The sequence below is a fragment of the Engystomops pustulosus genome, chromosome 6 (genome assembly GCF_040894005.1).
Source record: "Engystomops pustulosus chromosome 6, aEngPut4.maternal, whole genome shotgun sequence".
NCBI classification, from domain to species: Eukaryota; Metazoa; Chordata; class Amphibia; order Anura; family Leptodactylidae; genus Engystomops; species Engystomops pustulosus.
This window is the reverse complement of record NC_092416.1, coordinates 68,218,825-68,290,913: the sequence shown is the minus strand read 5'-3', so window position 1 is coordinate 68,290,913 and position 72,089 is coordinate 68,218,825. Positions and strand designations below refer to the sequence as shown.

The 72,089-nt window shown below is 44.6% G+C and overlaps 1 protein-coding gene across 1 annotated transcript; it reads left to right on the top strand.

Moving 5' to 3' along the window:
• Positions 1-38,017: 38,017 nt before the first annotated feature.
• Positions 38,018-46,636, top strand: LOC140065772 (nicotinamide N-methyltransferase-like). The gene is made up of 3 exons (XM_072113345.1): positions 38,018-38,280; positions 41,722-41,929; positions 45,227-46,636. The coding sequence occupies exons 1-3, from the start codon at positions 38,130-38,132 to the stop codon at positions 45,648-45,650; spliced, it is 783 nt and encodes a 260-aa protein (XP_071969446.1). The 5' UTR covers positions 38,018-38,129; the 3' UTR covers positions 45,651-46,636.
• Positions 46,637-72,089: the final 25,453 nt, after the last annotated feature.

The window sequence follows — 72,089 nt, the reverse complement described above, 5'->3', positions numbered from 1 at the left end:
ATCATCACCCACAGACTGCGACTGGTGGAAAACCTGGGCATCGGAAAATTGCTCAGCAGCAACCGGACAAGTGGTTTGTGACTGTGGGAAGGGTCCAGAAAACAGTTCCTCAGAGTATGCCGGTTCAAATGCCAAATTTTCCTGGGAAGGGGCAGACTGGGGGGGAGGAGGCTGAGGTGCAGGAGCTGGAGGAGTGCCGATTTCGGTGACATGGGTGGACTGCGTGGAAGACTGACTGGTGGACAAATTGCTCAAAGCATTGTCGGCAATCCACGACATCACCTGTTCGCACTGTTCTGGCCTCAACAGTGCTCTACCACGAGTCCCAGTAACTTCAGAAATGAACCTAGGGAGTGTAGCTCTGCGGCGTTCCCCTGCTCCCTCATCAGCAGGTGGTGTCTCACCCCGCCCAGGACCACGGCCTCTGATTCCTGCAGTAGTTGGACGCCCACGTCCCCGCCCTCGTCCTCTACCTTCAGCCCTCGGGTTAAACATTTTGAAAATGAAAGTTATAACTTTAATTTTTTTTTTACTTTTTTTTGTGTTTTTTTGTGTTTTTTAGTTTTTTTTTGTGTTTTTTAGTTTTTAAAACCAAACAATGCTATCCTATTGCTATGGCTATTTTCTAGCCAAGTATGAAAGCACACTGCTATGCCAGATGAGATGACGCTGAGTTATGAAAAAATAAACGTAAAATAAAAAGGAAATGGCAGACTGTGCCTAATTGAAATCCAACCCCTAATAAATTTTCCCACTTCGGTCTTTGCGATGGATATGTGCGTCACTAAGCGCTAAACACAGCGGTCGCAAGTCTCACTCCAAATTCCTGACAATTGGCTAGTATATGCACTGCAGCAAGGACAGCCACCAGCAGATCAACCAGAAATAAAATATATATAACGCTATTGTAGGCGTAAGTAAGCCGTTTGGATTCTCCTTTGGCTATTTTCTAGCCAAGTATGAAAGCACACTGATGAGATGACGCTGAGTTATGAAAAAATAAACGTAAAATAAAAAGAAACTGCCAGACTGTGCCTAATTGAAATCCAACCCCTAATAAATTTTCCCACTTCGGTCTTTGCGATGGATATGTGCGTCACTAAGCGCAAAACACAGCGGTCGCAAGTCTCACTACAAATTGCTCACAATTTGCTAGTAGATGCACTGCAGCAAGGACAGCCACCAGCAGATCAACCAGAAATCAAATATATATAACGCTACTGTAGGCGTAAGTAAGCCGTTTGGATTCTCCTATGGCTATTTTCTAGCCAAGTATGAAAGCACACTGCTATGCCAGATGAGATGACGCTGAGTTATTAAAAAAATAAACGTAAAATAAAAAAGGAAATGGCAGACTGTGCCTAATTGAAATCCAACCCCTAATAAATTTTCCCACTTCGGTCTTTGCGATGGATATGTGCGTCACTAAGCGCAAAACACAGCGGTCGCAAGTCTCACTACAAATTGCTCACAATTTGCTAGTAGATGCACTGCAGCAAGGACAGCCACCAGCAGATCAACCAGAAATCAAATATATATAACGCTACTGTAGGCGTAAGTAAGCCGTTTGGATTCTCCTATGGCTATTTTCTAGCCAAGTATGAAAGCACACTGCTATGCCAGATGAGATGACGCTGAGTTATTAAAAAAATAAACGTAAAATAAAAAAGGAAATGGCAGACTGTGCCTAATTGAAATCCAACCCCTAATAAATTTTCCCACTTCGGTCTTTGCGATGGATATGTGCGTCACTAAGCGCAAAACACAGCGGTCGCAACTCTCACTACAAATTGCTCACAATTTGCTAGTAGATGCACTGCAGCAAGGACAGCCACCAGCAGATCAACCAGAAATCAAATATATATAACGCTACTGTAGGCGTAAGTAAGCCGTTTGGATTCTCCTATGGCTATTTTCTAGCCAAGTATGAAAGCACACTGATGAGATGACGCTGAGTTATGAAAAAATAAACGTAAAATAAAAAGTAAATGGCAGACTGTGCTTAATTGAAATCAAACCCCTAATAAATTTTCCCACTTTGGTGTTTGAGGTGGATATGTGTGTCACTAAGAGCTAAACACAACGGTAGCAAGTCCCCCTGCAAATTCCTCACAATATGGTACTAGCTGCACTACTAGTGCCAGCAAGCCCAGCCACAAGCAAACAAAAAAAAAAAAGTATAACGTTATTGTAGCCCTAAGAAGGGCTGTTGGGTTCTTGTTGAATCACTCCTGCCTAACACTATTCTAATAGAACACCCTAACGCTTTCCCTGACCAGCAGCAACTCTCTCCCTAGCGGCATCCAGACACAGAATGATCCGAGCAGCGCGGGCAGCGGCTAGTCTATCCCAGGGTCACCTGATCTGGCCAGCCAACCACTGCTATCGACGTGTAAGGGTACCACGTCATGCTGGGTGGAGTGCAGAGTCTCCTGGCTTGTGATTGGCTCTGTTTCTGGCCGCCAAAAAGCAAAACGGCGGGAGCTGCCATTTTCTCGAGCGGGCGAAGTATTCGTCCAGGCAACGAGCAGTTTCGAGTACGCTAATGCTCGAACGAGCATCAAGCTCGGACGAGTATGTTCGCTCATCTCTAGCTGCAACCACGAAAGATCCAAAAGAACTAAAAAAGAGCACCGGGTTAAAGGAAGGAAAGTCTCTCCTTGTGCAAGATCCCCACTTGTAGGCATAAGGGTTCAGTGCGGTACCGGATCGAGTCTTGGAGAATCTGCCCTCTGACTGAGGAGATTACCAGTGGCTTCTCGAGACCGACCACAGGAAGACGGTACTGAGAGACAAGGGCAGCATCCACAAAGTTTCTTGATGAACCGGAATCCAGGAAGGCAGAGGCTTGAAACTGATTACCCATTCCGTAGCTGAGTAAGACGTGGCAAAGCTTTGTTCTCTTGTCCCAAGAACCCTAGGTGCATGTGTTTCCTGGACCCTGAGAATGGAGTGGACAGGACTGAAGGAAGTGTTCCGGACTGGCACAATAGAGAAAGAGGTTCTCCTGGCATAGCCTGGAACGTTCCTGGGAAGAAAGCTGAGCTCTGTCCATCTGCTTTTGTTCCTCTGCAGTGGTCACGGCAGGTGGCGAAGCAGTCTTTGGAATGCAGGAGCCAGGCGAGGCAAACATCAGACCCGGACATGCACTTGCCCGAGACGTTGCTCCTCAGAGCACTCCATAAACCGGATATCAATCCAAGTGACCAGAGAGATGATCTGCAGGTCCCGTGCAGACAGAGCTTCTTAAACTTGTCCCAAAAGTCCCTTTTTAAAGGTCAGGGCTGCATCGTTCCATGCTAGCTTAGAGGTCAAAGTACGGAACTGAACGGCATAGTCACCAACAGATGAATACCCTTGACGCATGTTCATCAGTGCAGTCTCAGTTAAAGACGCCCGTGCAGGTTCCTCAAAGACTGACCAGATCTCAGCTAAGAAGGAGGTGATGTCAGCTGTAAGCGGGTGTTTTATGTCCCAGAGGAGAGTAGTTCATGTTAGGGCTTTCCCAGGGAGGAGGCTGATTATGAATGCCACCTTAAACCATTCCATGATGAACTGTGTTGGCATCAGCTCAATGTGCAGGGATGAACAGGGTGATAAAGCCCCTGCACAACTTGGGATCACCTTCATACTTGGTCATCATTGAGAGTCTCAGCCTAGGTTCAGCGGAGGGTAGGCCAACTGGAGTAGCAGGAGGAGCTGCAGGAGCTTGATGCTGTAGCCTGAGCAGCCATCAATTGCTGCAACATGGCAGTGATTTGTCCAAACTGTTCTCCTTGCGTGATCTGCCGGGACTGCTGGACCATGACGGTGGTAAGATCAGCCAATTCAGGTAGCAGAACCTTAGCGGGGTCCATGGCCGGATCTTACTGCCAGGATCCAGGGGTAGTGGACCCACCCATGTAAGCTGATACCTGGGACCAGAGTCTAAGTGGACTTGCTGTGCGTGGTACCACCAGGTCGTTCCACTGGCGCAACCGGGTTGCCGGAAACAGCTGGCTTTACAGACTCATTGCGGCTGAGGTAGTACAAAGATATCCAAATTACTTTGTAAGTAATTGTTGCATATGCAGCGTGTAAAGCATGAACTGTGACCCTCACTGACCTTCTAGCAGTAGGTGCTTCTAGTGACTGTTTACAGTATATTGATACATTTTTAAAATGATCTTTATAGTGTGAACATCACTAGGGGATTGAAATTTGACAATCGTCTTTAATGGGCAAACTCCTTAGTGACCACCCATACAGGTTTTTACGTCAGTCACTAAGAGGGCCTTAGACTAGGCGGAGGGGTTTCTCTGTCGGTTTAGCCTAAGTTCTGCATGGGTCCCCCATGCAGGGGAGATCAGGTGCCCTGCTGTAACAGTCCAGATTTAAATGAGTTCCGATCTGACTGTTAACCCTTACATACCTCTACGTACCTGGTGAGGGAGGAGGCTCCCTCCCTTGTTCACCTGGTAATACTCGATTAGATTGCGGGGTGCTGTCTTTTTTCTGGACAGCCGTGGACCTAATACAGGACTCCGGGACTGCCTTGTGCATTATCTGCTTGATTAAGCCCCTGGCTGGACCGAGCAGACTTTTTCATCCCGGTCTGCTCTCTATCTATGGGCAGTGATTCCCACTGTCTGGGGTAACAGGCACCTTCATCATGCAGACCGCGCCTCTCGGCAGCTGTCAGAGGAGATTCAGGCAATAAAGAAAACATAGGACCTCCTCTGCGGCCACCCCCTCGCTCCGGTCCCCTCTGGCACCCAGCCCAAGAGCCTAAAGCAGCACGTACAAGCACCTGCACTTTGGGGCCCACTCTGCCCACATCAAGGGGTGGCAACATGGCACCTGCACAGAAACACAGAGGTGTACAGCCAGAGGTAAGCACCAGTGACATAACTAGAGTCCTCTGGGCCCCTGGGCAAAATTCCCCAGGGCAATTGGCTCATGCCCAGGACCATGGAATTCATGTGCATGAGCCCACAAAAAGTAATGAGGCTATGTCCTAGCCACCGAAATGATGGCTAACTCACAGTACCAAAGTGTTTGTGTGTGTGTGGCCTTAGGTTGTGATCTCATTAAAGTAAAGAGCCTAATTTTAGGGTTACTGCCCCCTTCCTTGTTAAATCCATCTGATCTCATGTTTAATTCCGCCTGTTCTTAGTAAGTGCCCCCTTTTTCTGCCCCAATTCTTACTATCTACGCTAAATGTCCTTTTTATTTGCCCCTAGTTCATAAAAACTGATATGACAAAATTTGCTGCATAGAAACTAGAACATAACTAAGATATTACATGGGTACAGTACTAGAAGCAATTTTACTACTAAGATACAAAACCACAACCAACATTACTAAATACATACAGCACCATACCTAAGATTACTACATAGATACATTAACAGAACCAAAATTAATATATGTAAACCACACAAAAACCAAGACTACAAAAATAAAAGAAAAGAAAAAGGACAAATATGGCCGTAAATTTATCACTGGTGGATGACAAATCTTGTGCAGTATAAGATGTTTCCATGTAGCTTCCCCTATAGAAGAATATGTGTAATACCAGCACTTAATGTAAATCTGGTGACAGATGACACTGTTGATTAGAGAATGTTTGCTTTTCTGCTCCCTGGTCGACATATCAGCTTCTTTCAGCTGTTAGGCCCCTTCCACATTTGCGAGTGTGATGCGTTGAACTTGCATCACACTCACAGCGAGTGCTGCCTGGATCTTCCGGGCCCGAACACTGCAAACCGGAACTGATGTCAGTTCAGTTCCAGTTTGCACAGTTCGGGCTGTGCGATCCAAGCAGCACTCGCTGCGAGTGTGATGGGGGTTCAATGCATCACACTCAGGAGTGTAGAAGGGGCCTTACTCATCTATGCAGATTTAGCAAAACAAAAATTTTTAGCAACTTCAAAATACAACCTTAAAACTGTTCTGCTCACAATAGCCAATACAGTAACATGGGCCTTACAGTAGGCAACATAATTAGCTATTTAGTCACAGAGGCCAAATAGTAGCCTAGTGACAATGGCCCCGACAGCAGCCAGGCCATAGCCATTATTAATCACCCCCTCCACAGTTAAGATCAGTAATACCCCCCGACAGTTGACATCAATAAAAAAACCACAGTAGCCATCAGTAATATCTCTCCATGGTAGCCATCAGTAATGCCCCCCACTGTAGACATTAGTAATATCCCCCCACAGTAGACATTAATAATATCACCCCACAGTAGAAATTAGTAATACCCCCCACAGTAGACATCAGTAATACCCCCCCCCACAGTAGCCATAAGTAATACACTGCCCCATAGTAGACATCAGTAATGCCCCTCCATAGTAGACATTAGTAATATCCCCCACAGTAGACAACAGTAACTCCCTCCCCCCACACAGTAGCCTTCAGTAGTAACTCTCCCCCACACTGCCCCATAGTAGACATCAGTAATGCCCCTCCATAGTAGCCATGAGTAATACCCCCCCCCCCACAGAAGCCTTAGTAATACCCCCTCCCCCCACAGTGTCCATCAGTGATACACCCCTCCCCCCCCCACAGTAGCCATCAGTAATATCCCCACAGTAGCTTTCAGTAATACCCCCTCCCCCCAAAGTGGTCATCAGTAATACCCCCTCACAGTAGCCTTAATAAATCCCCCACCCCCCTCACAGTGTCCATCAGTAATACACCCTACCCCCCACAGTAGCCTTCAGTAAAACCCCCCACAGTGGCTATTACTAATACCTACCACAATAGCTAAGTTGGGCACCCATAGGACCTATTAATAATACTTCACCCTCCTACTGTAGGCATTTCCCCCCAGTCGCTATTAGTAATATTCCCACCCTCCCACAGCTGCAACCTTTAGTAATATTTCCCTTCTCCCTCAGAAGACTTTAATACGATTGCCAACAATAGCTATCACTTATATCCCCCCAATGGCCATCAGTAGTTTTGCATTATAATAATAACAAGGCCCCAAATGCTGTCTTTTCTTGGGGAAGTTGTGCAGGCGTCATCTGCCGTGATTAAGCGTGTGCGTGATGGAGGCTTTATCCTGGTCGGATCCCATTTTCTGATAAGGGACAGAGTGTGGGCGGAATGGGGGCCTGGCTAGTCACAATTTCTGATTATGAATTGTGATAGCCACGGGTCCCCTCTACCAGCGCACAAACCAAATGCAGAACAGTCTGTGCGCTGGAACATGGGGAACATGTCATAATTCATAATCAGAACATTTGCCCCATGTGCTGCGTCGAGTTATCAGCTCAGTGCATGGGTCAGATGTGGGCCTCTGTCGAACAATGGGCCCGGTCACGGTCGCACCCCCTGTGAAAGAGATTGTTACGCCCCTGGTAAGCACCTCACACAGACAGGGCTCGCAAGATAAAAATGGTGAAAATAACCCCAGCTTTACCCTCACGAGGCTGTTCAGCTAGGCTCCCCCCTACCACAGACTCAAAAACTTCTTCTCACAGATGGGTTTACTGACCCAGGTGGGCGGCCCACCAAACAAACTTTATATCGTTCAGGAGCTTTCAGAGTGCTACAATGGCAATATAAGGCTCTCCGTATTACACTATGGAGGAGTGTTGCCTCACATTGCTTACGCTTCCCAGGTCTGGGAGCTTGTATAACATTCTCTATATGCAGGTTTTCCCTACACAGTGATTTTGCATGGTCCCCCTATACACTGAAGTAAAGTGGTTTCCCACCAATAGATGGCCTGGTGGAGACCATGCATGTTGTAAAATTTTTGCCTTCATCTTTACATCTTGGTTATACTCCTTGTAGGTGTTTTTACTGGCGAACACCTACACTCCCCCAGTAGGTTCAGCTGTGATAAGACATCACAGTTGGTATTTGCATGATGGCATAATCGGTTATTAGTGTAGCCTAGCCCCAGCTTTGGACTTTTTCCCTTTCCTCCTCCCCTCTGCTCCTCTCTAAGGGTTAGTTCTTCTCGTCACTTACTTTCCTCCCCTTTCTTTCTTTGAGCCTCCTTCCTGCCCGCCAACACATCCACCCCTCCTTCCCCTGCTTCCCCGGAAAGAAGAAAATGACTAGCCATTCAATAACACTCTCCGCTTATCACCTGCTGAGATACCCCCGTAGAGCACAAGATCCCCTCTGTTTTCAGACACTTCTCGCGGGCGGGACCCTTAAAACATCAAAGCCAAAATAGACCTACACTGTGACATAACTCCATCCCTGTGTTTCTTGGACTTGGTGACACCCCACGCAATTTCAGCAATATACACTCACTGGCCACTTTATTAGGTACACCATGCTAGTAACGGGTTGGACCCCCTTTTGCCTTCAGAACTGCCTCAATTCTTCATGGCATAGATTCAACAAGGTGCTGGAAGCATTCCTAAGAGATTTTAGTTCATATTGACATGATGGCATCACACAGTTGCCGCAGATTTGTCGGCTGCACATCCATTATGCGAATCTCCCGTTCCACCACATCCCAAAGATGCTCTATTGGATTGTGATCTGGTGACTGTGGAGGCCATTTGAGTAAAGTGAACTCATTGTCATGTTCAAGAAACCAGTCTGAGATGATTCCAGCTTTATGACATGGCGCATTATCCTGCTGAAAGTAGCCAACAGATGTTGGGTACATTGTGGTCATAGAGGGATGGACATGGTCAGCAACAATACTCAGGTAGGCTGTGGCATTGCAACGATGCTCAATTGGTACCAAGGGGCCCAAAGAGTGCCAAGAAAATATTCCCCACACCATGACACCACCACCACCAGCCTGAACCGTTGATACAAGGCAGGATGGATCCATGCTTTCATGTTGTTGACGCCAAATTCTGACCCTACCATCCGAATTTCGCAGCAGAAATCGAGACTCATCAGACCAGGCAACATTTTTCCAATCTTCTACTGTCCAATTTCTATGAGCTTGTGCAAATTGTAGCCTCAGTTTCCTGTTCTTAGCTGAAAGGAGTGGCACCCGGTGTGGTCTTCTGCTGCTGTAGCCCATCTGCCTCAAAGTTCGACGTACTGTGCGTTCAGAGATGCTCTTCTGCCTACCTTGGTTGTAACGGGTGGCGATTTGAGTCACTGTTGCCTTTCTATCAGCTCGAACCAGTCTGCCCATTCTCCTCTGACCTCTGCATCAACAAGGCATTTCCGCCCACAGAACTGCCACTCAACGGATGTTTTTTCTTTTTCGGACCATTCTCTGTAAACCCTAGAGATGGTTGTGCGTGAAAATCCCAGTAGATCAGCAGTTTCTGAAATACTCAGACCAGCCCTTCTGGCACCAACAACCATGCCACGTTCAAAGGCACTCAAATCACCTTTTTTCCCCATACTGATGCTCAGTTTGAACTGCAGGAGATTGTCTTGACCATGTCTACATGCCTAAATGCACTGAGTTGCCGCCATGTGATTGGCTGATTAGAAATTAAGTGTTAACGAGCAGTTGGACAGGTGTACCTAATAAAGTGGCCGGTGAGTGTATATAGCCTTTTGTTAGACAAATGGAGCTTCAAAGGTCCCCCTTTTGTAGCAGCCTGGGAAAGGGAATGGGATAAAACGTACACCCCGGATGAATGGCTTAAAGCCTTTGAATTATGCCATAAACTATCCATTTCACGCAAAGCACAGGAGACTAATTTTAGAGTGCTCTCCAGATGATACTGGGTATCTGCCAGACTCCATGCAGTACACTCAACTAGCCCAGATAGATGATAGCACTGTTTAAAGGGGTTGTCCTAGAGTTCTGGAAAAAAAACTAAAGGAGAGGGCTGCTTAAAAAATAAAGTCCTACTTACCTGGTGCCCTCCGCTGACTCAGCTTCCGGCCGGACCCGACAACCTTCCGGCCAGCATTCGTAATGCTGTGAATAGGGAAGTAGGACTTTATTTTTTTAAGCAGCCCTGTCCCGGCCACCTTTAGTTTTTTTTCCAGAACTCTCGGACAACCCCTTTAAGTGCCTTAGGCACCAAGACTCACATCTGGTGGGGATGCCCGATTTTACAACTGTTCTTGTCCCAAGTATGTAAACTGATATTTGACCTGACATGATTGCAAGCTAACAAACAAGCTAACATAGTCTAACAAACAATCCTGCTGTTCTCTTATTTTTCCTACTACCCATCGTAGTGTCCAAAGCCAAGTAGTCACTAATGGGGTACATGCAAATAGCAGCCGTACCCTCATCCCCAGGTTGTGGAATCCACAAGGACGCCCCAAATATCTGACTGGCTCGGAGAAAGATCACTTTCGCATCGGTTAGGCCGTGGTCACACGATCCGCTAGGCGTACGTTCATAACGCGACCCTAGGGCACAGGGGGGCGGTCCTCGGCCTGAACGCACACGCGTTTCCAGAGAAACGCATGCGATTGATAAGCCAATCGCTTGCATTTCCCTGGAAACGCATGTGCGTTTGGCCCGGGGACCACCCCCTGTGCGCTAGCGTCGCGCTATGAATGAACGCCTAGCGAATTGTGTGACCGCGGCCTTAGAGGAACTTACAGAGGACTCGCCAGGCATGGCCAGGGGATTTCGGGACAATGGCTGACGTTTAAATTATCTCCTGCATTTGTAGCTCCACCTCTTTATTAGACTATTAGATGGCTTATAGCAGCTGCACCTCTTACTTGAGCGCACTCTACTCAGGCTGCTGCAGAAGTCAGTGGGGAAGATGTATCTTTATTTCTACTTGTCTAGCTTTAACATTTGCGCTTTGTAAATGCGTTTTGTTAATGCGTGTTGTAAACATGACGTGTGACCGCACCGAAAGAGCTGAAGTATGGTAAATATTAATTAGTAACTAATTTGGGTAGCAAGACTGAACATTTTGAGTTTTGAAAATAGCTAATTTTTTTTTAAAAATGTACAAACGCTTTTTTTTCATAAATAAATTCAAAAGAAACCAACCAAACATGAATCAATATGTCCTAAAAACCAATTGGGTAAGTTAAAGTGTGCTAAAGATATCACTGAATAAAGTGACAAATGGCAGTTTTGAAAAAAAAAGACTTGATCATAACGGCAGAAATTAGCTTGGTCACCAAGGGGTTAAGGTACGTTCACATTAAAGATTTTGACACAGATTTTTGGTTTCTGAAATTCATGAGGAAAAACTCTCCCACTAGAGTCAATAGTTTTTGTTTTTTCACGTGGACAAAAATAGTGACATCTTCTATATTCTCTATGGAATTCTGTCAGTTTCCACTCTAAAAGTGGGTCTGTGAATATAAAATCCAAGTCGTAAAGTCTAAGGGTGATGTCGCACCTGGTGTTTTTAGGCCGTTTTTAGTTAGTGCGTTGCGGATCGTAAAAAACACATGCTTTAAAAAACGCATGTGACTTTTGAAAACGCATGCGCTTTTGTCCGTTTTTCCGAGTCTGTGCAATTAAAAACTGACAAAAAATGCATGCATTTTTAAAAAACATCATGTGTGACATCACCCTAACAGCCTATTTTGACACCAACTGTCTGACAGGGAATCTGTGTAAAATTCAGTTGGACAAACCTGTATGTTTTCTTTTTGCTTGAACAAAAAAATACAAAAATCTATGAACTGCAACAATTTCAATTACAAGATCTGTTGTTTGGCCACCAGGTAAACTGAAAATATAAGCAGCCTTACAGAGGTACAAACATCAACCACATGTCACAGAATCTCTGTACTTTTCTCTACAGCATAATAATGACACCTGCCTCCTGCAGGGTGCAATTAATAAAAACATTAATCCACCTGTGACAGTCAGCACCTGTCGCTTCTAACTCCTCTCCAGGGAGGCCTATGGGTTGTTTATTCTTAAACCGTCAGTGGTTTAAACCATCTACAAGATTACATTTACAGTAATAACAACCCCTGGACATTTGTTCTTCCTGCTGATTTGCATTAAGTTGTTACACCATTTTCTTATTGCATATGCTGTGACAAAGCATAATAATAAGTGGCCCGATGAAGTTCGGTCCTGGCCAAAGTCAACTGGACCCGAACTTAAAAATTATATTCTGAACCCAGACATGAACAACCATCACAGGTTTGGGGACCCAAATACACAATGGACATGGACTTTACAGTTCGGGTTTGCTCAACACTTATGTCACATATGTAACTGACAGGAGTAGGCTGGTTGCTTCTGTTCACAATTGTTAGGTCTGATCTCAAGTCGACCAGTGCAGTGATTATATTGGATGGAAGCCAAATTATTAAATAGTTCTTGGACCCGAGGGTGGTGGCATATGTGGCGTTTTTGGCCCGTTTTTAAGCAGTCCGCCAAAAAACACATGCGTTAAAAAACACATCCGTTTTTGACAGGTTTGACCCATTATCTTAATTGAAACTGTTCAAAAACACATGCGTTTTCAAAAACGTCCTGTTTAAAAATGGCCCAAAAACGCATTCATAACGTCACGTGTGCCATCACCCTCACAAGCGACAAGCAATTAACACAGACTCAGGGTGCGTTCAGACGTTGCAGTTAAAACTGCATCGCAATCAGCTTTGAGGTGGTTTAAGGTGAAGTTTTGTCAATTGAACAGGTGAAAGACATGAACTGAATTTGATTTTGAAGGCGAAACCTGCTCCTCAAATGTCATTCACCCCTTCAGTTCATGTCTTTCACCTGTTACATTGACAAAACTGCACCTAAAACCACCTCAAAGCTGATTGCGATGCAGTTTTAACTGCAACGTGTGAACGCACCCTCAAAGTTGGTCTGAGCAAAAAACACACTTTATTTGAACAGATCGTTGTCTTTTATACACATCAGAATTATACCACACATAATCTTATGTACCCAGCTAATCTTTATTGAGAAGATGTTAGTTTACTTTTCAGTGTGTTGTTACACATTGCATCAGGAAAGTTTTATCATTCTTAACTCCTCCGACTTTAAACGCCAGCAGGTGCAGGTTCTGGAGTCTGCAGCAATGTCTTTAGACGTTATCTTTAGACCCGGTCTCTGAGGCCACGGTCACACATTCTGCTGGGCGTCCATTCATAACGTGACACTAGCGCACAGGGGCCGGTTCGCTGCCCGAATGCACATGCGTTTACAGGGAAACGCATGCGATTGATAAGCCATAAGCTATGCATGTGCATAGGCTGACACTGCTAATACCCTGCATCAGTATGATTGCTTGTTCATGTTCCATGGTGGAAGTAGTAAAAAAGTAAAAAAATAAATAAATAAATAAATAAAAATGCCTATAAGCCCCATAACATGAAGAGACATATAACGATAAAAAAAGTCTAACACAAACCCCACATATATAGTATCACCGTGTCCGTAACAACCGGTCGAATAAAATAAATAATTATTGAACCCGCACGATGAACGCCATTAAAAAAAACTGTTAAAAACCCACCAAAAATTCTGATTTTTACCTATTAAATCCCACAAAAAATGCCATAAAAAGTGATCAAAAAAACATATGTACACCAGAATGATACTATTTCAAGCATGATACTATAACAAGCCATCAACCAGCTATGCAGGAAAAAAGTAAATATGTTATGCGACTTGGAAGACAGCAATGCAAAAATGATAGATTTTTATTTGGCAAATTTAGTAAGATGTAAGAAAAAATATTCATGTCTGGTGTCACCATAATCGTATCGACCCGTACAATAAAGATAACATGATTACTAGGCTATATGGTGAACTCGAAAAAAAAAAAAAGTAAAATATACAGTACAGAATTGATGCTTTTCTACTCGTGCCCTCAAAAAAATATTCATAAATTTTCAACAACAGGGGATACCAACCCCAAAATGGTAACACTGGAAAAAGCATCTCATGCAGCAAAAAAAAATGCCATCACATGACCCCAATAACAAAAAAGCGAGAATTTTATAGCCTACAAAAGGGGCCAATGAGTAAATTAAAATCCTGGCAGCTGGGGCGCTCCTTCCCTTCTGCGCCTCGCTGTACGCCCATAAATCAAGTAACGGCCACATGTGGGGGTCTCTGTACTCTGGAGAAATTACAGAACGCATTTTTATCTTTGACAAATGTGTAAATTTTAGGGCTAAATGAAGGTATAACCGATACAATTTTACCATTCTAAATTTCACCTCTTCTCAAGGGGTTAACAGTCTTCCTAAAAGCTGTTTCTGATAGTTTGAGGGGGCATATTTGAAAATGGGTTGGTTATATAGGGGGTTTTGATGTTAAATATGTAAAATTTCATTCAAAACTATATTTATCCCCAAAATGGTCAATTCTGAAAATACAGAAAACTGATATTCGATTTGTAAGGGTGATGCCACACATAGCGTTTTTGGTCTGTTTTTAGTCAGACTCAATTATCTTAATAGATAAACAGGTTGTAAGCAGCCATGCATGGTAAAAGGCCAAAAACGGACTGAAAACAGATGTTTAAAAACTGACCAAAAACACCATGTGTGGCATCACCCTAAGCTGCGTGACATAAAAATAAATTATCCAGACATATCAAAAATTCTGAAAATATAAATAGAGATGAGCGAACACACTCGTTCGAGCATAAGCGTACTCGTAACTGCTCGTTGCTCGGACAAATACTTTGCCAGCTCGAGAAAATGGCATCTCCCGCCGTTTTGATTTTTGGCGGCCAGAAACAGACCCAATCACAAGCCAGGAGACTCTGCACTCCACCCAGCATGACGTGGTACCCTTACACATCGATAGCAGTGGTTGGCTGGCCAGATCGGGTGACCCTGGAATAGACTAGCCCCTGCCCGCGCTGCTCGGATCATTCTCTGTCTGGATGCCGTTAGGGAGAGAGTTGCTGCTGCTGCAGGGATAGCGTTAGGGTGTTATATTAGCTTACTGTGCGGAATTTGCAGGGAGACTTGCGAACATTATGTTTAGCTCTTAGTGACACACATATCCATCTCAAACACCTAAGTGGGACAATTTATCAGGGGTTTGATTGAATTAGGCACAGTCTGACGATTTTTATTTTTTTTTCAAAACTTAAAGTGACTTAAAATCCAGTTGTTGTGTGCTGTCAGTGTAGGTTAGAAACTAGGCATACAAGAAACCAACCAACTTTCTTAGGCCTACAATAGCGTTATATATATATATATATATATATATATATATATATATATATATATATATATATTTTGTTGATTTGCTTGTGGCTGGCCTTGCTGGCACTAGTAGTGAAGCTAGTACCATATTGTGACGAATTTGCAGGAAGACTTGCGAACGTTATATTTAGCTCTTAGTGACACACATATCCATCTCAAACACCTAAGTGGGACAATTTATTAGGGGTTTGATTGAATTAGGCACAGTCTGACGATTTTTATTTTTTTTTCAAAACTTAAAGTGACTTAAAATCCAGTTGTTGTGTGCTGTCAGTGTAGGTTAGAAACTAGGCATACAAGAAACCAACCAACTTTCTTAGGCCTACAATAGCGTTATATATATATATATATATATATATATATATATATATTTTGTTGATTTGCTTGTGGCTGGCCTTGCTGGCACTAGTAGTGAAGCTAGTACCATATTGTGACGAATTTGCAGGAAGACTTGCGAACGTTATATTTAGCTCTTAGTGACACACATATCCATCTCAAACACCTAAGTGGGACAATTTATTAGGGGTTTGATTGAATTAGGCACAGTCTGACGATTTTTTTTTTTTTTCAAAACTTAAAGTGACTTAAAATCCAGTTGTTGTGTGCTGTCAGTGTAGGTTAGAAACTAGGCGTACAAGATTCCCTTGTTACACCCTCAGGTCTGTTTCTCAGCCCATATCGGAGGAGGTGGAGGAGGATGAGGAGGAGAATGTTGACGAGACAGAAGAGGGGAGCATTGTTCAGTGTGTATGGGCAGAAGAAGAGGAGTTGGAGGAGTTGGAGGAGGAGGAAATGGACAGTCAGGCCAGTGAGGGGAGTGAATTCTTGCGCGTTGGGACTCTGGCGCATATGGCAGATTTCATGCTAGGCTGCCTATCCCGTGACCCTTGCGTTCAAAGAATTTATTCCAGCACCGATTACTGGGTATTCAGTCTCCTGGACCCACAGTTAAAGCAAAATCTTTCCACTCTCATCCCTGGAGAGGAAAGGAGTGTGAGAATGCATGAATACCAGCAGGCCCTGGTGCACAAGCTGAAACAGTATTTCCCTTCTGACAGCGCTATCGGCAGTGGGCGTACTTCTGCGGGACAAGTAGTGAGGGAGAGTAGGCGAGCAGGCAGCTTGTCCAGCACTGGCAGGGGTACGCTTTACAAGGCCTTTGCCAGTTTTATGTCACCCCAGCAAGACACTGTCACCCGTCCCCAGTCTCAGCAGAGTAGGGCTGATCTTTACAGAAAGATGGTGAGGAAGTAGGTAGCTGACCATACCATCGTCCTAAATGATCACACAGCTCCCTACAACTACTGGGTTTCAAAGCTGGACATGTGGCATGAACTGGCGCTGTACGCCTTGGAGGTTCTTGCCTGCCCTGCCGCTAGCGTGTTGTCTGAGCGGGTTTTCAGTGCAGCTGGTGGCATCATCCCCGATAAGCGTACACGCCTGTCGACTGGCAGCGCTGACAGGCTGACGCTTATCAAGATGAATAAAGCCTGGATTTCTCAGGATTTCCATTCTCCATCAGGTGAAAGAAGCTCAACCTGAATAATGAATGCACTCCTCCTCCTCATTTTCCTCCTTCTCCTCCTCTTTGTACACTAAATCAGAGGAAACTGGCTATTTTTTGCCAGGGCCAACTGGCTCTAGCTATAGTACTCTATGTATTTAATTTTTCTGGAGGGCCACCTACCCGGTCCTCTGTTTTAAACAATTTTTGGGAGTGCCACATACAGGCACTCAATCTATTTAATTTTTCTGGAGGACCACCTACCTGCTCCTCTGGTTTTAAACATTTTTTGGACTGCCACATACAGGCACTATCCAAATTTAATTGTCTCCATAGCAGCCTCCACACGTCGTCTTTTCAGCTGCCTCCACACGTTGTCTCCATTGCTACCTCCACACATCATCTCCATAGCTGCCTCCCAAAGTCGTCCATATAGCTGCCTCCATACATCGTCCCCTTAGCAAACGAGCTGTGTCGGGCAGAATTTTGGGTTGTTTTCATGGCTTCCACATCAAACTTGTTAACTTTGTCGCCACCCTGCTGTGTTATCCACAAAATATACTGGCAAACTTTTATCATTTACCGATATTATTTCAGCGCTTCTTGCGCTTCTGTTTACATTCCCCTCACCCGCCATAACCCAAACTTATAAGAAAACTACTACACTTGATCTTATAAAAAAGGTTCTTAGAAGTGCTGTTTGGGGAGGAGCCGATAGACAGGGGCTTGGACAGGCGAAAGCTTGCCTGGCAGCGGACCGCCAGCTCCATCCCACGATCCAACTAACATAGTTTTATCTGCAGCACCTTTAATCTACTACTACCTTACTGCCTCCATACATTGTCCCCTTAGCAAAAGAGCTGTGTCAGGCAGAATTTTCGGGTGTTTCACCAGATACATAATGGAACTCGGCGCATCTGTCGCCGCCATGCCGGAGACCTGAAGTTGCAATCATAGCGGGCACAATATGGATGCCCCATACTGTCGCTCTTAATCATGGAACCATTTCCGAAAAAACAATTAAAAATAGAACCGCTATGCTATTCCATTATTCCTAGGTGAAATATTCAAACAACCCCGCCTTCTTTGAAAATTATAATTTTTTTCAAAGTAAACGCTTCTGGCCCCCAAGCCCATTCTGGGTGGGGAGGAGTCGAGAGACAGGGGCTTGGACAGGCGAAAGCTCACCTGGCAGCGGACCGCCAGTTCCATCCCAAGATTAGGCAGCCTCAGAGGCATCCATGCATGCTGCCCCTGCTGTTTCCTGTCCATTTTGCCTCCACGATCCTCCACAGCATCAACCAATGTCTCCATGCGCAACTTTAAACTGTCTATACCCCAGACACTAGAGCGCAAGAGGAAATACAGTACATTATCCCCTTATCAAACGAGCTGTGTCAGGCTCATTTTTCAGGTGTTTCACCAGATACGTTATGGAACTTGGTCACTATGTCGCCACCATGCTGTGTTATCGACTAAATATACCGTCAACCTTTTGTTCACATAGGAAATCATTTTACCTCCTTTGTTGAAGCCTGAGTCCATTTAGGGTATGTCGCCATGACACTCTCTAGCCTGCCGCTGCCTCTGCATGCCGTCTCCTATAGTGTCAGGGTCAATTATTGCATGTTTTAGATGCTATCTAGCCTCATTCGGTCACTCTGTCATGGCCATGCTGTTGCCCATAATTTTGGCATAATGGTGCGATTAAGCAGCCTCAGAGGCATACATGCATGCTGCCCCTGCTGTTTCCTGTCCATTTCCGTGGTGTTTCCATCCTTTTCTGAGGTTCCCAGGTGTTTGGCCAAGCTTCCCTGTGCAGAGCCTTGGTCCCCTTGAAAAATGTTTGAGTCTCCCATTGACTTCAATGGGGCTCGTTATTCGAGACGAGCACTCGAGCATCGGGAAAAGTTTGTCTCAAATAACGGGCACCCGAGCATTTTAGTGCTCGCTCATCTCTAAATTTAAAGAAGACATATGGTAAATGTTATTCAGCAACTTATTTAGGTGATAAATCTAACTGCCTGAAAACGCAATGATTTAGAATTTCGAAAATGGCAATTTTTTAAAAAAATTCATAATTTCTTCTTTTATATTAATTAAATGCAAAACTCATCAGCTAAAATTTACCACTAAAATGAAGTACAACATGTGGGGAAAAAACTATCTCAGAATCGCTTTGATAAGTAACAGTGTTCAAAAGTTATAACCATATAAAGAGACTCAAGTCAGAATCCAAAAAATGGGACTGAGCCTTAAGCTATAAATGATGAGTTAATTGCAACGTGTGACCGCACCCCTTCCGGCGCGTTTACACGTTCCGGTAGCATCGCGACCCTAGTGCACACAGGGCAGGGCTCGGCCCGATCGCATATGTGTTTCCCACCCAGCCCCGAAAAGTGAAGAAATACAGGCCAGGGTTCAGATACCAGATAGTTTAGAATATATAATAGCACAAGAAAATTAAGCCACAACGGATATTTTATCAGCTGAGAGTGTAGTCTGTGCTGAATATTTATAGGAAGGGCAAGTCTTGCCCCAGATGGAGGGAGAAGGCAATCCAAGACTAGCAAGACCAATGCAGAGTACAGAGAGATGGGTGTGCCAGCTAACAGGTCAACCAGCCACTGGAGCCCAGTTCAGACTGATGGAAAAAATAATTGAAACAAAAATTAATTGTCTGTCTCCTAAATCACAGATGTGAAATTATTTTTCTTTGAATCCAAAAACCTGTGAACTGTAACATTTTTAGTTGTAAAGTTTGTTGTTTGTATCCCAGGTAAACTGGAAATTACAATATGCAGCTTTAGACAGGTCACAGCATCTCTGTACTTTTCTAAACAGCATAATAATGACACCTGCCGCCTGCAGGGTCCAAATAATGAAAAGATTAATTGACCCATGACAGTCAGCAGCTGTCGCTCCAAACTCCTCTCCAGGGAGGCCTACGGGTTGTTTGTACTTAAACAGTAAGTGGTTTAAGTCATCCACAAGACTTACATTTACAGTAATAATAACTCCCGGACGTGGGTTTGAATCTAACCCGGACGTAACCTTGGCTGATGTCAGCATCAGGGGACCCGAGTGCAAAGTTGAGTACCACGCCAAACTTTGTGGTTTGGGTATGCTCAACAATAGTCACCACATGTAAGCTGGTCGCTTCTGTTCACACTCATTGTTTATACATAATGGAATACTTTTTATCCATATGTTATACATATTTTCTGTTGTATTCCTACTTGTTCTGTCTGGCAATGCTTGCCACCCTGTCGCTACCCTGCACTTGCCCAACAGAGTTCACCAACCTTTTTGTGGTGCATCTTTAAGATAGGGCGTGCGACACAATTTGCATGGTAGATACGGCGCTCCAACCCCTAATTTGTTTTGCATGAAGGCTAGCGCAGTTCTAGCACACTTCTTAAATACCCATGCAAAGTCCGACAGAAGTGCGACGCAAAGCCCTTCTTCTGTGTGCCCCAATGTGTTTTGTCACCAATTTCCCCACATTTGAAAATTTCCAGCCTCCCAGTACAAGACATTGAATATTAAATATTGTCTCTAGGAAGGATGAATTGTTGTGCAGTAAACAAGCCCTCATACAGCTCTGTACACTGAAAAATAAAAAGATATGGATTCCTGAGGGTGGGGAGAAAAAAATCGAAACACAAGAGCAGTGGTGTAAAGGGGTTAACACCTTGAAGCTGAGACAATTTTCATCTTATAGACCAAGCATTTCTTTAACTTTTTCATTGTCTTATTCCTAAGCCCTAATATGCACAAAGAAAAAAATAGTTTTTACATATAAAATGGCAGGAGTCACTGTATGTCCCACAGCCACCCTATGGTAATGAACACTGAATCCAGGTGGTCAGAAGGGCTCAATAGCACATTTCTGGTCATCGCTGTCAGGGTGTGGGGGCGGTTGTATCCAACATGGCCACATTTATGAGAAATTATCTTCACACATTTTTTAATAACTGCCAGTTGGAAAAATGTTTATACGGTAGATGAATTAAATAAAATGTGATTGACCAGCTGGGAATAACCGACCCAAAGAATATAGGGGATGTGTCATCTGGACTACACAAAGAAAGTTGTAAAAGCAGAAAATCAGAAAATATACAATAACGCTGAATTTTTTTTTCCAGCTTCAAAGCGAACAGCAGAGCATTTTAAATGGTGCCACTAGAATATTTTGTTATCCTGCCAATACCGTATATTCTACAGGGGGCTGACAGGCTATATACTACAGGGGCTGGCAGGTAACTGCTAAAATATGGTAACTGCTTTGTACACTGTAAAATCCAGAAGGCTTGTGGAAGGAGGGAAGTGAAAAATTTGACAAAACATTCATGGGGTTAAAATGCCCTGGCAGTACAAAATGGATACTCTCTTACTCAGAATGGTTTAACTTATTACTCTTGTGCCAGGTACATGTCCAACAAACAGCACAATAACAACCAGACTTGGCTCAAGATGTCAGACTAGGTATGTGGTGGCAAATGCACCCTGCAATATCCCTGCAGGCCACAGCCCTGCCTAAAGCAGATATACCGCCCTAATAAAGGCTCACTAACAGGCACCAGGTAACAGACCCCAAGAAACACTGCAAGTCGATAGGGAAAACTTACTTCATCTGTCAGCTTCTGAATTTGTGGATGAAGCTAGAGACAGAGCAGTGTACACACAAGGGCATAGAGGGAAAAACAACAGATACAGAGTGGAGTTGGACAGAAGCGGGTCAAAACCAAAATGGTGGCAAGGTGCAGAATCAAATTACTAAAGAGAGTACTAGCAGAAAATGTAAGAAGCAATAAAGGGACTAGTAGAAACAACAAGGTGTAATGGAACTGTGCAGGTATATAAAGGAGTTCCTGGATGCTGCCCTCCGCAGCCGACTGGATTGGCCAACCATCACACCAGTAACCCATGATGGACATCGGCGAGGATGCAGAGGAGTTGGCAATATCAATCAATACCAAAACAGTAGAAACCTAGCCACAGTTCACACAGTTCCGCCTTCTGCGGACAGCATACAAAGCTATCATCCAGGAATCAGGGGTACCGCACTCCCAATAGAGTTTGGACGGTGCTTGCGTCGGGTACTCAGCCCCAATATGCAATGGAGAAGAACGTAGCACACATCCTGTGTTTAATTTTTATGTTTTCTTCTTTTAATTCATAATATCAATATTTGCAGCTCCACCAAAAAGTATGCAAAAAATCATATAGAGAAACAACAGATCATAAATTCTCCTTAGCGACGTTTCGGTCTAAATCGACCTTTGTCAAGCCCGATCTGAAACTGATACAAAAGTAGAGCAAAATTAACATCCTAGTATATTAATGCATCCTAAATAATTATATCAACGTGCCAATTATCTACAAGAGATATGTGTCTAGTATGATGATAACATATTGGTATGTCCATAAAAGATCAATGGAATAAAGAAGGTGGTCTTAGTCGACCAAGAGGAGTAGTAGTATCCTACTAAACATAACCAAGGGGCAAGGATGGAGGAGAAAATAGCAATTGGACAGGAGATGAGGTGGAGAGAATTCCAGGTGATGTGTTCTGTATAGCGCTTACCTTTTGTAATGTATATGTGCCGGCTCAGGTGGAGTAGAGGGCTTGTGCCTGTTGTTGGTGTGCTAATAAGCACACACTGATGACGGCCGAGCCAGTGAGCGGTCGCGCGATCGCGAGACCGGAAGTCCGGCCTGCAAGACCGGAAGTCCTGCCCGCGGTGCGCGAGTTGCTTCACTGCGCATGCGCACCACGAGCGCGCCCCACGGCCCAAAGCATCAGGGCGTCGTGGTAACGCGTCGTGAGGCGCGCACGCGCAATGTAAGAGCCGTGGTTCCCACCACCCTAATGGGAGTGTTTGCGAGGACCCGGCCCCTACCTGGCCCGGCCGTAATAAAGCTGGATGTGCATAAGTATATGTGTATAGAGATATGACTGTATGAATGAAAATAGGATGTGAATCTTGGGGCTAAATGGAATGATTGATACGATTGTATGCATGATGCATGAGTCCTAATATATGTAAGGTCTGTATAGTATATACAGAGAAAGTGTATATAGTAATGGAATAACAATAGGGGAATATAAGATAGAAATAAATAGAAAGATGGAATTGATAATGCACATAGACATAACTGTAATGTATGAGAGATGAATTGAAAATAGTGTACATAGCCATAACTATAATGTATGTATACAGTTACCATATACCACGAGTCTATTTGTAGAGGTCAATCCCCTTGACCATATCCACGCTATAATCTATTTTTTCTGAAAGACAAAAAGTAAAATGTGTTAGGAATTAAATCAACTTAACAGTCAAATGCATATAACATATGTAGAAACAGCATAATTCAAGAGAATGATCTATCATAGGCACGATTCAGTCCTTTTGGTTCAATTGTTTGGAGGGTATGTATCCAGTAAGCTTCTCTCTGGCATAATAGAGCTATACGATTCCCTCCTCTTCTTGGCATATCAATTTGTTCGATCACCTGAAATCGCAATTGTGATGGCTGGTGGTGATGGGAGTTAAAGTGAGCTGGAACAGGAAGTAAATTCTGCTTTGTACGGATGGTGGACTTGTGTTTACTTATTCGGTCTTTTATTGGGGTGATTGTTTCGCCAACATATCCTAGTCCACATGGGCATTTCAGCAAATACACCACAAACTGAGAGTTACATGTGTAGTAACCCTTTATCGGGTAGCGTTGTCCAGTTCTGGGGTGATTAAAATATTCACCCTTGATCACTGAGGAGCACTGATTGCAATCCAAACACGGAAAAGTTCCTTTTTTGGGGGTTGCTAAAAAGGTCTGCTTCGACACTTTCCACTCCCAATGTCCGCTCTAACTAAAGAGTCTTTTAGATTCTTTGTGCGTTTATAGCACATCAGAGGAGGTTCCTGGAATTCTTGGATGTTAGGGTATGCTTTTTGTAGAAGAGACCAATGTTTATTCACGGTTCTGGTGAGGAGTGGTGATAGTGAATGGTATTGGTGTATCAGTGGAATACATTTTGAGTTTTTTTTAGATTGTGGATGTACCTGTGACAGGCTCCTAGTTTGTGTTTCTTGTAAAAGTTTATGGGGGTATACTCTCTGGGAGAATTTTCCTGCCATGTCATTCAATCTTTCAATTTTTTTAGTTTGTTCACTCACTATTCTGTTGAGCCTATTGAATTGTGATGTAGGTAGGGATCTTTTTGTACTCGGAGCATGTGAACTTTGATAGTGAAGGAGTGTGTTTCGGTCAGTAGGTTTAGTGAATAAGTCGACTTGAATATGACCCTCCTCATTTTGTATAATCATGGTGTCCAGAAAGTTCATTTGTACGTTATCATGATGTATTGTAAACTGCAACTCTGGAGTGATTAAGTTGAAATACAAATGGAATTGTAAGAGGGTGTCCAGCGGGTCCACCCATACGCAAAATATGTCATCTATATAACAACGCCAGTAAATAGAATGTTGCTTAAAAGTAGAGTTGTTGTACAGATTTTTTTCTTCAAAGTATATAGGCATTTGCGTAATGGGGGGGCCACGTTGGACCCCATTGCTGTTCCTTGTAGTTGAAGGTAATATTGGTCTCCAAATAGAAAGAAATTATTGTATAGTACAATATGTAATAGTTCTATTAGGAATCTCTTGTCTTGTTCTGTCTGAGTAGGTGCTCAACTGCCTCCAAACCCTTATCATGTTTTATCGACGTATATAAGCTACATACATCCCATGTTACGAGAATGGCATTTCTGGGTAGGGGAGAGAGAGCTTTAATGGAATCCAGAAATTGTGATGCATCTAATAGGATGGCTGGAGTAGTTTTAATGACCCCTGTTCATGTCTTGCCTGTGTCTATTTTTTATTGTCACTAGTGTATTCTGTACCGTTTCCCTTATGTAATGTAATGTGGTCAGGTAACCATTATTTTGTTATTTTGCAATGTCCTATAACTATGTTTGTATGCAAATAAGGAACTATCAACATTTAAGAACGTGCCTATCTTATGTATGTAACTGTAACTTTAAGCTTATCTCTAACTATATGTGACAATTGCCTGGACACTATGTACTCCCAGGAGTACTTTAGTATCTTATAGTATATGCATCATAGTATCCCAAATTCCTTCAAACACTCTCACTCCTATATCATATATAATTGTGATCCCCTGCTGTACCCCTGACGGCTCATTAACACAACCGTCGGGGGAACGTATGTACAGCCGTAAGTTTGCTACTACTTTCTATGGAGCGGGGCGGGGGTGAGCAGCTCTTTCCCCTTCCTTGTCTTCTGTGCACTGATGTCCTACGGCACAGCGGGCACACGTCAGTGTGAATGTAGCCTAGGCTACATATCTGTACCGTACCGTTTTTTTACGGTTTACATACGGCCACATTGTTTTCTAGGATAAATACGTCCAATCATTTATATTGCCGTTTTTAAGCCCGTACCGTACCGTACCGTATTTTGGCCGTAAAAAAATATAGAGCATGTTCTATTTTAACCCTTATATCTGTCCCGTATGCTCCATAGAAGTCAATGGGAGCGTAAAAATACGGGCTAAATACGGGCTGTTTCCAGGGTGACCAGGATCAAGGGGGGTTGACCTTCCTGTCAGCATTTGCTCTGTGTAGTAGTGGCTGCAGTGTCTGATGAAAATGTCTTTCCTCTCCATGGAGCGTCTTATAGCTCTTGTTCAGGAGAATCCCATTTTGTGGGATAAAAGAGACGAAACATTTTCCGATTGGCTCGAAAGGCCAAAAAGTGGGAGGAGGTGACGGCTCTGTTGCTTCCAGATGATTGGAGTGAGGCGAAGCCTGCAAAGCAGCATAAAGAACTTGGTGAGTGAGATTCAATCCCCTGTCACCAACCTGCCAGTGACCTCTATAGCTTTGTGCATGATAGATGTCACCCCTGCAGCTTTGTGCATGATAGATGTCACTCCTGCAGCTTTGTGCATGATAGATGTCACCGCTGCAGCTTTGTGCATGATAGATGTCACCCCTGCAGCTTTGTGCATGATAGATGTCACCGCTGCAGCTTTGTGCATGATAGATGTCACCGCTGCAGCTTTGTGCATGATAAATGTCACCCCTGCAGCTTTGTGCATGATAGATGTCACCCCTGCAGCTTTGTGCATGATAGATGTCACCCCTGCAGCTTTGTGCATGATAGATGTCACCGCTGCAGCATTGTGTGTGACAGATGTGACCTTCGTTTTTTTTTGGTTTCAACAGTGGGAATCATCACCATGCGCTGGACATCAGCCCGTGATCAGTACAAAAGGGAGAAAAGTCTGCTTGCCAAAAGTGGTAGTGGGACATTAAAGAAGAAACCCTACTTCTACACCAAGTACATGCGTTTCTTGGACGCAGTAATGGATGTGGGAGAGTAAGTATATAAGGTTTTCAAAATGTTAAACATGTTCTATATGTCCAGAGGTGTGTTCTTTCCATCATGCAGAATTATGTCCCTCAACTGAAAAGAATCATTATGCATGATTGACAAAAAAATCCCTTGTATATACATTTTTAATATAATTTTTTTTATCCCACAGTACGGCTGATAACCTGGAGGAATCATCAGCCCCAGAGATGGCAACCTCTCAGGACGAACCGCCCACTGATGTGGAGGACGCGGGTGGAGAGGCTGGTCCCTCCACTCAGGAGCCTCCTGAAGTCCCTGCTCCTTCCACACCACCACCAGCACGTCAATCTGCCACACCAACCCATAGTCGGTGGCGCAGGCCACCGCAGACACAGGAGAGGACAACTGTGGAAAATGTGGCTTTATTCGAAATATTAAATCAGCTAAGAACCCGAAGGGATGACTCCCTAGAGGACGCCTACCTGGCGCCAGAATTAAAAATGGTGTCAGAACATGACATGGCTAACTGCAAAGCGGCACTGTTTTCCGTGGTACAGATTTTCCAAAAAACTGACTATCCTCATAAAAATGAGGTTGGGCTTTAACTGGACCGGCACCGGGAACGTGTTGGAGGCCAACTCCCGCCCAGCCCTCCACGGCCCACTCGTATGTACCCCACCACTGAAGTCCCATCACATACTCAGGCATCAATGGGGGGAATGTCCAGGGAATTTTTTGATTTATAATTTTTTTTTGTTTTTTTTATGTATATAGTTTAACAATTTATTTTCATAAAAGTTATGAAAAAAAAGTAAAGTCTACTGTGTTTATTTGGGAAATAGTTTTTATATAATGCAGTGTGCCACAACCACAAAGGTCTGTGCAGACCGTGTCATTGAGCAATCAAGCTACAAGGATACATGGCCTGCATACACTCATGTGTACAGTGAAATAATCCCTCTCTCCACCCCCACATCCAACAAAACACGATACACAATTTTTTAAAAATATATTTATTTAAACATGATCACTTAACGATGAGGTCTTGGTTAACTCCTTTGACTTATTTTTAACTTGTGGCACAAAATTCACAAATCAAAAATGGGTCAATGAAGTTTTAAGCTCACAACCCACGTCAAGGGGCCCCATCTCTTGCGAGTCCCTACACTAACTACCAAAACCAAAAAGTTGAAAAATAATAAAAAACTGATCTAATAGTTCAGAGCCTCAACGTCCACTAATAGCATCCATCTGCCAGGGAACTGCATCCTCTGAAGAAACAAAGTAGGAGGCAAACTGCTCACGAATAGAGATGAGCGAACATACTCGTCCGAGCTTGATGCTCGATCGAGCATTAGCGTACTCGTAACTGCTCGTTGCTCGGACGAGTATTTCGCCCGCTCGAGAAAATGGCAGCTCCCGCCGTTTTGCTTTTTGGCGGCCAGAAACAGAGCCAATCACAAGCCAGGAGACTCTGCACTCCACCCAGCATGACGTGGTACCCTTACACGTAGATAGCAGTGGTTGGCTGGCCAGATCAGGTGACCCTGGGATAGACTAGCCGCTGCCCGCGCTGCTCGGATCATTCTCTGTCTGGATGCCGCTAGGGAGAGAGCTGCTGCTGGTCAGGGAAAGCGTTAGGGTGTTCTATTAGCTTACTGTTAGGCAGGAGTGATTCTACAACAACCCAACAGCCCTTCTTAGGGCTACAATAATGTTATACTTTTTTTTTTTATTTGCTTGTGGCTGGGCTTGCTGGCACTAGTAGTGCAGCTAGTACCATATTGTGAGGAATTAGCAGGGGGACTTGCTACCGTTGTGTTTAGCTTTTAGTGACACACATATCCACCTCAAACACCAAAGTGGGACAATTTATTAGGGGTTTGATTTCAATTAGGCACAGTTTGCCAGTTTCTTTTTATTTTACGTTTATTTTTTTAATAACTCAGTGTCATCTCATCTTGCATAGTAGTGTGCTTTCATACTTGGCTAGAAAATAGCCATAGGAGAATCCAAACGTCTTACTTACGCCTACAGTAGCGTTATATATATTTGATTTCTGGTTGATCTGCTGGTGGCTGTAGTTGCTGCAGTGCATCTACTAGGAAATTGTGAGCAATTTGTAGTGAGACTTGCGACCACTGTGTTTTGCGCTTAGTGACGCACATATCCATCGCAAAGACCGAAGTGGGAAAATTTATTAGGGCCCGGGGTTGTATTTCAATTAGGCACAGTCTGCCATTTCCTTTTTTATTTTACGTTTATTTTTTTCATAACTCAGCGTCATCTCATCTGGCATAGCAGTGTGCTTTCATACTTGGCTAGAAAATAGCCATAGGAGAATCCAAACGTCTTACTTACGCCTACAGTAGCGTTATATATATTTGATTTCTGGTTGATCTGCTGGTGGCTGTAGTTGCTGCAGTGCATCTACTAGGAAATTGTGAGCAATTTGTAGTGAGACTTGCGACCACTGTGTTTTGCGCTTAGTGACGCACATATCCATCGCAAAGACCGAAGTGGGAAAATTTATTAGGGCCCAGGGTTGTATTTCAATTAGGCACAGTCTGCCATTTCCTTTTTTATTTTACGTTTATTTTTTTCATAACTCAGCGTCATCTCATCTGGCATAGTAGTGTGCTTTCATACTTGGCTAGAAAATAGCCATAGGAGAATCCAAACGTCTTACTTACGCCTACAGTAGCGTTATATATATTTGATTTCTGGTTGATCTGCTGGTGGCTGTAGTTGCTGCAGTGCATCTACTAGGAAATTGTGAGCAATTTGTAGTGAGACTTGCGACCACTGTGTTTTGCGCTTAGTGACGCACATATCCATCGCAAAGACCGAAGTGGGAAAATTTATTAGGGCCCGGGGTTGTATTTCAATTAGGCACAGTCTGCCATTTCCTTTTTTATTTTACGTTTATTTTTTTCATAACTCAGCGTCATCTCATCTGGCATAGCAGTGTGCTTTCATACTTGGCTAGAAAATAGCCATAGGAGAATCCAAACGTCTTACTTACGCCTACAGTAGCGTTATATATATTTGATTTCTGGTTGATCTGCTGGTGGCTGTAGTTGCTGCAGTGCATCTACTAGGAAATTGTGAGCAATTTGTAGTGAGACTTGCGACCACTGTGTTTTGCGCTTAGTGACGCACATATCCATCGCAAAGACCGAAGTGGGAAAATTTATTAGGGCCCAGGGTTGTATTTCAATTAGGCACAGTCTGCCATTTCCTTTTTTATTTTACGTTTATTTTTTTCATAACTCAGCGTCATCTCATCTGGCATAGTAGTGTGCTTTCATACTTGGCTAGAAAATAGCCATAGGAGAATCCAAACGTCTTACTTACGCCTACAGTAGCGTTATATATATTTGATTTCTGGTTGATCTGCTGGTGGCTGTAGTTGCTGCAGTGCATCTACTAGGAAATTGTGAGCAATTTGTAGTGAGACTTGCGACCACTGTGTTTTGGCTTAGTGACGCACATATCCATCGCAAAGACCGAAGTGGGAAAATTTATTAGGGCCCGGGGTTGTATTTCAATTAGGCACAGTCTGCCATTTCCTTTTTTATTTTACGTTTATTTTTTTCATAACTCAGCGTCATCTCATCTGGCATAGCAGTGTGCTTTCATACCGGCTAGAAAATAGCCATAGCAATAGGATAGCATCGTTTGGTTTTAAAAACTAAAAAACACACAAAAAAAAAAAAACACAAAAAAAAGGTAAAAAAAAAATTAAAGTTATAACTCTCATTTTCAAAAAGTTTAACCCGAGGGATAGGGGTAGAGGACGAGGGCGGGGACGTGGGCGTCCAACTACTGCAGGGGTCAGAGGCCGTGGTCCTGGGCGGGGTGAGACACCACCTGCTGATGAGGGAGCAGGGGAACGCCGCAGAGCTACACTCCCTAGGTTCATGTCTGAAGTTACTGGGACTCGTGGTAGAGCACTGTTGAGGCCAGAACAGTGCGAACAGGTGATGTCGTGGATTGCCGACAATGCTTCGAGCAATTTGTCCACCAGTCAGTCTTCCACGCAGTCCACCCATGTCACCGAAATCGGCACTCCTCCAGCTCCTGCACCTCAGCCTCCTCCCCCCTAGTCTGCCCCCTCCCAGCAAAATTTGCCATTTGAACCGGCATACTCTGAGGAACTGTTTTCTGGACCCTTCCCACAGTCACAAACCACTTGTCCGGTTGCTGATGAGCAATTTTCCGATGCCCAGGTTTTCCACCAGTCGCAGTCTGTGGGTGATGATGACCTTGTTGACGTACTGGAAGAAGTGTGTAAAGAGGTGTCCGACGATGAGGAGACACGGTTGTCAGACAGTGGGGAAGTTGTTGTCAGGGCAGGAAGTCCGAGGGGGGAGCAGACTGAGGGATCGGAGGATGATGAGGTGACAGACCCAAGCTGGGTTGAGAGGCCGGGTGAACACAGTGCTTCTGAGACGGAGGAGAGTCCTCGACCAGAACAGGTTGGAAGAGGCAGTGGTGGGGCCAGACGGAGAGGCAGGGCCAGAGCTGGTGCATCAGCGCCAAATGTGTCAACTAGTGAAGCTCCCGTGGCGAGGGCTAGATTTTCAGAAGTCTGGAGGTTCTTTAAGGAAACACCGGATGACCGACGGACTGTGGTGTGCCACATTTGCCAAACCAGGATCAGCAGGGGTTCCACCACTACTAGCTTAACTACCACCAGTATGCGCAGGCATATGAATGCTAAACACCCCACTCAGTGGCAACAAGCGCGTTCACCTCCGGCCGTGCACACCACTGCTCCTTCCCCTGTGTCAGCTGATAGTCAGCCCCCTGCCCAGGACCCTGCCACAAAAACCCCATCGTCGCCTCCACGATCCTCCACAGCATCCACCAGCGTTCAGCTCTCCATACCCCAGACGCTGGAGCGGAAACGCAAATATAGTGCAACCCACCCGCACGCCCAAGCCCTTAATGTGCACATCTCCAGATTGCTAAGCCTGGAGATGCTGCCCTATAGGCTAGTAGAGACCGAGGCCTTTCGCAGCCTCATGGCGGCGGCCGCCCCTCGGTATTCGGTCCCCAGCCGCCACTACTTTTCCCGATGTGCCGTCCCAGCCCTGCACCAGCACGTGTCAGACAACATAATCCGTGCCCTGACCAACGCCGTTTCTGACAAGGTCCACCTGACCACGGACACGTGGACGAGTGCTGCCGGGCAGGGCCACTATATATCGCTGACGGCACATTGGGTTAACTTGGTGGAGGCTGGGACCGAGTCTGACCTGCGCCTGGTCATATACTGCCGACGCCGAGGATTGCGGGGCCTACCTCGGTCCAGGTGTTTCAGGCCTACTATGCCTCCTCCTCCTCCCACCCCTCCTCCACCTCCTCCTTCGAACGACCATCCGTGGGCATGGCGCCATCAGTCGGTAGCTCTAGGCACAGCAGCAGTGCCGTCGCTAAGCGACAGCAGGCGGTGCTGAAACTGCTGAGCCTAGGCGATAAAAGGCACACCGCCCAAGAACTATTACAGGGCATCACGGCGCAGACTGATCTGTGGCTGGCACCGCTGAACCTGAAGCCAGGCATGGTTGTGTGTGACAACGGCCGTAACCTGGTGGCGGCTCTGCAACTCGACAGACTGACACATGTGCCATGCCTGGCCCATGTGTTAAATCTCATAGTTCAGCGTTTCCTCAAGACATACCCCAATCTGTCTGATTTGCTCACGAAGGTGCGCCGCATCTGTGCGCATTTCAGGAAGTCCAGCACAGATGCTGCCACTCTCAGGGCAGCGCAGCGCCGCCTCCAACTGCCCGCTCACCGACTGTTGTGCGACGTGCCCACGAGGTGGAATTCAACACTGACCATGTTATCCAGAGTTTACCAGCAGCGCCGAGCGATTGTAGACTGCCAGATGTCAACTTCCACCAGAACTGGTAGTCAGGTCAGTCAGCTTCCTCAAGTCTACAATGAGGAGTGGACGTGGATGTCTGATATCTGTCAGGTGCTGAGTAACTTTGAGGAGTCAACACAGATGGTCAGTGGCGATGCCGCCATCATCAGCCTCACCATCCCGCTGCTTGGCCTGTTGAAAAACTCTCTGGTCAGCATGAAGTCGGAAGCTTTGCGCTCCTCACAAGAGACGGGGGAAGAAGATTCCCTTGTTGATAGCCAAAGCACCCTTAGGTCTGTTTCTCAGCGCATATCGGAGGAGGTGGAGGAGGATGAGGAGGAAGAGGAGGAGAATGTTGGCGAGACACAAGAGGGGACCATTGTTGAGTCCTTCACTGTTGAGCGTGTATGGGCAGAAGAAGAGGAGTTGGAGGAGTTGGAGGAGGAGGAAATGGACAGTCAGGCCAGTGAGGGGAGTGAATTCTTACGCGTTGGTACTCTGGCGCATATGGCAGATTTCATGCTAGGCTGCCTATCCCGTGACCCTCGCGTTCAAAGAATTTATTCCAGCACCGATTACTGGGTGTTCACTCTCCTGGACCCACGGTACATGCAAAATCTTTCCACTCTCATCCCTGGAGAGGAAAGGAGTGTGAGAATGCATGAATACCAGCAGGCCCTGGTGCACAAGCTGAAACAGTATTTCCCTTCTGACAGCGCTAGCGGCAGAGTGCGTAGTTCTGCGGGACAAGTAGCGAGGGAGAGTAGGCGAGCAGGCAGCTTGTCCAGCACTGGCAAGGGTACGCTTTACAAGGCTTTTGCCAGCTTTATGTCACCCCAGCAAGACACTGTCACCTGTCCCCAGTCTCGGCAGAGTAGGGCTGATCTTTACAGAAAGATGGTGAGGGAGTACGTAGCTGACCATACCATCGTCCTAAATGATCACACAGCTCCCTACAACTACTGGGTTTCAAAGCTGGACATGTGGCACGAACTGGCGCTGTACGCCTTGGAGGTTCTTGCCTGCCCTGCCGCTAGCGTCTTGTCCGAGCGGGTTTTCAGTGCAGCTGGTGGCATCATCACCGATAAGCGTACACGCCTGTCGACTGACAGCGCTGACAGGCTGACGCTTATCAAGATGAATAAAGCCTGGATTTCTCATAATTTCCAATCTCCACCAGGTGAAGGAAGCTCAACCTGAATAATTTATGCACTCCTCCTCCTCATTTTCCTCCTTCTCCTCCTCTTTGTACAGTAAAGCAGAGGAAACTGGCTATTTTTTTACAGGGCCCACTGGCTCTAACTATAGTACTTTATGCATTTAATTTTTATGGAGGGCCACCGACCCGGTCCTCTGTTTTAAACAATTTTTGGGAGTGCCACATACAGGCACTCAATCTATTCAATTTTTCTGGAGGGCCACCTACCTGCTCCTCTGGTTTGAAAACTTTTTTGGACTGCCACATACAGGCACTCAATCTATTCCATTTTTATGGAGGGCCACCTACCTGCTCCTCTGGTTTGAAAACTTTTTTGGACTGCCACATACAGGCACTCAATCTATTGAATTTTTATGGAGGGCCACCTACCTGCTCCTCTGGTTTGAAAACTTTTTTGGACTGCCACATACAGGCACTCAATCTATTCCATTTTTCTGGAGGGCCACCTACCAGCTCCTCTGGTTTGAAAACTTTTTTGGACTGCCACATACAGGCACTCAATCTATTCCATTTTTATGGAGGGCCACCTACCTGCTCCTCTGGTTTGAAAACTTTTTTGGACTGCCACATACAGGCACTCAATCTATTCCATTTTTATGGAGGGCCACCTACCTGCTCCTCTGGTTTGAAAACTTTTTTGGACTGCCACATACAGGCACTCAATCTATTCCATTTTTCTGGAGGGCCACCTACCTGCTCCTCTGGTTTGAAAACTTTTTTGGACTGCCACATACAGGCACTCAATCTATTCCATTTTTATGGAGGGCCACCTACCTGCTCCTCTGGTTTGAAAACTTTTTTGGACTGCCACATACAGGCACTCAATCTATTGAATTTTTATGGAGGGCCACCTACCTGCTCCTCTGGTTTGAAAACTTTTTTGGACTGCCACATACAGGCACTCAATCTATTCCATTTTTCTGGAGGGCCACCTACCTGCTCCTCTGGTTTGAAAACTTTTTTGGACTGCCACATACAGGCACTATCCAAATTGAATTGTCTCCATAGCAGCCTCCACACGTTGTCTCCATTGCTACCTCCAAAAGTCGTCCATATAGCTGCCTCCATACATCGTCACTTTATCAAACGAGGTGTGTCAGGCCGAAATTTGGGTTGTTTTCATGGATTCCATATCAAAGCTGTTAACTTTGTCGCCACCCTGCTGTGTTATCCACAAAATACACTGGTAAACTTTTACCATTTACGGATATTATTTCAGCGCTTCTTGCGCATCTGTTTACATTCCCCTCACCCGCCATATCCTAAACTTATAAGAACGCTACTACACTTGATCTTATACAAAAGGTTCTTAGAAGTGCTGTTTGGGGAGTAGCCTAGAGACAGGGGCTTGGATTGGCGAAAGCTCGCCTGGCAGCGGAGCGCCAGCTCCATGCCAAGAACCAACTAACATAGTTTTTAACTGCAGCACCTTTAATCTACTACTAGTTCACTGCCTCCATACATGGCCGCCTTATCAAACGTGCTGTGTCAGGCAGAATTTTGGGTTGTTTTCATGGCTTCCACAACAAACTTGTTAACTTTGTCGCCACCCTGCTGTGTAATCCTCAAAATATACTGGCAAACTTTTACCATTTACGGATATTATTTCAGCGCTTCTTGCGCATCTGTTTACATTCCCCTCACCTGCCATATTCCAAACTTATAAGAACGCTACTACACTTAACTTGGTGCAGGCTGGGACCGAGTCTGACCCTGGGGCTGGTCATATACTGCCGACGCAGAGGATTGCGGGGCCTACCTCGGTCCAGGTGTTTCAGGCCTACTATGCCTCCTCCTCCTCCCACCCCTCCTCCACCTCCTCCTCCTCCTCCGAATTACCATCCGTGGGCATGGCGCCATCAGTCGGTAGCTCTAGGCACAGCAGCAGTGCCGTCGCTAAGCGACAGCAGGCGGTGCTCAAACTGCTGAGCCTAGGTGATAAAAGGCACACCGCCCAAGAGCTATTACAGGGCATTCCGCATCAAACTTGTTAACTTTGTCGCCACCGTGCTGTGTAAGCCACAAAATATACTGGAAAACTTTTTTCATTTACGGATATTATTTCAGCGCTTCTTGCGCAGATGTTTACATTCCCCTCACCCGCCATATCCCAAACTTATAAGAACGCTACTACACTTGATCTTATACAAAAGGTTCTTAGAAGTGCTGTTTGGGGAGTAGCCTAGAGACAGGGGCTTGGATTGGCAAAAGCTCGCCTGGCAGCGGAGCGCCAGCTCCATGCCAAGATCCAACTAACATAGTTTTAACTGCAGCACCTTTAATCTACTACTAGTTCACTGCCTCCATACATGGTCCCCTTATCAAACGAGCTGTGTCAGGCAGAATTTTGGATTGTTTTCCTGGCTTCCATGTTAACTTTGTCGCCACCCTGCTGTGTAATCCACAAAATATACTGGCAAACTTTTATCATGTACCGATATTATTTGAGCGCTTCTTGCTCATCTCCTTTGGTTCCTCTCTGCCACCCATTGGTTTGAAGCCTGAGTCCATTTAGGGTATGTTGCCATGCCACTCTCTAGCCTGCTGCTGCTGCCGCTGCCTCTGCATGCCGTCCCCTATAGTGTCAGGGTCAATTATTGGATGTTTTAGATGCTATCTAGCCTCATTCGGTCACTCTGTCATGGCCATGCTGTTGCCCATAATTTTGGCATAATGGTGCGATTAAGCAGCCTCAGAGGCATCCATGCATGCTGTCCCTGCTGTTTCCTGTCCATTTCCGTGGTGTTTCCATCCTTTTCTGAGGTTCCCAGGTGTTTGGCCAAGCTTCCCTGTGCAGAGCCTTGGTCCCCTTGAAAAATGCTCGAGTCTCCCATTGACTTCAATGGGGCTCGTTACTCGAAACGAGCACTCGGGAAAAGTTCGTCTCGAATAACGAGTACCCGAGCATTTTAGTGCTCGCTCATCTCTACTCACGAACAAACAATCCAGCCGCTCCGGGTCGTCCTTGGAGAGTGTTGTCCAGGGGGATAGACGCTGTTGGATGTTGTCCCTCCAGTTCACCATCTGAAGCACCATCGTGGATCCGAACGAAATTGTGAAGAATAACGCAGGCTTGCACTACCTTCTTAATATTGTCCGGGTCCATCTGAATTGAGCTACGTAGAACCCGCCACTTGTTGCTTAGAATCCCAAAAGCACACTCCACGTACCGTCTCGCACAAGTGAGCCGGTAATTGAAAATGCGCCTTCGTTCATCCAAACCACGCCGAGGGAATGGTCGCAACACATGACGGGAAAGTCCAAAGCCTTCATCAGCGACGATCACAAATGGTGCAGGAGGCCCAGTTGATCCAGGTAGACATCTTGGCTCTGGAAGGGCGAGCTGGTTGGAGCGAAGCCGTTCACCCATTCTGGAAGCCCTGAAGATCGCTGCATCCACAGAACTTACATAGGCCCCAATGTCCACAATTATAAACTTGTAGTCACTGTCAGCCAAAGCCAACAAGACCACAGAAAAATATTGTTTATAATTGAAGAATTGGGACCCTGAGTGAGCCGGCTTCTTTACACGGATGTGTTTCCCATCCAGCGCCCCAATGCAATTTGGAAACTGTGCAGATTCCTGGAAACCACCCGAAATCCGGATCCAGTCTTCAGCAGTAAGCTCAGGCATCACCGCAGCTTTCAATCGCTCCCATATCACTTCGCAGGTCGCTCGCACGATCATTGAAATGGTGGAAACACCCAGCAGAAACTCATAATGCAGTGAAGCAAACGAGTTCCCAGTGGCAAGAAACCTAAAAAAAAAAAAATACATTTAATATTTAAACACACAGTCCATCTTGAAATAATGAAACGTATGTACTAGGAAAAACTTACCGCAGTGTCAGGATGAGCCGTTCCTCTGGTGTGACGGACCGCCTCATGTTGGTATCCTGTAACCGAAGCCCCGATCGCAGGTCCTCCAAAAGACGGTGAAACGAGGTGACAGTCATCCGAACGTAGCTGTGAAACTTGTCCGGATGCTGCCGCAGGTCAGTGTACAAGTTCCTGAAGTGACCCCTCCTAGGCCGCTCAGCGACAATGGGATGAATCCAAAACCGCCGGGTTCTCTTCCGCTCCTCCGCCTGCATTGCCAAACGCCTTCGGAGAATCGTCACAAGGGCCCAGTCCAGGAGCAGATCATCAGTGGGATTGTATGACATCGCTGGAGCTAAAAACGCCAGAAACCAAAGCCAAAAGAAGCAATGGAGTCTAACCTCGCTCTCAGAAATGGCAAAATGGAGTCTGGGCCGGTCAGGTGACCAAATTTGGGGTTGGACAAGCTTTTGTCATCATTTTGTCATCATTTTTCAGAATTTGCCAGCCCACCGTATTTTATACGGACACGGTACGGATACGGGTGACATACGTGCACATACGGATGAAAAACGGTCCGTATATACGGCCACTTACGGCCCGTAAATTCGGGACTGGAGAAATCATACGGTCCTGTGAATGTAGCCTAACACTGATATCTCCGTCTCTAACAGCCCCTGACCAGCAAAGTTTGGCTGTTTGGTTTGGCTGTTCATTATTTGTGCCACAAACAGAGGAAGGGATACACGGGTTTAGAATAGTGAATAGAAAGAGGATTTCTAAAATTTTTATATTTGTGCACTTAACAATTAAACAAAGTTGATTGCTCTGAATTCAATAATGTAAGTAAATTCATTACGTATTCCTATGAAAACATGTGATGGTATTAGTTAATAGTTATGCATAATTTGCTGAAGCCTTAGACCTGAGAAAGGAGTAGTGTGAGAAATATTTTATGGAAATCAATTTACTATAAAATACAGAAGTCTGAAGTGCAGTGCTTTGGCTTTTCTTTCAATATTGTTATCTATACTCAGACATCCAGGATCAGAACCACAAAGAATTAATGTATGTAGCTATATGGGTGTAGCTATATAATGTAAACTAGGTGTAATGTATTAGTTCTCATGACTGACACCTGAAGATCATGATGTGACAGGTGATTCTTACAAATACACATTGCATTCATATTCAAGTAACTATAAATATATTGAGCAGTAGGGTAGAAGATATCAACTTTTTTGAAAAGATCAGAAAATGGATTGCGGTACAAATAAGCTCTATCATGTCCATTGCTTTGATTCCAGAAAACATCTAGATCAGTACTTTTCAGACAGTGCACAAAAGATCTTTGGAGAGGATTCCTTGAAATTTCCCATTGAGAACCTTACAGAAACTTTCTCATTGGGTATGTATTTTTCTATATTTATTTAGTTTTAAATGTTTATTCTTTTACTGCATAATAATTTACATCATTACAACACAAAATGTATATCAAGTTAAATTATGTATGCTTAAAGGGGTATTCCCATCTGGGCATTCACATTTAATTAAATTCATTTGCCATATGTCCCGGCTGTGGGACATTTCTTCAATTTCTTCAATTGGATGTTATTAAAAGACATGTTCCTGTGTGAAGATAATTTCTCATAAATGTAGCCATGTTGTTCCTTAGAAACGAGATAGATTCCTCGGATCCGATCACCTCACATTTTGGCAGCGGTGGCCAGAAATGCGCTATTGAGTCCTGCCTGACCACCTGGATTCAGTGATCATTGCCACAAGACGGCTGTGGGACCTGCAGTAACTGCCAGACACTTTATATACAAAAACGTTTTGTTTCTTTCTACAATCCCTCCAGCAGAAGTGGTCGTTACCAAGGACACAGTCTTGTTTCTAAGGAAAAATATGACCATATTTATGACAAATTATCTTCACACAGGAACATTTTTTCTAACATCTAACTGAAGAAATGTTTATATATGGCAGATCAATGAAAATGAATGTGAATGCCCAGATGAGAGTACCCCTTTAAGTCAATACTCATCCGCTACTTTATGGCTGGAAGGGATTGGTGGGGAGAGGTAATAAGAGAAAAGGAAAATTATAAATTAATTAATTATAAATGAGTTTATACAACTAAATACTTCCCAAGTCATCTTTTATCAACTAGACAGGGACAACCTGATAGTTTTCAATACAGACATAAAAAAATATAAGCCTTGGTTTATTCATTAATATATACAGTAACTGTCATTTCAGATCCTTTTAATATTGTGTGTGTGGAGAGGGTTAATTTTTCTAAAATAGTTGTGAAATTCTGCAAAGGTTGCAAATTGCCCTTTAGCAATGACTTTACTTAGCTGTAAAGTCAGAACCTTCTCTCTCACCTTTTTTTTCAAAATTTCTAAAAATTTCTAAAAGTTCTTTCAAAGTTTTAAATTTTCTGCTTTTCAGGTAGATAGTCATAGCATCCAAACAACTTCATAACTAACATTTCCTAAGTGTCTTTTTTTTATCAGCATGACTTTTTATGCATTCTCTTTTTTCTAGGTTGTTAGGAGGTTCAGAATTTTGAGTGCAATTTTTCTAATTTTTATGAAAATCGCTAAAACCTGTAGAGGCACCTGCTCAGGTTTAAGTGACTTTGAGAGGCCTAAATAACAGTAAAACCCCATAAATAATGCCATTCCAAATTTACTCCCCTCAATGTATGAAAAGTCAAATTTAAGAAGTTAGTTAACCCTTTTGATGTTTCACAGGGGTAAAAAAAATGTCAATCATTTTGACCAAAAATTAAACACAATGTATTAAATGACAAAAGACTCCACAAAATTTTATACCCAAACTTCCAAGTATACCCCATATATGTTGGTAAACTGGCAAAAATGTTTATTAATTTATTTTTTATTTTAGAAAAAAATCTATAAATCAATATGCTTATGAATACAGTACATCATAGATTACAAACAAAGAAGAAAAAAAAGCTGCAACAAAGATTAAATATGATGTACCTTTACATTTATTGCCCATTGCCCCAAATCCACCCATTTCTGCCTTGCTGACCACTATGGCATTTTTTTTTAAATGTAGGCATATGGGGGATTATTTTTTGCAGGATTTGATCCACTTTTCAGGTATATCATCTAGGGATATTCAGTAGCTAGTAATGAGATTTTATTAACTCTTTCTTAATGGTGGTTAAAAAAAATCATTAATTCTGGTTTAGGGTTTTTAGCTTTTTTCCCCATCTGTTCAACCTACAGTAAAAATAACATGTTATCTTTATTCTATGTGTCCACGATCACAGCAATACCCCATTTATACAGTTTTTTTTATGGTTGTCTTGTTTTGCAGTATATAGAACTCATTGGGACACATTTACTAAGCTCTGTTTTCTGTCGGACTTTGCACATTTTTTCTTGTGCAAACTATATGCAACATAAATTTCTGCACTCAAGGGGGCATTCTGGTGCTCAGTTGGATCGTGCGCCAGATTTAACATGCAAAGTCCAACAGAAGTGTATTACACCCGCTATCTTAATGGTGCACGAAAAAAGTGATGCACTAATGGAACAGCGCAGATGGTGCCAGATTCATGAAGAACAGGTGCCAGAATCTGGAGCACTTAGTAAATTCTTAGTAAATTTGTACATTTGGCCCATTTTGTAAGAAATTCACTTGTTTTTGCATCATCATATATTATTGGGCATAACATTTTTATTTTTTCATTTACAGAGCTTTTTAGGGCTTGTTTCTTATGGGACAAGCTGTACTTTGTATTGGTATCATGTTGTGGCAAATTATTACTTTTTCATCACTTTTATTCTGAGGTCAGATGTAAAAATATGATTATTTTTGTATTTTTTTACGGTGTTCACCGTAAGGGCTCAGTGAGAATTTTATTTTATTGTACGGGGTATGACTGACATGGTGATACAAAATATGCCGGTTTTTTTTTGTGATTTTTACTTTTTTATGTTGTATTCCATTTGTATAGGGGAATTCTATTTTTTTTTGTAATAATTTCTTTATTTTTTTTATTTTTAAACTTTTTTTTGACTGTTTTAGTTTGGCCTAGGGTGGTACACAAACAAGTGATCATTTGAATTGCAGCATATTACATGGTCATCAGCATTGTCAGCTTGTCCTTTTAAGACAATCCTAACAGGCTTCTATGAAGGCAGTCCTGGGGTCTGTCATGGGACCTCAGAGCTGCCATAGCAATGATCATCCCTGTAATGTCCGGTAGACGTTGCAGTCACCATGACCGCAACATCCATCGGGTTAAGCAGCTAGGATTACGATAGTCGCGATCCCAGCTGTTACTGCTGGAACCCGGTTTCAGATGCTGCCCGGATCCTGCGGTGATTGCAAAGGCTCAGCTTCTGAGACCGGTTGAAAACCATGACTTAACCAAACCTCATGCTGTGGCAAGTACCTGCACACTATGACATACAGCTATAGCAGGATGCAGGAAAGAGGTTAATGCCTTGTTTTCCCATAGTAGATACAAGTCATTAGGGCTCATTTACTAAGGGTTGTGGTGCACCCTTTAGTCAGACTGTGCACCTTTTTTGGGGCTAAACAGGTATTTAATAAGTGTCTGCGCTGAGATTGTGTCACACCTGACACTTTTTGTGGCGCAACTGTGCTGCCTTCCATGCGACACAAATGAGGAGGCGTGCCGTCGGACAGTCCGACTGATTCAAAATGAGCGCAGTATTTAACTTTTAATTTTATGTTATTACATAGTACAGTTGGTAAAAGACATTATCGTCATGTACACCAAGTATTGGACAAGTTAAGGGACTTTTAACATTTCACTCTTTATACTATTTCTCTACAGGTCACATTAAAGGAGATATCTTGATAGACCTCAGCAAGGGTTCCCCAGTTCATCATCTGTACTCAGCATGTGACTTTTTTAAACACCTAATAGTGCTGAAGATGAAAGACAGATGCATCCTGGAGCTGAAGAGATGGGTGGATACACGCACAGGAGCATTCGACTGGTGTCATGCTGCACAACTTCATGCAGACATAGAAGGAAAAAGGTGAAGGATTTGTTCAAAAATAGTGAGATTGATACAACTTTAGAAAAAGAAATAAATTAAATATCTACAAGAGTCTCAGGCAGGTTATCTTTTACCTCTTTTTATATTAAAGCATAATCATCATTTCAGATACTTTTTTATATCTATAGTTGGGGAATGTGGTGAACATTTTTGTAATATAATTTATTAACAAATTCTTCTTAGTTTGCCATTGGCAACTAGAACAGTTTTTCCCTCAGATACTTCTTATAAATCTTCCCGTGTGTGTCTATGAAGGCTGCATGAACTTACATATAATAACCCTTAGTTTATTTAAACATCTCTGGCAGTGGGGATTAGAGACTGCTGGTGGAATGTCACTTCAGAAAACCCCTGTCTTTGGTTCTGTAGAAATTCGTCTTAAAGGGGTGTTCTCACGATCACAAGTTAGGCCCTATTCACAGAAAAGAGCCTAACTTGCTGATTTGGGGGATCTCAGTGATGAGACCCCTACAGATCACAAAAACAAGGGGCCCGATGGGGTTCACATACCTCCGTTGGACCCCTTATCTCTCCATCAGAGTAATGGAGCAGACGGCCGCACACGACCGTTATGCTCCAATAATCTCTATGGAGCTGACGGAAATCGACACTTCTGATAAATCTCCCCCAAGAATCTCATCTTTCATATTGCATCAGGTTTATAATTCAGGGAGCTACAGAACTGGAAATAATTGTTAAAGAAAATGCAAGCTACAGATAAAAATTCAATTGCACTTTTTCCTAATTGTCTGTATCTCTGGCTATGTAGCTCACAAAGCCACAAGCCTGATAAAAACTGAAAGATGAGATTCTTATCTTTAATATGACCCCAAGGGGGTCATTTATCTTTATTTTTGTCTGTCTTTTTTGAGACTTATTTTGGCTCTTTGCAATTTTTGTGTCTTTTTAAGGACTTTTTGAAATGTGCATTGAAGTTCACTGGACATTTGTTTATTATCAGTAATACACATTTATCTTATGTGCTAAAAGTCGCAAATGACATTTAGATTTTCAAATTGTCAAAAAATTGCTCCATTTTTGTCGCAAAAAACTCCAGACGAAGCTATACTTAAGGAAAACTTAGAAAATGGAAAGAAGTGCCTTGAGAAATTTGTGCAATATTTTTGAGACATTTGTGATAAAAAAAAGCTGTAAACCCCCCCATTTAACAAAAGGAAAAGGTGAGAATTATAAAATACCAAAGAAGCTTACGGAAAAAAGACAAAAACAAGCAAAAACACACGGAGATAAGATAAATGACCTCACATGTTTCTAGATACTAGGAGTGTCCTCCAAACTTGACTGATCTCAAGTCATATGTCACTCTTCTCTGTTCATTTTGAAAGACGGAATTCTAGAAACAATATTTCATACCCTACCTGAGGGGTTGGTAGTTTAAATGGGGTAAAATATGGTGACATGGTCCCTTTAAGACCTTTTTAACTAATTGTTGAGCTCATGGTAAAAGTTACCTCTGAGTAAAAATCATATACAGTGTAAATAGGATAACAGTTGTAGAGCTCTGTACACTCAGCATAAGGCCACTGGTACTTTATATACTGGATAGAAGTAGTAGTACTTGGCTGTGACTATACTGTATATGCACAATAGGAAAAGATAAACTGTGTTGTGCCCTTATATACAAGACTGAAAAAGAAAAATTGTGATGTACCCTTAGGTTACATTCACACTAACGTATGGGGGACGTATATACGGCCGACGTATATACGGCCGATATGAGTCCCCCATACACTTCTATGGGCGCACGGCACCCTACGGGAGCGGTACGGTGCAGCACACGTGCGGCACCATACCGTTCCGTACCCGGGAAAAAGATAGGACCTGTCCTATCTTTTCCCGTAATACGTCGCCGTGCGCCATAGGTTGCTATGGAGAGGGGCGGGGCTGAGCTGCGCTCACCTCCTCCTCCTCTCCCCGTACACTGCCGTTGCCCGCTACGGTACGGTACGGGTGGGCAACGGCAGTGTGAATATAGCCTTATACTGTATATTGGATTGGAGTAGTAAATACAGGATACAAGTAGCTGTACTGTTGTTTGTCCAAATATTTAGGATATTGGTAGTAGTAATAGGATTAACCCATATTCTATATGTAGGACAAGAGTAGAAAGACTTTTGAATCAAGTCTACCACCTCCCCAAGAATTATAATCCATTAGCAGAATTTTACAGAGAAATGTGATTTCAAAATTACTGTTATTATTTCTCTGCACTCTCTCCCCCATCTCAGAACACACAGGGTATTATGTATGATAGGGGGTGCTCTGGGGGCCGTGTAAGAGCCCTGGAGGGCCTCTGGCTGTGAGAACCGTGGAACACTTGCACTTGATCTGCGGTTTATGTATATTTATAGTCTTTTATGTTTATGTTTATTTGTGGGTGTGGCTTGTCTTATTGTTTATTGGTTTGGTTGAGGGTGTGACAATCGGTTGGGTGGGGGTTGTAGTATTTGGTGTTTATACATTTTGGTGTATTTTAAATTATTGTTTTTGCTAGGAGTGAATGTGGCTGGACCAGCAGGTAAGATATTGTATATATTTTGTATATATTATATATTATGTTTGGTTTGAATTGTTATGTTTTTTTATTTTTATATAAAATAAAAGATCTACAGATATAAACCAGTGGTAGATTTCCACTGCATTCAACATTATATTCATCTGGAGGATGCAGATAAGGTTGAAGTTGGAACTATCAGGAGGCCCTTGCTGCCACTGAGTCTGGTGCAGCTGCACCCTTTGTCATATGTTTAACATAGCAGACCTGGTTAAATTTACCAGTATCCGCTAGTACTAAAAGCCAACATACTACTATACTTCCATGCTTCTATTGATGTTGAATGCAAGATAATGGGGGAGATTTAACAATGTGTCCCAGGTTCACCAGTCTCTAGCTGGAAAACACTTGTTGTTGTGCCAGATTTAACACGGTCCTGATGAATTCTGGTGCATGATAAGACGGTTGGGTCCTACTTTAGACCTACTTTTAGTTGGTCTAAACTGTGCGCCAGAATTTTGGGCGCACGGACGGTTTCCCATAATCCACGCCACTTTCTCGTCAGACCACACCCATTTTCCTGAAGGCCACGCCCCTTATTCGGACAAGTCGGAAAGCTGCCAAAAAATGGTCTAAAAGCCATGATAACTGTGGTGTAGGGCATTTTAGGCAGTGTTTTAGGCGCAAAAACACCAGAGTTTTGGCACAAGTACATTAATACATCCCCCCAATAACTTTCTTAATTTCTTTTATTCTTTCAGTGATCATTTAGAAGACAAAGAAGGAAAAGTGAGATCAGCGCTACAACATGTTGTGAAATGTGACCTTGAGAGAGAAAATGTAACAGAGCCGATAGATTTACCTCCAGCCGATTGTATCATTAGCGCCTGGCTTCTAGATGTTATCAGCAAAGGCAGAGATGACTACATAAGAAATCTGAGGAAGTTCTCAAGATTGCTAAAACCTGGGGGACACCTCATATTACTTGGGCTTCTAGATGCTACTTATTTTATCATTGGGGAAGACAAGTTTCATATTTTCAAATATGATGAGCATTTTGCCAGGAAAGCTCTAATTGGAGAAGGTTTTTCAATAGATTCCTGTGTGGTTAAAAAGAGAAAAGCTGAGAGTGATCTTATGGACTATAAACGGGTCATATTCATTGTCGCGCACAAGGCGACTTAAGGGCTCTTTTAAAGTGGCTTTGTTTTTCACATCCGGGCCTCAGGATGCAGTCACACATTGCAGTTAAAACTGCATCGCAATCAGCTTTGGGGTGGTTTTAGGTGCATTTTGGTTAATTTAACAGGTGAAAGACATTTCTTGAACAAGTTATTGACATTTGTGGAACGGGTTTCCCCTTCAAAATCAAATTCGCCCCTTCAGTTCATGTTTTTCACCTAGTAAATTAACACAAGTGCACCTAAAACCACTTAAAGGGGTATTCCGGGAATATGAACATCTGACACAAAAACCCTTGATGATATAAATAAATGAATACAACAATACTCAGTGTCATTAGTCACAAAACGGAGCTAAAATAATATGATTTTATGATTTACAAAATTTATGGCCTCTCTAAAGTAGGTGGAGATATCACTAAGATGGCCGCCACTGGAAACTACAAGTTCCATGATCCTTTAGTTCTCAGTAAGTCCTCCTACCACTTATGCTCTGCTAACAGTGATGATGTAACAGGTTTTCTTCCTCTGTTACCATAGTAATGATGTGTAACTGCCATCACCACAACACTGGCCATACTGGCAGCACTGCAACCAACCGACTACAGCCAAACATAGTGGTGATCACATGACCCTGCCCAGGCAGGTACAGGACATGTGATGTGGACATGTGACCAGCAGCCATCTTCTTTTCTGCGACGGACCACGCAGAGGAAATTAACGGACTGATTAAAGGGCCAGTAGCATTTTAATTCTTCATTACAGTCTATGCCACCAGCATTTTCTGCTAAGGGGAGCAACATTTTAAATAACAACTAATTACACATTAGCTTATATTTTGAGTGCCCACTTGTATATGAATTATGCTGATTCCTGGAATACCCCTTTAATAACTGATTGCGATGCAGTTGTAACTGTCAATGATTTCCACCGATGCCTCACAAGCCATTGTTTTCAATGGGTGTTTCCACAGTGGCTTATGTTTTTCAATGATCCATTCTCCATGGTAAAAATTATGAACCCTATCCTACTTTTTTCAGAAGGAAATAAAAGTAGAAAAAAAAAAAATGAAAATGTTTTCACTGATGTAACTGAGAAACCAGGTGTTATGACACAACGGAGACAAAATGCAATAGGCGCGCAACCCCAACGCCATTGTGAAGTCTGAGGATGCGTTCACACATGGTGTTTGCATTGCGTGTACCGACAAAATACCAGGTGCTGGTTACAGATCGCATGTGTTTCACTGGAAACGCAGATGCTATCAGGACGAGCCCCTCCCCAGGCATTTGCATTTCAATGTAAAAGCAATGTAAATACAATGTGTGAACGGACCCTCAGGGTGTGATCACACGCACAGCTTTGATTTAGTTAAGAAACAAATCAAAATGCACAGGAGCGTGCCACAGCCCAATCTCATATGCATTTCTATGAAGACACATGCGATCGGTAAGCAGCACCCGGTGTCTTGCACTTAAACACCAAACAGGGGTTGATAACCGATCACATGTGCAACATCCTCCACCGGGGCCTCGCCTTTTCTTATGGGCCTGGGCCCAGAATTCTGGAGTGGCTGGCTAGTGGGCCTTGATATGAGAGGCCGGAGGGCTGACCTACAGCCTGGCAGGTCTCCAGCAGGTGGTGTTTGCAAGAAATATGGATGGAGAGGCTGATGCAATGGTTTCTCCCTGGGGCAACCCCTGAGGTGTATGTAGGTTGAGTCCCTGGTTAATGGGTGGCGGAACCCATGGTGGTAAGCAGCCATATTCAGGGATCAGATAGAGGCAACATTGTGCAAATCAACTTACTGTTCTTTATTGAACAGCAGGCAATTGCCCAAAAACGGTTACCAGCAGGTTTTGGTTGCTCGAGTGGTCATGGAAAGTGGTCCACAGGAATGGTGCACACAGCCTGAGTACATGCAGGCTAGGATAGTTGAGGTGGAGCTGTGCTCAAGTTGTGGAAGCTGCTGCTCTGGGCTAGAGTCTCCAGACTAGCCCTAAGTGTCAGGTTTGGGGTTTGTATCTTAGGCAGCACTGAAGGTGTGCTGCACACTCTGTCTCCTCTGCAGTCTGACTCCAAGATGGAGTCTCTGACTCTGAATTAACCATGTGCTCTCACCCAGCAGGGGTTTTTTATATTCCCCCTGGTCAGGTGGTAGCATCTCTCCAATTACACACCAGCTTTCATAACATAACATAACATCAATTACTTACACCAGTTAACTGTTGCCTTGCCAGGCACTATCTTCAAGCTGCAATTACTAAGTTTCCCATGTTACAGCTTCTGTCATACTGTCATTCTGTCAGCTACCTAACCCTTTGTATCTTCAGGGGTGTTGCATACCCCCTAGTAATTGCACGAGCCGTCCACGGCTTTGCTATAGACCAGATCGATATAAGGGCTGGGGCCGGATGTAGTACACAGTCTGCAGATGGTCCATGCACTCTACAGCATGTAGGGGTGCAGGTAATAAAGTGCACTTTAGAACAAGTTCTTGGCTTTATGCAGTTTAGGGGACACAAACCGGCCATGATCCTGGCAACAGGCAATGGGGTCGGTGTCGGACTAAGTAACATAAGTGAGGACCATACAGTTGGTAGCTAACGCCCTTAAATCAACTGTTTTCTTAGGAAAGGTGTGGTGTCATATCCTGTAAACCGCTCCTTGCACAAGGGATGAAATTTGTCCAAAGACACATCACCTAGGTGGCATAATCATAAACATGTATAGATCAAGTGACGGTCTGACACAGTCTTGTCCTCAAAGATGCAAAGCCTACAAAAGGGTTAAATGCAAGCTGACATATAGTAATTTTGTTACTATAGTTGCACAAACATATTCATATTGGCTTTACCAGCCCTATGGGTAAATAGCTTGAAATGTTACATAACTTTACAGTAAACAGGATGGCTATTCGTAATAACAAAAAAAAATGTCCATTTCCTGTAAAAGAAAAGGCATATTGTGCACAAAAATAAGCTTTTTCCTCAGTGTATCTGACTATAAGTCTCTCAGAGAGCTCTAGTATGGAGAGTCCATCCTCTAGGCACAGCCCTTGGTGGGGGAAAAAGTAGGAGAAATAATACAAAGGATCTCCTCTTGAGGTGATGGACACAGTCCTTTCTTGTAAAGCACAATCCCTTGGCATTAACCCAGATGGCAGCAGGGATAGGCGGCACGGTCTTTATAAAAAACTGTTCCAGAATAAGGCACAGAAGTAAAAATCTTGTTTGTGACGCCACTTGCAACATCCCTCACCAGGGCCTAGCCTTTTCTCATGGGCCTGGAGGCAGCCGGGGCACAGAAAACAGGAGTGGCTGGCTAGTGTGGCCTTGGGCATGCTGTGTTCACGGTGCTTGGTATGGTGGCCCGATAGCTGATCTACAGACTAGCGGGTTTCCAGCAGGTGGTGTGTGCAAGAAATATGGAGGGGGCAACCCCTGTGTCTGTAGGATAAGTCCCTGGGTAATGGGTGGGGGAACCCGTGGTGGTGAGTAGCCGTATCCACGGATCAGACAGAGGCAACGTCAACGTCAATCAACTTACAGTTCTTTATTGAACAGCAGCCAACAACCCAAAACAGTTAACAGCAGGTTCTGGCTGGAGTGGTCATGGAGAGTGTTCTGGAGGAATGGTGCACACAGCCTGATAGTTGATGCAGGCTGGGATAGTTGAGGTGGAGCTGTGTCCAAGTTGTGGAAGCTGCAGCTCTGGGCTAGAGTCTCCAGACTAGCCCTGACAGTAGGCCTGAGGCACTATAAGTTCCTGGGATTAGTATCTGTGGCAGCAGTGGCATCTGCTGCTCACTCTGTCTCCTCTGCAGTCTGACTCCAAGATGAAGTCTCTTACTCTGACTGAACCATGTGCTCTCACCCAGCAGGGGTTTTTTTTCCCACTGGTCAGGTGGTAGCATCTCTCCAATCACACTCTAGCTTTCCTAACAGACAAATCGTTGGCTAACTACATACACTATAACTGTCGCCTTGACAGGCAGTATCTTCAGGCTTTAATTACTAAGTTTTCCATGTTACAGCTTCTGCCATGGACAGGGATATTTTTGCAACACCTACCTAACCCTTTGCTAATACACATGTTTCCATAGAAACGCATACGTGATCAGGCCGTGGCACACCCCTGTGTGCGTTGATTTTGTTTCTTAATGGAATCAAAGCTGTACGCATGACCTCACCATAAGTGAAAACTTCAAATGTACCAATACCTTCAGATGAATTTTCAAGTTAGGTCGTCAAGTGCATGTATATAACAAAAGTCAAAAAATAACTCTACAACTCTATTTGTCTCCATTCACTCTGGTGTTTGCCAATTTAGCTCTGGCATTTTTATTGTTGCGCCATGTGTTGTCTGTTTGAAGTCACCCTGAATCAATCTGGCTAATTTTAGTATAAGGGTGCGGTCACATGTACCACTTTGATTCCATTTAAAAGCACTTACAGGCCATGCCATGGCCTCATCACACAAATGTATATTACATGTATTGTTTAAACGCACTAGGTGCTGGTTACCAATCTTATGCATTTCCATAGGAACACATATGCGATCGGGCAGAACTTGCAGATTTATCAGATGTGTCTGAGAGCAAAACTATTGTAGTTGCTCATGGCAACCAATCAGAGCTCAGCTTACATTTTCCCATAGCAATTTATAAAATACTGAGATCTGTTGCTCCCAAACACTTATGCAGCACCTCTGCCAATGTTTAGGCTAGGTGGTTGTTGTGAATGGTGCCCTCTCCTTGTCAGAAGCTATCTGGTGAGCCTGCACAACTCACTCAGTAGCTACTGCCCTGGAAAACTTTGTAATTGCAGCTGTAAGTCACTGCCTGGAAAAGCAAGAGTTAACATGTAGAATGTTATTCACCAATGATATCCTTTGTACTATTGTAAAGCAAGCTGGAAGCTGATTGGAGAGCGCTGCACATGACCAGAGGAGTATAAAAACCCCTGGTGGGTGGGAGCACATGGTCAGAGTCGGAAACTCCATCTTAGAGCACATGTCAGTTCCATTTAGCAGAGGAGAGCATCACGTGTCTGTGCTGCAGAAGCCAGTGTCATGATACCAGGAAGCAGAAGTCCCATTGCCTGATACCCAGGGCAAGTCAGGATACTAAGCCCCAAAGCAGATATCCACTGTCCGGACTTGGGTCCATCTTTACCAGCCCAGCCTGAAGTAACTACCAGGCTGTGAGCAACTCTTCCTGTGGACCAGCTATCTCCTATCTTGATGTAGGGACTCCCGATGTGCTCAGTACCTATGACCCGTACACCCATCAATCCCTGTGTACCTTTACCTTATCCAAGAGAAATACACGGAAAGACGCCTTTGAAGTTGGAATATGGTGGCCACAGCAGCCTCTTTATTAACAAACATACAAAGGGAATTTAAATATATTAACATAAATAACATGTTACAATTTAACATTTATTAACTATACATGAAAAACCTGCAGAAAGAAGGTCTATGAGGGCCGGCGAGAAGAGAGTGCACGCAATATTCCCCACGCCGCACCGCTCCGGCTCGTGGGGTGACAAAAATGTTGCGGACACTCAATTTCCTCCTCCCAGGTCCACTCACCGGGTGTGACCAAACACTCGTTCTTCCCGAAACCACTTCCACCTGTATAATGCTTCACCCCACTGGCCCTCATAGACCCCGCCACAGGCTGCGTGACAAGTTAAATAACATTTACCCAGCGCACCAAAAGGGAAGGCGGGCGGGCGTTCAATTCCTTGTCGTTGTGGCAAGAGGAAGAAGGGGCCGTCCCTGCCCCCTTTTAAGAGACCAGGAGACTGCGGCTCCCGTGAGATCTTCGACGCGGGCATAAGCCCCGCCCCCTTAACCCCATCGCTCCGGTGCCCCTCATCATGACGGGCCTCCGTTACCGCCTCCGCCTCCTGGTCCACTTCGGCCCTAACTTTCCAGCCTACTGAATACTGCTACTGATGTTAGGCCATTGCCTGCTGTTCCCTGAGCGATTGGTGCAAATCCTGCCTCAGAGCTCTGTGGCATAGGAGAAAATTCAGCCTGCCATAGCTCCTGCCAGGGAAAGAATGAAGCTCTGCCCTATAGGCACGAATTAACTCAGAGGAGAAGACCAGCGCCGCAGCAGCCCAGCAAGAAAGAGGGTTAATCGGCCATGTTGGATCCCTCCACATCCTGTCGTCTGGCCTGTTGGCGAGCCAAACATCTGCCAAAGTGTGCAACCAAGTGCTGCATAGCCTGCCCCCAGGCATCGTGCACCCCCATCTGCTGCCACCATCAAATGGCGAATTCTCCACAACAGCTGCTTCCTCCGATTTCGGACCTCCCGAGGGCGTATATCACAGTGACTGTTACTTTGTCTCTCTTAGCCCCGAATGGGGTACAGTCTGACCTTCCCACAGGTAAACAACATCTTCCACCAGGAGGCCCGATTACCAAAGCTGTCTTAAAGGGGCATGACCCCTTACCAGCCCATGCTGTCCGCTGAGAACACCCTACCAGCTACAGAGGTCGCCGCCACAAGCTCAACAGTGCCTCCAACAGCTGCAGGTCCTGTCCGGGAATAACACTCCTCCATTTGTCAGAAATGTAGACGAATCTAAAGCTCCTGCGCTCTTCATCATGTGCTTTACAGCGGTGATCTGATAAATCAGGATTTTTAAGTTTACTAAAACCTGGAGGACACCTCATATTACATGGGCTTAAAAATTCAACTTATTTTATCACTGTGGAAGACAATTTTGAAAGTTTCAAACATGTTGAACATTTTGCCAGGAAAGTTTTAGTTGGAGAAAGTTTTGCAACTGATTCCTGTGAGGTTATAAAAAGAACAGCTGAAAGTGACTGTCACGGGTGTCCCCACGATCTAAGCTTCCGCCAGCCTTCTCTGAGGCCGCTCCAGAGCCTCCGCCAACCTCCCCTGAGGCCACTCCAGAGCCTCCACTGGCCTCCCCTGAGGCCTCATCGGTGTGCCTAGAGCCAACCCTTCTTCTCGGTGCCTGCTCTCCCCCTAAGGTGTCTTATCATCAAGAAGAATTGGAGGAGGCGAGGAAGGAAGAACAGCGGGCTGAAGAAGAAGAGAAGAGGGGCCCTAAGGTGGGGGGGGGGGTACTGTCACGGGTGTCCCCGCAATCCATGTCTCGGATCGCGGGGGCACCGCTGTCCCGGTCTGTTGCACTGGCCCGGTCCGGTATCGTCACGGGTGTCCCCGCAATCCATGTTGCGGATCGCGGGTGCACCCGTGCTCCGCTGCCCCATTCCCCTCGGGTCAGTACTTACCTGTCCCAGCTCCTGTTGGCTCCATCGCGGTCCTGACCAGGCTGCAGGTCTGTCTCCTGTGTAGGCCGTGCGCTCCCGCTGCTAGGGCGCGCGCACGCCTACTCTCTAAGAATTTAAAGGACCAGCGTCCTCCTTATTGGTGCTGGCATACCTGGCTCTGCTATATAGCCTGGGTACTCCCAGCATCCCCTGCCGGATCTTCATGTCCTGGTACTGAAGAGAAACTGAAGAGAAAGCTATCCGGTGGCGGTCCTGGTATCCTGTGGCGGTCCTGGTTTCCTGTGGCGGTCCTGGTATCCTGACAGCTATCCGAGGTCCTGCCAGCCATCCGAGGTCCTGCCTGCCATCCGAGGTCCTGCCTGCAATCCATGGTCCTGCCTGCCATCTGTGGTCCAGCCTGCCATCCGTGGTCCTGCCTGCCATCTGTGGTCCTGTGTCCCTACCTTGGCTGCCACCACGGGCCTAGTCGCACCCGCGGAGCGACTTGGTGACTCCTGCCGCAGCAAGACCATCCCACTTTGCGGCGGGCTCTGGCGAAGACCGGGAGATCACTTAGACTCCGCTCCCGGGTGCAGCTAAGGTTGTTATCTCCCGCGGTGGTCCAGGGTGTCCACTGTTTATCCCCTGAGATCGTGACAGTGACCTCATTGATTATAAGAGGCAGGGCCGGATTAAAGTTGGTAGGGGCCCCTGGGCGTCTGGTGGGGGCCCACCATTGAATGTAGTCCAGACAGGGAACAGCCATCGCTATATACTGCTCCCCAGCAATAACTATATACGGCCTCCCCAGTGTACAGCGCCCAGTATAGATGGGCATGAGCACAACGTGTTACATGGGGCAGAAAACTCTTGGAAGAATAAAGGAACATAGCAGTACTGTTCCTCACTGTATGGGGGTAGTGTTCCTCACTGTATGGGGGTAGTGTTCCTCACGGTATGGGGGTAGTGTTCCTCACTGTATGGCGGCAGTGTTCCTCACTGTAAAGGAGTAGTATCCCTCACTGTATGGGGGTAGCATCCTTCACTGTATGGCGGTAGTATTCCTCAATGTATGGCAGTAGTGTTCCTCACTGTATGGGGTAGTGTTCCTCACTGTATGGCGGTAGTGTTCCTCACTGTATAGGGGTAGTGTTCCTCACTGTATGGAGGTAGTGTTCCTCACTAGAGATGAGCGAACATACTCGTCCGAGCTTGATGCTCGTTCGAGCATTAGCGTACTCGAAACTGCTCGTTGCTCGGACGAGTATTTCGCCATCTCCCGCCGTTTTGCTTTTTGGAGGCCAGAAACAGAGCCAATCACAAGCCAGGAGACTCTGCACTCCACCCAGCATGACGTGGTACCCTTACACGTCGATAGCAGTGGTTGGCTGGCCAGATCAGGTGACCCTGGAATACACTAGCCCCCATTCTCTGTCTGGATGCCGCTAGGGAGAGAGCTGCTGCTGGTCAGAGAAAGCGTTAGGGTGTTCTATTAGAATAGTGTTAGGCAGGAGTGATTCTACAAGAACCCAACACTCCTTCTTAGGGCTACAATAAGGTTTTATTTTCCTTTTTTTTGGTTTGCTTGTGGCTGGGCTTGCTGCTATTAGTAGTGCAGCTAGTACCATATTGTGAGCAATTTGCAGGGAGACTTGTGCTTAGCTCTTAGTGACACACATATCCACCTCAAACACCGAAGTGGGACAATTTATTAGGGGTTTGATTTGAATTAGGCCGAGTCTGCTGATTTATTTTTTTTTACGTTTATTTCTTTTTAGAACTCACAGTAATCTGCCAAAGCAGTGTGCTTTGAGTGTGGGCTAGAAAATAGCCATAGAAGAACCCCAAAAGCTTATTTAGACCTACAATAGCGTTATATTTTCCTTTTTTTTTGGTTTGCTTGTGGCTGGGCTTGCTGGCATTAGTAGTGCAGCTAGTACCATATTGTGAGTAATTTGCAGGGAGACTTGTGTTTAGCTCTTAGTGACACACATATCCACCTCAAACACCGAAGTGGGACAATTTATTAGGGGTTTGATTTGAATTAGGCACAGTCTGCTGATTTATTTATTTTTTACGTTTATGTCTCTTATAACTCAAAGCCATGTGGCACAGCACAAAATCCAGTTGTGTGCTGTCAGTGTAGGTTAGAAACTAGCCATAGCAACAGGATAGCATCGCTTTGTTTAAAAAAAAAACACAAAAAACACAAAAAAAAACACAAAAAACAAAATTTTGAAGTTTACACTTTAATTTTAAAAATGTTTAACCCGAGGGCTAGGGGTAGAGGACGAGGGCGTAGACGTGGGCGTCCAACTACTGCAGGGGTCAGAGGCCGTGGTCCTGGGCGGGGTGAGACACCACCTGCTGATGAGGGAGCAAGGGAATGCCGCAGAGCTACACTCCCTAGGTTCATCATGTCTCAAGTTACTGGGACTCGTGGTAGGGCACTGTTGAGGCCAGAACAGTGCGAAGAGGTGATGTCGTGGATTGCGGACAATGCTTCTAGCCATTTGTCCACCAGTCAGTCTTCCACGCAGTCCACCCATGTCACCGAAATCAGCACTCCTCCAGCTCCTCCACCTCAGCCTCCTTCCCCCCAGTCTGCCCCCTCCCAGCAAAATTTGGCATTTGAACCGGCATACTCTGAGGAACTGTTTTCTCGACCCTTCCCACAGTCACAAACCACTTGTTCGGTTGCTGCTGAGCAATTTCCGTTGCCCAGGTTTTCCACCGGTCACAGTCTGTGGGTGATGATGACATTATTGACGTAGTGGAAGAAGTGTGTAAAGAGGTGCCGGATGATGAGGAGACACGGTTGTCAGACGGTGGAGAAGTTGTTGTCAGGGCAGGAAGTCCGAGGGGGGAGCAGACTGAGGGATCGGAGGATGATGAGGTGACAGACCCAAGCTGGGTTGATAGGCCGGGTGAACAAAGTGCTTCTGAGACGGAGGCGAGGCCTAAAGTAGAACAGGTTGGAAGAGGCAGTGGTGGGGCCAGACGGAGAGGCAGGGCCAGAGCTGGTGCATTAGCGCCAAATGTTGCCTGTAGTCAAGCTCCCGTGGCGAGGGCTAGATTTTCAGAAGTCTGGAGGTTCTTTAAAGAAACACCGGATGACCGACGGACTGTGGTGTGCAACCTTTGCCAAACCAGGATCAGCAGAGGTTCCACCACTACTAGCTTAACTACCACCAGTATGCGCAGGCATATGAATGCTAAACACCCCACTCAATGGCACCAAGGCTGTTCACCTCTGGCCGGGCACACCACTGCTCCTTCCCCTGTGTCATCTGCTAGTCAGCCCCATGCCCAGGACCACGGCCCAAACACCTCCCGTGCGAAAACCCCATCTTCGCCTCCACGATCCTCCACAGCATCCACCAGCGTTCATCTCTCCATACCCCAGACGCTGGAGCGCAAAAGTAAGTATAGCGCAACCCACCCACACGCCCTCAACGTCCACATCTCCAAGTTGCTTAGCCTGGAGATGCTGCCCTATAGGCTAGTAGAGACCGAGGCCTTTTCGAAACCTCATGGCGGCGGCCACCCCTCGGTATTCGGTCCCCAGCCGCCACTACTTTTCCCGATGTGCCGTCCCAGCCCTGCACAAGCACGTGTCAGAGAACATCATCCGTGCCCTGACCGACGCCGCTTCTGACAAGGTCCACCTGACCACGGACACGTGGACGAGTGCTGCCGGGCAGGGCCACTATATATCGCTGACGGCACATTGGGTTAACTTGGTGGAGGCTGGGACTGAGTCTGACCCTGGGGCTGCTCATATACTGCCGACGCCGAGGATTGCGGGGCCTACCTCGCTCCAGGTCTCAAAGGCCTACTATGCCTCCTCCTCCTCCCACCCCTCCTCCACCTCCTCCTCCGAATTACCATCCCTGGGCATGGCGCCATCAGTCGGTAGCTCTAGGCACAGCAGCAGTGCTGTCGCTAAGCGACAGCAGGCGGTGCTCAAACTGCTGAGCCTAGGCGATAAAAGGCACACCGCCCAAGAGCTATTACAGGGCATCACGGCGCAGACTGATCTGTGGCTGGCACCGCTGAACCTGAAGCCAAACATGGTTGTGTGTGACAACGACCGTAACCTGGTGGCGGCTCTGCAACTCGGCAGACTGACACATGTGCCATGCCTGGCCCATGTGTTAAATCTCATAGTTCAGCGTTTCCTCAAGACATACCCCAAACTGTCTGATTTGCTCACGAAGGTGCGCCGCATCTGTGCGCATTTCAGGAAGTCCAGCACAGATGCTGCCACTCTCAGGGCAGCGCAGCGCCGCCTCCAACTGCCCGCTCACCGACTGTTGTGCGACGTGCCCACGAGGTGGAATTCAACATTAACCATGTTATCCAGAGTTTACCAGCAGCGAAGAGCGATTGTAGACTGCCAGATGTCAACTTCCACCAGAACTGGTAGTCAGGTCAGTCAGCTTCCTCAAGTCTACAATGAGGAGTGGACGTGGATGTCTGATATCTGTCAGGTGCTGAGTAACTTTGAGGATTCAACACAAATGGTCAGTGGCGATGCCGCCATCATCAGCCTCACCATCCCGCTGCTTGGCCTGTTGAAAAACTCTCTGGTCAGCATGAAGTCGGAAGCTTTGCGCTCGTCACAAGAGACGGGGGAAGAAGATTCCCTTGTTGATAGCCAAAGCACCCTTAGGTCTGTTTCTCAGCGCATATCGGAGGAGGTGGAGGAGGATGAGGAGGAAGAGGAGGAGAATGTTGGCGAGACAGAAGAGGGGACCATTGTTCAGTCCTTCACTGTTCAGCGTGTATGGGCAGAAGAGGAGTTGGAGGATTGGAGGAAGAGGAAATGGGCAGTCAGGCCAGTGAGGGGAGTGAATTCTTGCGTGTTGGGACTCTGGCGCATATGGCAGATTTCATGCTAGGCTGCCTATCCCATGACCCTCGCGTTCAAAGAATTTATTCCAGCACCGATTACTGGGTATTCACTCTCCTGGACCCACGGTACAAGCAAAATCTTTCCACTCTCATCCCTGGAGAGGAAAGGAGTGTGAGAATGCATGAATACCAGCAGGCCCTGGTGCACAAGCTGAAACAGTATTTCCCTTCTGACAGCGCTAGCGGCAGAGGGCGTACTTCTGCGGGACAAGTAGCAAGGGAGAGTAGGCGAGCAGGCAGCTTTTCCAGCACTGGCAGGGGTACGCTTTACAAGGCCTTTGCCAGTTTTATGTCACCCCAGCAAGACACTGTCACCTGTCCCCAGTCTCAGCAGAGTAGGGCTGATCTTTACAGAAAGATGGTGAGAGAGTACGTAGCTGACCATACCATCTTCCTAAATGATCACACAGCTCCCTACAACTACTGGGTTTCAAAGCTGGACATGTGGCACGAACTGGCGCTGTACGCCTTGGAGGTTCTTGCCTGCCCTGCCGCTAGCGTGTTGTCCGAGCGGGTTTTCAGTGCAGCTGGTGGCATCATCACCGATAAGCGTACACGCCTGTCGACTGACAGCGCTGACAGGCTGACGCTTATCAAGATGAATAAAGCCTGGATTTCTCCGGATTTTCATTCTCCACCAGGTGAAAGAAGCTCAACCTGAATAATGTATGCACTCATCCTCCTCATTGTCCTCCTTCTCCTCCTCTTTGTACACTAAAGCATAGGAAAATGGCTATTTTTTGCCAGGGCCAACTGGCTTTAGCTATAGTACTCTATGTATTTAATTTTTCTGGAGGGCCACCTACCCGGTCCTCTGTTTTAAGCAATTTTTGGGAGTGCCACATACAGGCACTCAATCTATTTAATTTTTCTGGAGGACCACCTACGTGCTCCTCTGGTTTGAAAACTTTTTTGGACTGCCACATACAGGCACTCAATTTTTTTAATTTTTCTGGAGGACCACCTACCTGCTCCTCTGGTTTGAAAACTTTTTTGGACTGCCACTATCCAAATTAAATTGTCTCCATAGCAGCCTCCACATGTCGTCTTTTTAGCTGGCTCCACACGTTGTCTCCATTGCTACCTCCACACATCATCGCCATAGCTGCCTCCAAAAGTCGTCCATATAGCTGCCTCCATACATGGTCTCCTTATCAAACGAACTGTGTCAGGCAGAATTTTGGGTTGTTTTCATGGATTCCACATCAAACTTGTTAACTTTGTCGCCACCCTGCTGTGTAATCCACAAAATATACTGGCAAACTTTTATCATTTACCGATATTATTTCAGCGCTTCTTGCGCATCTGTTTACATTCCCCTCACGCGCCATATCACAAACTTATAAGAACGCTACTACACTTGATCTTATACAAAAGGTTCTTAGAAGTGCTGTTTGGGGAGTAGCCTAGAGACAGGGGCTTGGATTGGCGAAAGCTCGCCTGGCAGCGGAGCGCCAGCTCCATCTCAAGATCCAACTAACATAGTTTTAACTGCAGCACCTTTAATCTACTACTAGTTCACTGCCTCCATACATCGTCCCCTTATCAAAAGAGCTGTGTCGGGCAGAATTTTGGGTTGTTTTCATGGATTCCACATCAAACTTGTTAACTTTGTCGCCACCCTGCTGTGTAATCCACAAAATATACTGGCAAACTTTTATCATTTACCGATATTATTTCAGCGCTTCTTGCGCATCTGTTTACATTCCCCTTACCCGCCATATCCCAAACTTATAAGAACGCTACTACACTTGATCTTATACAAAAGTTTCTTAGAAGTGCTGTTTGGGGAGTAGCCTAGAGACAGGGGCTTGGATTGGCGAAAGCTCGCCTGGCAGCGGAGCGCCAGCTCCATCTCAAGATCCAACTAACATAGTTTTAACTGCAGCACCTTTAATCTACTACTAGTTCACTGCCTCTATACATCGTCCCCTTATCAAACGAGCTGTGTCGGGCAGAATTTTCAGGTGTTTCACCTGATACATAGTGGAACTCGGCCCATCTGTCGCCGCCATGCTAGAGACCTGAAGTTGCAATCATAGCGGCGCAATATGGATGCCCCATACTGTCGCTCTTAATCATGGAACCATTTCCGTAAAAACAATTAAAAATAGAACCACTATGCTATTCCATTATTCCTAGGTGAAATATTCAAACGACCCGGCCTGCTTTGAAAATTATAATTTTTTCAAAGTAAACGCTTCTGGCCCCCAGGCCCATTTTGGGTGGGGAGGAGCCGAGAGACAGGGGCTTGGACAGGCGAAAGCTCGCCTGGCAGTGGACCGCCAGCTCCATCCCAAGATTAGGCAGCCTCAGAGGCATCCATGCATGCTGCCCGTGCTGTTTCCTGTCCATTTTGCCTCCACGATCCACCACAGCGTCCACCGATGTCTCATTTCAACTCTCTATACCCCAAACGCTGGAGCACGAGAGGATATGCAGCACATCATCCCCTTATCAAACGAGTTGTGTCAGGCAGAATTTTCAGGCGTTTCACCAGATACATAGTGGAACTTGGCCCATCTGTCGCCGCCATGCTGATGACCTGAAGTTGCAATCATAGCAGCGCAATATGAATGCCCCATACTGTCACTCTTAATCATGGAAGTCGTCTCCATGCCTGCCTCCACATGTCGTCCCCTTATCAAAAGAGCTGTGTCGGGCTCATTTTTCGGGAGTCTCCCATTGACTTCAATGGGGCTCGTTATTCGAGACGAGCACTCGAGCATCGGGAAAAGTTCGTCTCGAATAACGAGTACCCGAGCATTTTAGTGCTCGCTCATCTCTATTGCCAACGTTGTTATGTGTCTGTTAACATAGTGATGTGTGATGTTGACCTTATAATTTTTTTTATAAAAATTTCAATGGAATTTGAGAATTTGAACTCCCAGGTAGGTGAGACTGGCCTTTGCCTACTTAATAGGTATACTTGCACCCCAGGAAGGCACATGGGGTCATCTTAGCATTAAGGCTTCTGATATGTCCAAATTCAGTACCTGATAGGTCTGACGATTCAAGAAGATTGTGCGCCCGATTTGCTGAATGTGTCGCTTCCCCGAGCAGGTATGCCGGAGTTCACCATCTTCATCCTGGTGTATGTAAGTGCATGGCTTGCGACACAATTTTTAAGTTAAATCCCGCAGTATGTCCGAATCTGTTGGATTGTCCGACGGCCCATCCCCCAATTTGTGTCACATGAAAGCAGGCGCGATTGCAACTTAATCCGATTGTGTTCGACACAATCGCCTAGTAAATACCTGTCACAGCGGCGAGATACCTGAAAACGTCGGAAAACCCAACGGAAATGTGGCCGCAGGACCCTGAGTAAATAAGCCCCTATGTGTCCCTATCTTTAGACATTCTATCTTGGAGTCTTTGTGCAGGAGTCTAATAAGGGTCGAAAGAGAGGTTGAATAATAGGAAGGATAAAGTGAATCCCTGTCTCGTACCTCTGTATAGGAAGATTGGGGAGGCATTACAGCTATTCAGTCTGATGGTCGTCTGCATATCTGAATGTAGCATTTTCAAACAGGAGAGGAGGGCCATCTCTAGGGTGAGACACTGCGTGAAATGCTTTCTCGGCCTCAAAGTTGAGTGGAGGATTTTTTTTTTTCAAGGGGGAAGTGGGAATCTGGCAGGACATTTCATTAAAGGCGGGCATCTGGGGTGCACATTTCATTAAAGGGGGCATCTGCTGTGGATTGGGGGCTGACTATGGACTGTTGAGGCTATATACTGAGTGGGCACTTGCAGGGGCTATCTATATACTGAGTGGGCAAGTGCTGGGGATATCTGTATACTCAGTGGGCACGTTCTGGGCCTATCTATATATTGAGTGTGCATTTGCAGAGGCTATCTATTTACTGAGTGGGCATATGCAGGGGCTATCTATTTAATGAGTAGGCATGTGGTGGGGCTATCTATATACTTAGTGGGCATGTGCAGGGGCTATCTATATACTGAGTGGCCATGTGCTGGGGCTATCTAAATACTGAGTGGGGACTTGCTGAAGTTAACTTTATACTGAGTGGGCACTTACAGGGGCTATCTATATACTGAGTGGCCACATGCTGGGGCTATTTATGTAATGAGTGGGCACATGCAGGGGCTATCTAAATACTGAGTGGGGAGTTGCTGAGGTTATCTGTATACTAAGTGGGCATGTGCGGGGGCTATCTATATACTTAGTGGGCACGTGCAGAGTCTTGCTTTCCATGGCTTAAAAATGTTTTGATCAAATAAGAAATTGTGTACAGACCTCACAAAATTGCGACACAGATATGCCATGAATATGGATATAGTTATGCAGGCTCTTTCAGGCTCGGTACAATGGGGCAGATTTACTTACCCGGCCCATTCGCGATCCAGCGGCGCCTTCTCTGCGCTGGATTCGGGTCCGGCCAGGATTTATTAAGGTAGGTCCTCCGCCGTCCAGGTGGCGATGCTGCGCTGAAGAGCATCGGAACCCACTGGAATACACCGAGGCGGGCTGAGTGAAGGTAAGTGCAATCCAGGTGGCGATGCTGCGCTGAAGAGCATCGGAACGCACTGGAATACACCGAGCCGGGCTGAGTGAAGGTAAGTGCAATTTTCGCAACACATTTTTTTTTTAAATGCGGCGTTTTTTCCGAATCCGTCGGGTTTCCGTTCGGCCACGCCCCCCGATTTCCGTCGTGTGCATGCCGGCGCCAATACGCCACAATCCGATCGCGTGTGCCAAAATCCCGGGGCGATTCAGGGAAAATAGGCGCAAATCGGAAATATTTGGTTAACACATCGGGAAAACGTGAATCGGGCCCTTAGTAAATGACCCCCACCGTGTTGTTTAAGCAATCTGTAATATTCTCCAGACAATCAGGGTCAGGGAATTTGTGGTCTGGGAGATTAGTGATGGTGCTACTATCTTCTCCTCATTGTATGGCTGTGCCAAGAATTCCTTTTGCTCCAGTGTGAGTTTGGGGGGCGAGGGTTGTTTTATGAAGCATTTCCCATGTTCCTGCTGACTTGTTAAAGTTTTCTGAATATCCTGAGGAGTGGTTAAATAGTGAGAGCTGTTTGGGTCTAAGAATAGTATATGACGGTTTTGGCGGTACAGTTAAACGAGGCAGTAATTTTCCTGGCCTTTTGCCCCATCAGAAGAATATTATTTGTAGATGTATCTTTGGTGTGTCTCCATCAGTGACTAGCATGGAAAATCATATTTTTGTACCCTTTTTGTTTTCTTTTATGCGCTATACTCTTATGTGACCACTTATGTGATGTATACTCTTATGTGACCACTTAAAGTGAATTTGGACAATCTCCAGAGATTGTCTTGTGGGACCTGTCAAGATGTGGGGTCAGGCCATCGTTTAAGTTGCCACCTAATATCAAAGTGTGCAAGGACTTGGTGTAAAGGAATTGCAATGATTTTGCAATAGAAGAGGCATTCGGCGGAGCAGGAGCATTTACGTTGATGATTGAATATGAATAGGTTGTTATAAATAGGTTAGTCCAAATATATGTACCTTTCTTTGGGATCAAGGACTTTTTCGTGAATGGTTTATTGGAGGGAATTTTGCATAGGGATGGAATCCCCTCCGGCCCCCTGGATTTGTTGATATATGATGCAAAGATGCATCTTTGCACTATCCATGCAGCTTTGAGGTTACCTGGCCCCTAGACACGACCTGGAACTTCTGACTTTAGGGTCGGGCCGCCATCTTGGATTTCTGTGTGACATTGCTTGCTGAGTTTGTGTCTTTCTGCTCTGAGCCAGTAGCTTTTCCTCCTGCAGTCAACACGGAGCTTGCACTTATACACAGACACTCCCTCCCTTCCTTTCAGGACATCATGAGCAGACAGGAGCTGCAATCTACAAACTACAAGGAGATAAGTGATCCGGGGGAAGGGGAGATAGGCACATATCTGTGAGATGTAGCAGAGCTGACTGTGTAAAAGTCTGTCAGTCTCTGTGTAATAGGTATCTTATGCATCTCTGATCCGTCTCATCTCTCTCCTACTATGTGTCAGTGTGTTAGTACAATGTCAGAAGCCAGATGAAAGTGTATATACACCTGTACCCTGATAATGTAACCACATTGTCACCCCACAAAACTTGATGGATGATAAGATGTCTGCTGAGAGAGTCCACTGGACTTTGCACTGAGCAGCCTAAGGGGTGATAGGAGGTAAAACAGCAATAACACTGAGTAACATTGTAAAGTAAGGGGTAACAATGATCTTTATTGTATTAACATCACTGGGGGATTAAAAACTGAGAAGTTTCTTTCATGGGAAAACCCCTTTAAGATGGAATGAAGAAGAAAGGAAGGGTGGTGTCAGTAACTGTGATGAAGTCATCCTTTACCTGATGGTGAGAAAATTGTACACAGGTGGTTTTTTGGAGAGTTCAGACATCCTGTCCCAACCTGTGGGAGTCATGGAAAAATTACTCCAGTAAGCAGCTCCTAGTGCTACAACAGACACAGCATTGTTACACGCCAGTGGCGTAGAAGCCCTGAAATAATTGCATATTCTAGCTTATTGCTCCCACTCCACCCAGGGATATCTCAGTGTCAGTCTATGGAGGAGAGCTGGGGTATCACCAAGGGGGGAGAGAGGTGGTGTATTTCAGGTCTTTGTGTGCCTGATTCCCTTGTCTCTCTATAAAGCATTCATCTGATCATTTGTTCATGCTCTTACACTGTAATACACATGTATTGCGGTGTATAATGTAACTAACTGAGCATGCTCAGTTAGTTACAGCCGGTTCCTTCCATGAGGTGGAACCTGGTGTGAAGAGGAGTCTGCAGCCGCAGGGCACTTGCCAGACCCCAGGGCTGCGGAAGAAAGGATTTGATCCCCCAGTAAGCTCAACGGGGGATATGTCCAATCCACGGGGGAGGCAAAAGAAGTACTCTTAATGGCCACTTAAAATCATGATACATCGGTCAGGATAATAACTTGTTTCATTTCTTCCATTTCTTTCAGCGAGACAAAGAAGGAAAAGTGAGATCCGCGATGCAACATGTTATGAAATGTGACCTTGAGAAAGAAAATATTACAGAACCAATAGATTTACCACCAGCCGATTGTATCATCAGTTTTTGTCTCCTGGAAGCTATCAGCAAAGATGAAGATGATTATGTCAGAAATCTCAGGAAGTTCTCAAAGTTGCTAAAACCTGGAGGGCACATCATAATCATTGGTCCTAGAGACGCAACATATTATACAGTTGGGGAACACAAGTTTCATAATTTCAGATATGATGAGGATTTTACTAGGAAAGTTCTAGTTGGAGAAGGTTTTATAATTGATTTCTGTGAGGTTAAAAAGAGATGAAATGTGAGTGATCTCACTGACTATAAGAAGATCATTTTCATTGTAGATCACAAGGCGACACAGGTTTAAAGAGAACTTTCAAATGTATTAACACTTTCAGATGACTATTCAAAATAAGATGTCAAGTGTATGCACATGACTAATAACACTATTTATGGCCGTTAAACAATTTGTATCTTGTATTCATTAGAAGCTTTCTCCTCTACCAGCTTCATCTCTAATTTTCAGTTTCTATTTAGCTTGAGGATGAAGACTAGTACTTTTATGTCTACAATGGATACAGGAGATGCTGCTATTTGAAAGGATTGTCTGTTCTAGAACAGAGTCACGTTAAGTTTTTTATTTTCTCCAATGGTGGTAGACACATTTAACAAATAAAGTTAAAATGGTCCCTTTGTAAAGAATTGAGCACTGCTATGGATATTGATGAATCAGTCACAGGAGTCTGTATCAGTCAGATTCCAATGATTTTAGATTATAAGATGCAGACATGTTTTACCATGTCTTATAATCTAAAACATTTAAACAGTATGGAAGTATAACTGCAAATCATGCATCATGTATTCCTCCGGACTGAGGAGGCAGCAATAATAGTATATGCTTGACAAATGAAATAAATAATTAAACATATGCAGGAAAGTAATCAAAAATCAAGTAGATGTACCATATACGGATTAACAATAAACTGGTCAAACAAGACTCAGCTAATCCATTACTGAAAAAATAGCACAAGGAACGCTATGGCTGCCCTCTTGGGTATGCATGCAAAATTTAAACAAACAGAAAAAGAGGATACGACATGCCAAATATGACAATAAAAAGTAATTTTTATTAATTGCAAAATTTTAAATATCGTATAAAATAGCATCTCAGAAGAGACGTAAAATATGAGGCACAACCAAGTATACTGTCCATACAATAGTATGTTAACAAACAGTGTAAACAATGATAAACTGCAATGCAACATGTATACCATTGACAACATATTGCCTATATCGGCCTGTAGTTAAAATTCCATGATGCAGTATCTTGCCTTAGTAAATGATTACAAGGTTAAACATTGCATGACATATACTGGTTGGACATACTACCTGGTGTGCCTCTAGCCCCCAACGCGCGTTTCAACCCGCCTGGTCTTTCTCAAGGGGTAGTGTTAATGCACACGCTCCAGGATTATATGTAGCTGGGGGCCAATCAGCCGCCAGATTCAAATTAGGAGTCCACGTTCACCTGTGTGTGTGGCGCATGGTCCACCTATCGGCCCCACGTCATCGGCGGGGACGGGCCTGTGACGTCAGAGGGGCAGAGCCTAAGTTCCGCCTCACATGACCTCTCAGACACGCAGCCCGCATATAATCTTGGAGCGTGTGCATTAACACTACCCCTTGAGATAGACCAGGCGGGTTGAAATGCGCGTTGGGGGCTAGAGGCACACCAGGTAGTATGTCCAACCAGTATATGTCATGCAATGTTTAACCTTGTAATCATTTACTAAGGCACGATACTGCATCATGGAATTTTAACTACAGGCCGATATAGGCAATATGTTGTCAATGGTATACATGTTGCATTGCAGTTTATCATTGTTTACACTGTTTGTTAACATACTATTGTATGGACAGTATACTTGGTTGTGCCTCATATTTTACGTCTCTTCTGAGATGCTATTTTATACGATATTTAAAATTTTGCAATTAATAAAAATTACTTTTTATTGTCATATTTGGCATGTCGTATCCTCTTTTTCTGTTTGTTTAAATGTTATATGCAGGAAAGTGTCACAGTAGTGTGTATAAATCCTCAGCTTAATTAGCAATTCACAATTATTCAACCGAATATGCAAGGTATACTGCACCTGTGTCAATGAGTAAGAGGTGACCAAGAAAGACAGGGGGAACCCAAGTCTAGCCTGCCCCCAATGCATATTTTGCATAAGACTGCTTTGTCAAGCGATCTCCATTAACATGAGTTGTCTCCACTGAAGCATGTGTGGTACATATTGGGGGTCATTTACTAAGGGCCCGAATCGCGTTTTTACGGCGGGTTACCCGAATATTTCCGATTTGCGCAGATTTTCCCTGAATTGGCCCGGGTTTTCGGGCACACGTGATCAGATTGTGGTGCATCATCGGCGCATGCACGCGGCGGAAATCGAGGGCGTGGCCATGCGGAGAAACCGCCGCATTTTTTAAAAAAAAGTTGTTGCTGGACACGCGCTTAGCTGCACCCAGCAATGGATCGTGAACTCCGGTGGCGGACTTCGGGGGACTTCAGCGCAGCAGCGACACCTGGTGAACATCGGAGGAACTGCCTTAGTGAATCGTCGGAAGACCCGAATCCCCCGCAGAGAAGGCGCCGCTGGATAGCGAATGGACAGGGTAAGTAAATCTGCCCCATTGTCTAAATTGAACTAGGTTAATGGTTTAGGGCATGGTCTTAAGTTGAATCAAGTTGATGCCAATTCACCCAAGTTTCCGAAAATTATGCAAAATAAAGCCAATAAATAGTAAATAAAAAGTTAGATTAGAAAGGTCTAAATATATTAATGGCCACTCAATGGGGCACATTTATCATACACTGGAGCTTAGTACACCATGGTATAATGGGATCCCCGACCCCAGACACATGTCGGATTTATCATAAGGCTCCAGCCTATTAATACTTCCCAGTGGGCAGCTGCAATGCACTTTCACTCCAGGTCTGAGCTGGTATAGAATTGCTCCCTATCCCTCACCTGAGATGCAGACATGGGGCTTTCCTGCTTGGCCTGGCAGTGTCCCCTCCCTGGCCAACCGGCCTTGAGGACAGAGTAGTCATAATTCCCCACCCTGCATCAAGTACATGTCATGGTAGCAACCCCTACGACTGCCCACATTATGTGGGACATCACTCTATACTTATAATGTAATAGTGCTAAGGTGTGGGATCTGGGACATCATTGAAATATATATATATATATATATATATATATATATATAAATATATTTATTTTTAGTTGCTGCTGTTTTCTCAATTTGCTTTATTGAAATCTAATATACAAAGTTGAGTGTATGTGTGTGTATTTATGGATGTATGCATACATCACATTTATAATCACCAAATTTTGCACAGTCGCTCTTTGTGACTCAGGGAATGTCATTGACTTAGTTTTGAGCCAAAACTTTCACCCAACGCTTTCCAAAATCCACTTATTAACCACGATGTACAGGAGCCATTGTCTGCTGCTGCTGTACACGGGTCATTAATATGAGCTCTTAGCTGTTATTGGTTACCATAGGCAATGAGCATAAGACAGCTTGTATGTGAGGTAAGATGGATAGAGATACAGAGATAGAAGGAGATTTATTAGAAATGTCTGAGGTAAAACTGTTCCAGTTGCCCATGGAAGCCAATCAGAGATCAGCTGTCATGTTATAAACAGCTGTGATAAAATGAAACTTGAGTCACTGAAAGAGATGGTCAGTCTCAGTCAATAAAGCAGATGGTCAGTGAGCCACTGAAAAAGACGGTTAGAGACAGTCAGAGATAGTCACTGAAAGAGGTGGTCGGTGACAGTCACTCAGAGATGGTCAGAGACAGAGACAGTCACTGAAAGATATTGTCATAAACAGTCACTAAAAGAGACGGTCATAGACAGTGACTGAAAGTGACAGTGAGAGACAATCACTGAAAGAGACAGTGAGTGACAGTCACTTAAAAAGACGGTCAGAGGCAGTCACTAAGATGGAAAAATACAGAGAAGGTTAGAGACAGAGATGGTCAGATACTGTCACTCAGAGATGGTCTCTGGCAGAGATGGATGGAAACAGTTAGTCAGAGACACAGAGAGAGTCAGAGAGAGACAGTCATAGAGAGAGATAGAAACATATAAAAAAAATTTTTGTTAACCCATTCTATTTTGTTATAGCTAAGAACAGTTATTTCCTATCCTGGGCAGCATCGAGATCTACAGCAAGTACTATAATAAAATGAAGACATTGCATTTAACTCCATGTGTCCATTACATTTGCTATAGAAATTTTTCTAAACAGATGTGAAATTAACATATTGAAACAGAATATACAGGGTTACCAATATTACTGTTATAGTTGCAACATAGGGCTGTTCCATTTTTTGCACAAATGCAATAGAAATACATTTTTGGGTCCATTACTAGGAGAAAGCAGATATATACTGCTCCATAGAGAAACTCTATATACAACAATAGTTTTTCCCCCTCCTACATCGCTCTCACGTTATTGCATGGGACTGGTTAGCTGCCTCTCCAAGCTCTATCAGTCTAATGCATACACAGACAAGTACCCAATATTTTGCATTGTTTAGATGAAACACCAGGTGCCTGTTATTGAGTGGCCACATCCTAAGAGATGGCATTCCACATTACAGGCAGCATGGTTCCTATCAAGGAGGCACCATGCCATTGAGTATAAAATATCACTGCTCTTCTAGCTATTAGCTTTCTGTTTGTAAGTAGAGCTGGGCAAATTTTCAAAAATTCGATTCGAGGAGTTCTCCGAATTTCCCTTCAAAATAAGTTTCAACCCGAATCGAATCATGACGAATCACATTAATAAAAGGTATTTATTGGCTGCAAAGAGCTTGTACAGTGTTGTAGAATGTTGTGCCATGCTCAAATATGCAAAGGGAGCGTGGTTTGGTCTTCAAGCAATGCTTTGTTTTAGTATGACAAGCACATGACAGCCATAATCGATTGACCCTTCAATTCCATAGGCACTTACAGGGGCCAACTTGACCAAATAAGTGAAGCGGGAACGCAGCCTGACAAGGTAATGTCTGTGACATCTAGAAAGGACTGAGCTGAGGGCCAAGATTCCACTATAACATCAAAGAGTGCACTCTTTTTACACAGATAATTTCATCGATTACGACAGAACCTGTTCTGTTAAACGCTGATACATGTAGAAACCCCCCAAAAGAGTGGAGAGGGTGTTGGCAGTAATTTTGCATTGACGTCACTGATCTTTTTGCCCTTCTTTTCATCCATCAGTGCCCACTTTCAATCGGTCAATAATCCATCAGTATTGCTAAAGCCAAAAACAAACAGGAGTGGATTCAAAACAGAAATGACCAGTAAATGTGATATATGCATGTCCTATGAGTCCTGTATCCACTCCTGCTTTTGGCTATAAATCCTGAAGCTTTTCTTTTTTTTTTTTTTTTTATAAACTTTTTATTGGATCCAATAATGCATATACAGACATTGACAAATAGTCATACATATGTACGGTTAGTACAGAGTAAGGATCCATTAGATTTTTTCCATAATAAAGTTAACAAAATAACATAACTAAACAAAAAACAAAACAACAGGTTATCAGGCTTATAAAACAAGAATTGCTATTACCTATACGCGCATATATGTCCTTGGATAGAAATGAGCTATCCAAACCTATCTGTGTAAACTAGATGCACTTGAAAAAGATTCTGCACTTCGATTATCTGGGTGCAGATTCCCTCAGAGAGTGATGGGAAGAAGCTTTATAATATGGAGTGTTCATCCATAACTCCCAGTTTTTGTGATATTTAGTTTGGTAACCTTCGTTGTAAGCAAAAAATCTTTCTAAGATACAGTTATTATTAACCCTCCTAGTGAGTTCTGAAAAAGATGGGATTTTGTTTGATTTCCATAAAGACGCTATAAGATTGATCGCTGTGACTGTGATGTGAAACACTATTACCCTTTCTTTGGGTAACAATCTAGCCATTCCTACTCCCAGTAGGGCCATAGCCGGAGATAAAGTAAAATGAGAACCAATTATGTTTCTTAGCATTACCTCTAGTTGGGTCCAAAAACCTTTTAGTACACTACATTCCCAGAAAATGTGCACCAGCGTTCCTTTGGCTTTTGTGCATCATCAGCAAAGCGCAGAAACATTAGAGTATATTTTACTAAGTCTTTCCGGAGTATAATACCAGCGATACAACATTTTTCGTCTGGTTTCTAAATGTAATGCGCACTTAGATAATGCTCTTGGGGAGTCAAATATGAATTCCCACTCGTCTGCGTCAAGGATTATATCTAAGTCCCTTTCCCACTTCTCCGTACATGGGAGCTTTTTGAGTTCTTGAGCAGCTTCAATAGCTCTGTATGCTAGTGAGATTCCTTTTGTTAGTCTGGTTGGATGTAGAAATGCTGATTCGAATGTAGATTTGGGAGAAAGGTTACCTGGAAAGGCCGATGCTGCAAAGTATCTAAGTCTAAGATATTTAAAAAAGTCTCTTTTCGGGACGTTGAATTTGTTACAAATGTCTGTAAATGCTATCAAGTGATCTTTTTGCCAAATGTCAGAGAGTTTCTGTATACCTAAAGTTAGCCAATTGGATAGATCTAAATCTTCCACTAGCTTGGGGACCATGGAGATTGGTAAATCCTGTAACCTCAGGGATATTATTTTGTGTAACTTTGTCTGTTTATGCCAAATTTTAAGACCAGCTCTGGTGGTTAAGAGCGGGTGGGGTGATAAATTGTTTCCTAAGGCTAGCCCAAACTTTAGCTGCTATTGACCCTCCTGGGGAAACCTCGTTTTCCATTTGCACCCATGGTTTTGTAATTTTTGGGGATAGCCATTGCCTTGCCTGTTCTAAAACTGCCGCCTCATAATAACTAGAAATTCTAGGAAGACTCAAACCGCCTTTCTCTTGTGGTAAGTCTAATATATTAGCTGCTGTTCAAATGTGCCTGTTTATGAGTTGTTGTAATTTATTCAAATATTTCTTAGAAACTGGTATTGGCATATTTCGGAACGTATAAATGATCTTTGGTAAGATCATCATTTTTACTGAGGCGATTCTTCCTAACCAGGAGGCTTGATACTTTGCATGTTCTTTTAAATCTGCTTCTACAGAATTTAACAGAGGGGTATAATTCAATTTATATAATTTTGAAGCTGGGAATGCTAATCGGACTCCTAAATATGAGATA

Bases quoted from the DNA above. Each gene is read 5' to 3' on its own strand.
- LOC140065772 (XM_072113345.1), top strand. From the start codon at position 38,130: ATGGATTGCGGTACAAATAAGCTCTATCATGTCCATTGCTTTGATTCC. The intron at 38,281-41,721 runs GTATGTATTTTT...ATTTCTCTACAG, and splicing joins TACAGAAACTTTCTCATTGG to GTCACATTAAAGGAGATATC. The intron at 41,930-45,226 runs GTGAAGGATTTG...TTATTCTTTCAG, and splicing joins GCAGACATAGAAGGAAAAAG to TGATCATTTAGAAGACAAAG.